The sequence below is a fragment of the Pholcus phalangioides genome, unplaced genomic scaffold (assembly GCF_987345545.1).
Source record: "Pholcus phalangioides strain wild (caught in Gottingen) unplaced genomic scaffold, Ppha-v1.0 ptg000014l_1, whole genome shotgun sequence".
Lineage (NCBI taxonomy): Eukaryota > Metazoa > Arthropoda > Arachnida > Araneae > Pholcidae > Pholcus > Pholcus phalangioides.
The window spans coordinates 5,172,650-5,244,738 of record NW_028301607.1 but is presented as its reverse complement, the minus strand read 5'-3'; the positions used below and the strand labels follow the sequence as shown (position 1 = coordinate 5,244,738).

General features: G+C 38.1%; 2 protein-coding genes across 2 annotated transcripts; both read right to left on the bottom strand.

Annotated features, from left to right (window-relative positions):
- Positions 1-42,161: 42,161 nt before the first annotated feature.
- LOC149078021 (heat shock protein 70 B2-like) lies at positions 42,162-44,531 on the bottom strand. The gene has a single exon (XM_089241579.1). The coding sequence runs from the start codon at positions 44,341-44,343 to the stop codon at positions 42,418-42,420; it is 1,926 nt and encodes a 641-aa protein (XP_089097705.1). The 5' UTR covers positions 44,344-44,531; the 3' UTR covers positions 42,162-42,417.
- Positions 44,532-54,106: 9,575 nt separating this feature from the next.
- LOC149078020 (heat shock protein 70 B2-like) lies at positions 54,107-56,477 on the bottom strand. Its single transcript, XM_089241578.1, has one exon. The coding sequence runs from the start codon at positions 56,264-56,266 to the stop codon at positions 54,347-54,349; it is 1,920 nt and encodes a 639-aa protein (XP_089097704.1). The 5' UTR covers positions 56,267-56,477; the 3' UTR covers positions 54,107-54,346.
- Between the last annotated feature and the right edge of the window lie 15,612 nt (positions 56,478-72,089).

The window sequence follows — 72,089 nt, the reverse complement described above, 5'->3', positions numbered from 1 at the left end:
CTCTCCTTCATTAAGGAATCACCGTATTCTCTTCTCCATAATGGAATCACCGTTTTTTCGTCTCTATCATGGAATTACCGTTCTTTCTTTCTTATTATGGAATCACCGTTTTCTCTTCTCCATTATGGAATCACCGTTATCTCTTCTACATTATGGAATTACCGTTTTTCCTTACTTATTATGGAATCACCGTTTTCTCTTCTCCATCATGGAATTACCGTTCTTCCTTCCTTATTATGGAATCACCGTTTTCTATTATCCATTATGGAATCACCATTTTCTCTTCTGCATTATGGAATCACCGTTTTCTCTTCTCCATCATGGAATCACTGTTTTCTCTCCTGCATTATGGAATCACCGTTTTCTCTTCTCCATCATGGAATCACTGTTTTCTCTCCTGCATTATGGAATCACCGTTTTCTCTTCTCCATCATGGAATTACCGTTCTTCCTTCCTTATTATGGAATCACCGTTTTCTCTTCTTCATTATGGAATCACCGTTTTCTCTTTTCCATTATGGAATCACCGTTATCTCTTCTCCATTATGAAATCACTGTTGTCTCTTCTGCATTACGGAATCACCGTTTGCTCTTCTCCATTATGGAATCACCGTTTTCTCTTCTTCATTATGGAATCACATTTTTCTCTCCTGCATTATGGAATCACCGTATTCTCTTCCTCGTTATGGAATCAACGTTTTCTCTTCTCCAATATAGAATCACCGTTCTCTCTTCTCCATTATGGAATCACCGTTTTGTCTTATCCATTATGGAATCACCGTTTTGTCTTATCCATTATGGAATCACCATTTTCTCATCTGCATTATGGAATCACCGTTCTCTCTTCTCCATTATGGAATCACCATTTTCTATTATCTATTATGGAATCACCATTTTCTTTTCTGCATTATGGAATCACCATTTTCTCTTTTGCGTTATGGAATTACCGTTTTCTCTTCTCCATTATAGAATCACTGTTTTCTCTCCTGCATTATGGAATCACCGTTTTCTCTTCTCCATCATGGAATTACCGTTCTTCCTTCCTTATTATGGAATTACCGTTTTCTCTTATCCATTATGGAATCACCATTTTCTATTATCTATTATGGAATCACCATTTTCTTTTCTGCATTATGGAATCACCATTTTCTCTTTTGCGTTATGGAATTACCGTTTTCTCTTCTCCATTATAGAATCACTGTTTTCTCTCCTGCATTATGGAATCACCGTTTTCTCTTCTCCATCATGGAATTACCGTTCTTCCTTCCTTATTATGGAATTACCGTTTTCTCTTATCCATTATGGAATCACCATTTTCTCTTCTGCATTATCGAATCACCGTTTTCTCTTCTCCATTATGGAATCAATGTTTTCTCTCCGGCATTATGGAATCACCGTTTTCTCTTCTCCATCATGGAATAACCGTTTTTCCTTCTTTATTATGGAATCACTGTTTTCTCTTCTCCATCATGGAATTACCGTTCTTTCTTCCTTATTATGGAATCACCGTTTTCTCTTCTTCATTATGGAATCACCGTTTTCTCTTTTCCATTATGGAATCACCGTTATCTCTTCTTCATTATGGAATCACTGTTGTCTCTTCTGCATTATGGAATCACCGTTTGCTCTTCTCCATTATGGAATCACCGTTTTGTCTTCTCTTCTCCATTATGGAACTACCGTTTGCTCTTCTCCATTAAGGAATCACCGTTTTCTATTATCCATTATGAAATCACATTTTTCTCTCCTGCATTAAGGAATCACCGTATTCTCTTCTCCATAATGGAATCACCGTTTTTTCCTCTCTATCATGGGATTACCGTTCTTTCTTCCTTATTATGGAATCACCGTTTTCTCTTCTCCATTATGGAATCACCGTTATCTCTTCTCCATTATCGAATAACGGTTGTCTCTCCTGCATTATGGAATCACCGTTTGCTCTTCTCCATTATGGAATCACACATATCTCTCCTTTATTATTGAATCGCGGTTTTCTTTCCTCTATTATGGAATATGCGTTTTCTCTTCTCCATTATGAAATCATCGTTTTCTCTTCCTCGTTATGGAATCACCGTTTTCTCTTCTGCATTATGGAATTACCGTTTTCTCTTCTACATTATGGAATCACTGTTTTCTCTCCTGCATTATGGAATCACCGTTTCTCTTCTCCATCATGGAATTACCGTTTTTCCTTACTTATTAGGGAATCACCGTTTTTTCTCCTCCATCATGGAATTACCGGTTTTCCTTACTTATTATGGAATCACCGTTTTCTCTTCTCCATCATGGAATTACCGTTTTTCCTCACTTATTATGGAATCACCGTTTTCTCTTCTCCATCATGGAATTACCGTTCTTCCTTCCTTATTATGGAATTACCGTTTTCTCTTATCCATTATGGAATCACCATTTTCTCTTCTGCATTATCGAATCACCGTTTTCTCTTCTCCATTATGGAATCAATGTTTTCTCTCCGGCATTATGGAATCACCGTTTTCTCTTCTCCATCATGGAATAACCGTTTTTCCTTCTTTATTATGGAATCACTGTTTTCTCTTCTCCATCATGGAATTACCGTTCTTTCTTCCTTATTATGGAATCACCGTTTTCTCTTCTTCATTATGGAATCACCGTTTTCTCTTTTCCATTATGGAATCACCGTTATCTCTTCTTCATTATGGAATCACTGTTGTCTCTTCTGCATTATGGAATCACCATTTGCTCTTCTCCATTATGGAATCACCGTTTTGTCTTCTCTTCTCCATTATGGAACTACCGTTTGCTCTTCTCCATTAAGGAATCACCGTTTTCTATTATCCATTATGAAATCACATTTTTTTCTCCTGCATTAAGGAATCACCGTATTCTCTTCTCCATAATGAAATCACCGTTTTTTCCTCTCTATCATGGAATTACCGTTCTTTCTCCCTTATTATGGAATCACCGTTTTCTCTTTTCCATTATGGAATCACCGTTATCTCTTCTTTATTATGGAATCACTGTTGTCTCTTCTGCATTATGGAATCACCGTTTTCTCTTCTCCATTATGGAACTACCGTTTGCTCTTCTCCATTATGGAATCACCGTTTTCTCTTCTTCATTATGGAACTACCGTTTGCTCTTCTCCATTATGGAATCACCGTATTCTATTATCCATTATGAAATCACCATTTTCTTTTCTGCATTATGGAATCACCGTTTTCTCTTCTCCATTATGGAATCACATTTTTCTCTCCTGCATTAAGGAATCACCGTATTCTCTTCTCCATAATGGAATCACCGTTTTTTCGTCTCTATCATGGAATTACCGTTCTTTCTTTCTTATTATGGAATCACCGTTATCTCTTCTCCATTATGGAATCACCGTTATCTCTTCTACATTATGGAATTACCGTTTTTCCTTACTTATTATGGAATCACCGTTTTCTCTTCTCCATCATGGAATTACCGTTCCTCCTTCCTTATTATGGAATCACCGTTTTCTATTATCCATTATGGAATCACCATTTTCTCTTCTGCATTATGGAATCACCGTTTTCTCTTCTCCATCATGGAATCACTGTTTTCTCTCCTGCATTATGGAATCACCGTTTTCTCTTCTCCATCATGGAATTACCGTTCTTCTTTCCTTATTATGGAATCACCGTTTTCTCTTCTTCATTATGGAATCACCGTTTTCTCTTTTCCATTATGGAATCACCGTTATCTCTTCTCCATTATGAAATCACTGTCGTCTCTTCTGCATTACGGAATCACCGTTTGCTCTTCTCCATTATGGAATCACCGTTTTCTCTTCTTTATTATGGAATCACATTTTTCTTTCCTGCATTATGGAATCACGGTATTCTCTTCTGCATAATGGCATCATCGTTTTCCATTCCTCGTTATGGAATCAACGTTTTCTCTTCTCCAATATATAATCACCGTTCTCTCTTCTCCATTATGGAATCACCGTTTTGTCTTATCCATTATGGAATCACCGTTTTGTCTTATCCATTATGGAATCACCATTTTCTCATCTGCATTATGGAATCACCGTTCCCTCTTCTCCATTATGGAATCACCATTTTCTATTATCTATTATGGAATCACCATTTTCTTTTCTGCATTATGGAATCACCATTTTCTCTTCTCCATTATAGAATCACTGTTTTCTCTCCTGCATTATGGAATCACCGTTTCTCTTCTCCATCATGGAATCACCGTTTTCTCTTCTCCATCATGGAATCACCGTTTTCTCTTCTCCATCATGGAATTACCGTTCTTCCTTCCTTATTATGGAATTACCGTTTTCTCTTATCCATTATCGAATCACCATTTTCTCTTCTGCATTATCGAATCACCGTTTTCTCTTCTCCATTATGGAATCAATGTTTTCTCTCCGGCATTATGGAATCACCGTTTTCTCTTCTCCATCATGGAATAACCGTTTTTTCTTCTTTATTATGGAATCACTGTTTTCTCTTTTCCATCATGGAATTACCGTTCTTTCTTCCTTATTATGGAATCACCGTTTTCTCTTCTTCATTATGGAATCACCGTTTTCTCTTTTCCATTATGGAATCACCGTTATCTCTTCTTCATTATGGAATCACTGTTGTCTCTTCTGCATTATGGAATCACCGTTTGCTCATCTCCATTATGGAATCACCGTTTTCTCTTCTCCATTATGGAACTACCGTTTGCTCTTCTCCATTAAGGAATCACCGTTTTCTATTATCCATTATGAAATCACATTTTTCTCTCCTGCATTAAGGAATCACCGTATTCTCTTCTCCATAATGGAATCACCGTTTTTTAATCTCTATCATGGAATTACCGTTCTTTCTTCCTTATTATGGAATCACCGTTTTCTCTTCTCCATTATGGAATCACCGTTATCTCTTCTCCATTATCGAATAACGGTTGTCTCTCCTGCATTATGGAATCACCGTTTGCTCTTCTCCATTATGGAATCACACATATCTCCCCTTTATTATTGAATCGCGGTTTTCTTTCCTCTATTATGGAATCACCGTTCTCTCTTCTCCATTATGGAATCACCGTTTTCTTTTATCCATTATGGAATCACCATTTTCTCTTCTCCATTATGGAATCACCGTTTTCTCTTCTGCATTATGGAATTACCGTTTTCTCTTCTCCATCATGGAATCACTGTTTTCTCTCCTGCATTATGGAATCACCGTTTTCTCTTCTCCATCATGGAATTACCGTTCTTCCTTCCTTATTATGGAATCACCGTTTTCTCTTCTTCACTATGGAATCACCGTTTTCTCTTTTCCATATTGGAATCACCGTTATCTCTTCTCCATTATGAAATCACTGTTGTCTCTTCTGCATTACGGAATCACCGTTTGTTCTTCTCCATTACGGAATCACATTTTTCTCTCCTGCATTATGGAATCACCGTATTCTCTTCTCCATCATGGAATAACCGTTTTTCCTTTTTTATTATGGAATCACTGTTTTCTCTTTTCCATTATGGAATCACCGTTATCTCTTCTTTATTATGGAATCACTGTTGTCTCTTCTGCATTATGGAATCGCCGTTTTCTCTTCTCCATTATGGAACTACCGTTTGCTCTTCTCCATTATGGAATCACCGTTTTCTCTTCTCCATTATGGAACTACCGTTTGCTCTTCTCCATTATGGAATCACCGTTTTCTATTATCCATTATGAAATCACCATTTTCTTTTCTGCATTATGGAATCACCGTTTTCTCTTCTCCATTATGGAATCACATTTTTTTCTCCTGCATTAAGGAATCACCGTATTCTCTTCTCCATAATGGAATCACCGTTTTTTCGTCTCTATCATGGAATTACCGTTCTTTCTTTCTTATTATGGAATCACCGTTTTCTCTTCTCCATTATGGAATCACCGTTATCTCTTCTACATTATGGAATTACAGTTTTTCCTTACTTATTATGGAATCACCGTTTTCTCTTCTCCATCATGGAATTACCGTTCTTCCTTCCTTATTATGGAATCACCGTTTTCTATTATCCATTATGGAATCACCATTTTCTCTTCTGCATTATGGAATCACCGTTTTCTCTTCTCCATCATGGAATCACTGTTTTCTCTCCTGCATTATGGAATCACCGTTTTCTCTTCTCCATCATGGAATTACCGTTCTTCTTTCCTTATTATGGAATCACCGTTTTCTCTTCTTCATTATGGAATCACCGTTTTCTCTTTTCCATTATGGAATCACCGTTATCTCTTCTCCATTATGAAATCACTGTTGTCTCTTCTGCATTACGGAATCACCGTTTGCTCTTCTCCATTATGGAATCACCGTTTTCTCTTCTTCATTATGGAATCACATTTTTCTCTCCTGCATTATGGAATCACCGTATTCTCTTCTGCATAATGGCATCATCGTTTTCTCTTCCTCGTTATGGAATCAACGTTTTCTCTTCTCCAATATATAATCACCGTTCTCTCTTCTCCATTATGGAATCACCGTACTCTCTTCTCCATTATGGAATCACCATTTTCTATTATCTATTACGGAATCTCCATTTTCTTTTCTGCATTATGGAATCACCATTTTCTCTTCTCCATTATAGAATCACTGTTTTCTCTCCTGCACTATGGAATCACCGTTTCTCTTCTCCATCATGGAATCACCGTTTTCTCTTCTCCATCATGGAATTACCGTTTTTCCTCACTTATTATGGAATCACCGTTTTCTCTTCTCCATCATGGAATTACCGTTCTTCCTTCCTTATTATGGAATTACCGTTTTCTCTTATCCATTATGGAATCACCATTTTCTCTTCTGCATTATCGAATCACCATTTTCTCTTCTGCATTATCGAATCACCGTTTTCTCTTCTCCATTATGGAATCAATGTTTTCTCTCCGGCATTATGGAATCACCGTTTTCTCTTCTCCATCATGGAATAACCGTTTTTCCTTCTTTATTATGGAATCACTGTTTTCTCTTTTCCATCATGGAATTACCGTTCTTTCTTCCTTATTATGGAATCACCGTTTTCTCTTCTTCATTATGGAATCACCGTTTTCTCTTTTCCATTATGGAATCACCGTTATCTCTTCTTCATTATGGAATCACTGTTGTCTCTTCTGCATTATGGAATCACCGTTTGCTCTTCTCCATTATGGAATCACCGTTTTCTCTTCTCCATTATGGAACTACCGTTTGCTCTTCTCCATTAAGGAATCACCGTTTTCTATTATCCATTATGAAATCACATTTTTCTCTCCTGCATTAAGGAATCACCGTATTCTCTTCTCAATAATGGAATCACCGTTTTTTCCTCTCTATCATGGAATTACCGTTCTTTCTTCCTTATTATGGAATCACCGTTTTCTCTTCTCCATTATGGAATCACCGTTATCTCTTCTCCATTATCGAATAACGGTTGTCTCTCCTGCATTATGGAATCACCGTTTGCTCTTCTCCATTATGGAATCACACATATCTCTCCTTTATTATTGAATCGCGGTTTTCTTTCCTCTATTATGGAATCACCGTTCTCTCTTCTCCATTATGGAATCACCGTTTTCTTTTATCCATTATGGAATCACCATTTTCTCTTCTCCATTATGGAATCACCGTTTTCTCTTCTGCATTATGGAATTACCGTTTTCTCTTCTACATTACGGAATCACTGTTTTCTCTCCTGCATTATGGAATCACCGTTTCTCTTCTCCATCATAGAATTACCGTTTTTCCTTACTTATTATGGAATCACCGTTTTCTCTTCTCCATCATGGAATTACCGGTTTTCCTTACTTATTATGGAATCACCGTTTTCTCTTCTCCATCATGGAATTACCGTTTTTCCTCACTTATTATGGAATCACACGTTTTCTCTTCTCCATCATGGAATTACCGTTCTTCCTTCCTTATTATGGAATCACCGTTTTCTCTTCTTCACTATGGAATCACCGTTTTCTCTTTTCCATATTGGAATCACCGTTATCTCTTCTCCATTATGAAATCACTGTTGTCTCTTCCGCATTACGGAATCACCGTTTGCTCTTCTCCATTATGGAATCACCGTTTTCTCTTCATCATTATGGAATCAACGTTTTCTCTTTTCCAATATAGAATCACCGTTCTCTCTTCTCCATTATGGAATCACCGTTTTCTATTATCCATTATGGAATCACCATTTTCTTTTCGGCATTATGGAATCACCGTTTTCTCTTCTCCATTACGGAATCACATTTTTCTCTCCTGCATTATATAATCACCGTTTTCTCTTCTCCATTATGGAATCACCGTTATCTCTTCTACATTATGGAATTACCGTTTTTCATTACTTATTATGGAATCACCGTTTTCTCTTCTCCATCATGGAATTACCATTCTTCCTTCCTTATTATGGAATCACCGTTTTCTATTATCCATTATGAAATCACCATTTTCTCTTCTGCATTATGTAATCACCGTTTTCTCTTCTCCATCATGGAATCACTGTTTTCTCTCCTGCATTATGGAATCACCGTTTTCTCTTCTCCATCATGGAATCACTGTTTTCTCTCCTGCATTATGGGATCACCGTTTTCTCTTCTCCATCATGGAATTACCGTTCTTCCTTCCTTATTATGGAATCACCGTTTTCTCTCTTTCATTATGGAATCACCGTTTTCTCTTCTCAATCATGGAATTACCGTTCTTCCTTCCTTATTATGGAATTACCGTTTTCTCTTATCAATTATGGAATCACCATTTTCTCTTCTGCATTATCGAATCACCGTTTTCTCTACTCCATTATGGAATCAATGTTTTCCCTCCGGCATTATGGAATCACCGTTTTCTGTTCTCCATCATGGAATTACCGTTTTTCCTTACTTATTATGGAATCACCGTTTTCTCTTCCTCGTTATGGAATCACCGTTCTCTCTTCTCCATTATGGAATCACCGTTTTCTTTTATCCATTATGGAATCACCATTTTCTCTTCTCCATTATGGAATCACCGTTTTCTCTTCTGCATTATGGAATTACCGTTTTCTCTTCTACATTATGGAATCACTGTTTTCTCTCCTGCATTATGGAATCACCGTTTTCTCTTCTCCATCATGGAATTACCGTTTTCCGTACTTATTATGGAATCACCGTTTTCTCTTCTCCATCATGGAATTACCGTTTTTCCTCACTTATTATGGAATCACCGTTTTCTCTTCTCCATCATGGAATTACCGTTCTTCATTCCTTATTATGGAATCACCGTTTTCTATTATCCATTATGGAATCACCATTTCCTCTTCTGCATTATGGAATCACCGTTATCTCTTCTCCATTATGAAATCACTGTTGTCTCTTCTGCATTACGGAATCACCGTTTGCTCTTTTCCATTACGGAATCACATTTTTCTCTCCTGCATTATGGACTCACCGTATTCTCTTCTCCATCATGGAATAACCGTTTTTCCTTTTTTATTATGGAATCACCGTTTTCTCTTCTCCATTATGGAACTACCGTTTGCTCTTCTCCATTATGGAATCACCGTTTTCTATTATCCATTAAGAAATCACCATTTTCTTTTCTGCATTATGGAATCACCGTTTTCTCTTCTCCATTATGGAATCACATTTTTCTCTCCTGCATGAAGGAATCACCGTATTCTCTTCTCCATAATGGAATCACCGTTTTTTCCTCTCTATCATGGAATTACCGTTCTTTCTTTCTTATTATGGAATCACCGTTTTCTCTTCTCCATTATGGAATCACCGTTATCTCTTCTACATTATGGAATTACCGTTTTTCATTACTTATTATGGAATCACCGTTTTCTCTTCTCCATCATGGAATTACCATTCTTCCTTCCTTATTATGGAATCACCGTTTTCTATTATCCATTATGGAATCACCATTTTCTCTTCTGCATTATGGAATCACCGTTTTCTCTTCTACATCATGGAATCACTGTTTTTTCTCCTGCATTATGAAATCACCGTTTTCTCTTCTCCATCATGGAATCACTGTTTTCTCTCCTGCATTATGGAATCACCGTTTTCTCTTCTCCATCATGGAATTACCGTTCTTCCTTCCTTATTATGGAATCACCGTTATCTCTCTTTCATTATGGAATCACCGTTTTCTCTTCTCCATCATGGAATTACCGTTCTTCCTTCCTTATTATGGAATTACCGTTTTCTCTTATCAATTATGGAATCACCATGTTCTCTTCTGCATTATCGAATCACCGTTTTCTCTACTCCATTATGGAATCAATGTTTTCCCTCCGGCATTATGGAATCACCGTTTTCTGTTCTCCATCATGGAATTACCGTTTTTCCTTACTTATTATGGAATCACCGTTTTCTCTTCCTCGTTATGGAATCACCGTTCTCTCTTCTCCATTATGGAATCACCGTTTTCTTTTATGCATTATGGAATCACCATTTTCTCTTCTCCATTATGGAATCACCGTTTTCTTTTATGCATTATGGAATCACCATTTTCTCTTCTCCATTATGGAATCACCGTTTCTCTTCTCCATCATGGAATTACCGTTTTTCCTTACTTATTATGGAATCACCGTTTTCTCTTCTCCATCATGGAATTACCGTTTTTCCTCACTTATTATGGAATCACCGTTTTCTCTTCTCCATCATGGAATTACCGTTCTTCCTTCCTTATTATGGAATCACCGTTTTCTATTATCCATTATGGAATCACCATTTTCTCTTCTGCATTATGGAATCACCGTTTTCTCTTCTCCATCATGGAATTACTGTTTTCTCTCCTGCATTATGGAGTCATCGTTTTCTCTTCTCCATCATGGAATTACCGTTCTTCCATCCTTATTATGGAATCACCGTTTTCTATTATCCATTATGGAATCACCATTTTCTCTTCTGCATTATGGAATCACCGTTATCTCTTCTCCATTATGAAATCACTGTTGTCTCTTCTGCATTACGGAATCACCGTTTGCTCTTTTCCATTACGGAATCACATTTTTCTCTCCTGCATTATGGAATCACCGTATTCTCTTCTCCATCATGGAATAACCGTTTTTCCTTTTTTATTATGGAATCACCGTTTTCTCTTCTCCATTATGGAACTACCGTTTGCTCTTCTCCATTATGGAATCACCGTTTTCTATTATCCATTATGAAACCACCATTTTCTTTTCTGCATTATGGAATCACCGTTTTCTCTTCTCCATTATGGAATCACATTTTTCTCTCCTGCATTAAGGAATCACCGTATTCTCTTCTCCATAATGGAATCACCGTTTTTTCGTCCCTATCATGGAATTACCGTTCTTTCTTTCTTATTATGGAATCACCGTTTTCTCTTCTCCATTATGGAATCACCGTTATCTCTTCTACATTATGGAATTACCGTTTTTCCTTACTTATTATGGAATCACCGTTTTCTCTTCTCCATCATGGAATTACCGTTCTTCCTTCCTTATTATGGAATCACCGTTTTCTATTATCCATTATGGAATCACCATTTTCTCTTCTGCATTATGGAATCACCGTTTTCTCTTCTCCATCATGGAATCACTGTTTTCTCTCCTGCATTATGGAATCACCGTTTTCTCTTCTCCATCATGGAATTACCGTTCTTCCTTCCTTATTATGGAATCACCGTTTTCTCTTCTTCATTATGGAATCACCGTTTTCTCTTTTCCATTATGGAATCACCGTTATCTCTTCTCCATTATGAAATCACTGTTGTCTCTTCTGCATTACGGAATCACCGTTTGCTCTTCTCCATTATGGAATCACCGTTTTCTCTTCTCCATCATGGAATTACCGTTTTTCCTCACTTATTATGGAATCACCGTTTTCTCTTCTCCATCATGGAATTACCGTTCTTCCTTCCTTATTATAGAATCACCGTTTTCTATTATCCATTATGGAATCACCATTTTCTCTTCTGCATTATGGAATCACCGTTATCTCTTCTCCATTATGAAATCACTGTTGTCTCTTCTGCATTACGGAATCACCGTTTGCTCTTTTCCATTACGGAATCACATTTTTCTCTCCTGCATTATGGACTCACCGTATTCTCTTCTCCATCATGGAATAACCGTTTTTCCTTTTTTATTATGGAATCACCGTTTTCTCTTCTCCATTATGGAACTACCGTTTGCTCTTCTCCATTATGGAATCACCGTTTTCTATTATCCATTAAGAAATCACCATTTTCTTTTCTGCATTATGGAATCACCGTTTTCTCTTCTCCATTATGGAATCACATTTTTCTCTCCTGCATGAAGGAATCACCGTATTCTCTTCTCCATAATGGAATCACCGTTTTTTCCTCTCTATCATGGAATTACCGTTCTTTCTTTCTTATTATGGAATCACCGTTTTCTCTTCTCCATTATGGAATCACCGTTATCTCTTCTACATTATGGAATTACCGTTTTTCATTACTTATTATGGAATCACCGTTTTCTCTTCTCCATCATGGAATTACCATTCTTCCTTCCTTATTATGGAATCACCGTTTTCTATTATCCATTATGGAATCACCATTTTCTCTTCTGCATTATGGAATCACCGTTTTCTCTTCTACATCATGGAATCACTGTTTTTTCTCCTGCATTATGAAATCACCGTTTTCTCTTCTCCATCATGGAATCACTGTTTTCTCTCCTGCATTATGGAATCACCGTTTTCTCTTCTCCATCATGGAATTACCGTTCTTCCTTCCTTATTATGGAATCACCGTTATCTCTCTTTCATTATGGAATCACCGTTTTCTCTTCTCCATCATGGAATTACCGTTCTTCCTTCCTTATTATGGAATTACCGTTTTCTCTTATCAATTATGGAATCACCATGTTCTCTTCTGCATTATCGAATCACCGTTTTCTCTACTCCATTATGGAATCAATGTTTTCCCTCCGGCATTATGGAATCACCGTTTTCTGTTCTCCATCATGGAATTACCGTTTTTCCTTACTTATTATGGAATCACCGTTTTCTCTTCCTCGTTATGGAATCACCGTTCTCTCTTCTCCATTATGGAATCACCGTTTTCTTTTATCCATTATGGAATCACCATTTTCTCTTCTCCATTATGGAATCACCGTTTCTCTTCTCCATCATGGAATTACCGTTTTTCCTTACTTATTATGGAATCACCGTTTTCTCTTCTCCATCATGGAATTACCGTTTTTCCTCACTTATTATGGAATCACCGTTTTCTCTTCTCCATCATGGAATTACCGTTCTTCCTTCCTTATTATGGAATCACCGTTTTCTATTATCCATTATGGAATCACCATTTTCTCTTCTGCATTATGGAATCACCGTTTTCTCTTCTCCATCATGGAATTACTGTTTTCTCTCCTGCATTATGGAGTCATCGTTTTCTCTTCTCCATCATGGAATTACCGTTCTTCCATCCTTATTATGGAATCACCGTTTTCTATTATCCATTATGGAATCACCATTTTCTCTTCTGCATTATGGAATCACCGTTATCTCTTCTCCATTATGAAATCACTGTTGTCTCTTCTGCATTACGGAATCACCGTTTGCTCTTTTCCATTACGGAATCACATTTTTCTCTCCTGCATTATGGAATCACCGTATTCTCTTCTCCATCATGGAATAACCGTTTTTCCTTTTTTATTATGGAATCACCGTTTTCTCTTCTCCATTATGGAACTACCGTTTGCTCTTCTCCATTATGGAATCACCGTTTTCTATTATCCATTATGAAACCACCATTTTCTTTTCTGCATTATTTAATCACCGTTTTCTCTTCTCCATTATGGAATCACATTTTTCTCTCCTGCATTAAGGAATCACCGTATTCTCTTCTCCATAATGGAATCACCGTTTTTTCGTCCCTATCATGGAATTACCGTTCTTTCTTTCTTATTATGGAATCACCGTTTTCTCTTCTCCATTATGGAATCTCCGTTATCTCTTCTACATTATGGAATTACCGTTTTTCCTTACTTATTATGGAATCACCGTTTTCTCTTCTCCATCATGGAATTACCGTTCTTCCTTCCTTATTATGGAATCACCGTTTTCTATTATCCATTATGGAATCACCATTTTCTCTTCTGCATTATGGAATCACCGTTTTCTCTTCTCCATCATGGAATCACTGTTTTCTCTCCTGCATTCTGGAATCACCGTTTTCTCTTCTCCATCATGGAATTACCGTTCTTCCTTCCTTATTATGGAATCACCGTTTTCTCTTCTTCATTATGGAATCACCGTTTTCTCTTTTCCATTATGGAATCACCGTTATCTCTTCTCCATTATGAAATCACTGTTGTCTCTTCTGCATTACGGAATCACCGTTTGCTCTTCTCCATTATGGAATCACCGTTTTCTCTTCTTCATTATGGAATCACATTTTTCTCTCCTGCATTATGGAATCACCGTATTCTCTTCTGCATAATGGCATAATCGTTTTCTCTTCCTCGTTATGGAATCAACGTTTTCTCTTCTCCAATATAGAATCACCGTTTTGTCTTATCCATTATGGAATCACCGTTTTGTCTTATCCATTATGGAATCAACATTTTCTCATCTGCATTATGGAATCACCGTTCTCTCTTCTCCATTATGGAATCACCATTTTCTTTTCTGCATTATGGAATCACCATTTTCTCTTTTGCGTTATGGAATTACCGTTTTCTCTTCTCCATCATGGAATCACCGTTTTCTCTTCTCCATCATGGAATTACCGCTTTTCCTTCCTTATTATGGAATTACCGTTTTCTCTTATCCATTATGGAATCACCATTTTCTCTTCTGCATTATCGAATCACCGTTTTCTCTTCTCCATTATGGAATCAATGTTTTCTCTCCGGCATTATGGAATCACCGTTTTCTCTTCTCCATCATGGAATAACCGTTTTTCCTTCTTTATTATGGAATCACTGTTTTCTCTTTTCCATCATGGAATTACCGTTCTTTCTTCCTAATTATGGAATCACCGTTTTCTCTTCTTCATTATGGAATCACCGTTTTCTCTTTTCCATCATGGAATCACCGTTATCTCTTCTTCATTATGGAATCACTGTTGTCTCTTCTGCATTATGGAATCACCGTTTGCTCTTCTCCATTGTGGAATCACCGTTTTCTCTTCTCCATTATGGAACTACCGTTTGCTCTTCTCCATTAAGGAATCACCGTTTTCTATTATCCATTATGAAATCACATTTTTCTCTCCTGCATTAAGGAATCACCGTATTCTCTTCTCCATAATGGAATCACCGTTTTTTCCTCTCTATCATGGAATTACCGTTCTTTCTTCCTTATTATGGAATCACCGTTTTCTCTTCTCCATTATGGAATCACCGTTATCTCTTCTCCATTATCGAATAACGGTTGTCTCTCCTGCATTATGGAATCACCGTTTGCTCTTCTCCATTATGGAATCACACATATCTCTCCTTTATTATTGAATCGCGGTTTTCTTTCCTCTATTATGGAATATGCGTTTTCTCTTCTCCATTATGAAATCATCGTTTTCTGTTCCTCGTTATGGAATCACCGTTCTCTCTTCTCAATTATGGAATCACCGTTTTCTTTTATCCATTATGGAATCACCATTTTCTCTTCTCCATTATGGAATCACCGTTTTCTCTTCTGCATTATGGAATTACCGTTTTCTCTTCTACATTATGGAATCACTGTTTTCTCTCCTGCCTTATGGAATCACCGTTTCTCTTCTCCATCATGGAATTACCGTTTTTCCTTACTTATTATGGAATCACCGTTTTCTCTTCTCCATCATGGAATTACCGGTTTTCTCATCTGCATTATGGAATTACCGTTTTCTCTTCTACATTATGGAATCACTGTTTTCTCTCCTGCATTATGGAATCACCGTTTCTCTTCTCCATCATGGAATTACCGTTTTTCCTTACTTATTATGGAATCTCCGTTTTCTTTTATCCATTATGGAATCACCATTTTCTCTTCTCCATTATGGAATCACCGTTCTCTCTTCTCCATTATGGAATCACCATTTTCTTTTCTGCATTATGGAATCACCATTTTCTCTTTTGCGTTATGGAATTACCGTTTTCTCTTCTCCATTATAGAATCACTGTTTTCTCTCCTGCATTATGGAATCAACGTTTTCTCTTCTCCTATATAGAATCACCGTTCTCTCTTCTCCATTATGGAATCACCGTTTTGTCTTATCCATTATGGAATCACCGTTTTGTCTTATCCATTATGGAATCACCATTTTCTCATCTGCATTATGGAATCACCGTTCTCTCTTCTCCATTATGGAATCACCATTTTCTTTTCTGCATTATGGAATCACCATTTTCTCTTTTGCGTTATGGAATTACCGTTTTCTCTTCTCCATTATAGAATCACTGTTTTCTCTCCTGCATTATGGAATCACCGTTTCTCTTCTCCATCATGGAATCACCGTTTTCTCTTCTCCATCATGGAATTACCGCTTTTCCTTCCTTATTATGGAATTACCGTTTTCTCTTATCCATTATGGAATCACCATTTTCTCTTCTGCATTATCGAATCACCGTTTTCTCTTCTCCATTATGGAATCACCGTTTTCTCTTCTCAATCATGGAATAACCGTTTTTCCTTCTTTATTATGGAATCACTGTTTTCTCTTTTCCATCATGGAATTACCGTTCTTTCTTCCTTATTATGGAATCACCGTTTTCTCTTCTTCATTATGGAATCACCGTTTTCTCTTTTCCATTATGGAATCACCGTTATCTCTTCTTCATTATGGAATCACTGTTGTCTCTTCTGCATTATGGAATCACCGTTTGCTCTTCTCCATTATGGAATCACCGTTTTCTCTTCTCCATTATGGAACTACCGTTTGCTCTTCTCCATTAAGGAATCACCGTTTTCTATTATCCATTATGAAATCACATTTTTCTCTCCTGCATTATGGAATCACCGTATTCTCTTCTCCATAATGGAATCACCGTTTTTTCCTCTCTATCATGGAATTACCGTTCTTTCTTCCTTATTATGGAATCACCGTTTTCTCTTCTCCATTATGGAATCACCGTTATCTCTTCTCCATTATAGAATAACGGTTATCTCTCCTGCATTATGGAATCACCGTTTGCTCTTCTCCATTATGGAATCACACATATCTCTCCTTTATTATTGAATCGCGGTTTTCTTTCCTCTATTATGGAATATGCGTTTTCTCTTCTCCATTATGAAATCATCGTTTTCTCTTCCTCGTTTTGGAATCACCGTTCTCTCTTCTCCATTATGGAATCACCGTTTTCTTTCATCCATTATGGAATCACCATTTTCTCTTCTCCATTATGGAATCACCGTTTTCTCTTCTGCATTATGGAATTACCGTTTTCTCTTCTACATTATGGAATCACTGTTTTCTCTCCTGCATTATGGAATCACCGTTTCTCTTCTCCATCATGGAATTACCGTTTTTCCTTACTTATTATGGAATCACCGTTTTCCCTTCTCCATCATGGAATTACCGGTTTTCCTTACTTATTATGGAATCACCGTTTTCTCTTCTCCATCATGGAATTACCTTTTTTCCTCACTTATTATGGAATCACCGTTTTCTCTTCTCCATCATGGAATTACCGTTCTTCCTTCCTTATTATGGAATTACCGTTCTTCCTTCCTTATTATTGAATCACCGTTTTCTATTATCCATTATGGAATCACCATTTTCTCTTCTGCATTATGGAATCACCATTTTCTCTTCTGCATTATGGAATCACCGTTCTCTCTTCTCCATTATGGAATCACCGTTTTCTATTATCCATTATGGAATCACCATTTTCTTTTCGGCATTATGGAATCACCGTTTTCTCTTCTCCATTACGGAATCACATTTTTCTCTCCTGCATTATGGAATCACCGTATTCTCTTCTCCATCATGGAATAACCGTTTTTCCTTTTTTATTATGGAATCACCGTTTTCTCTTTTCCATTATGGAATCACCGTTATCTCTTCTTTATTATGGAATCACTGTTGTCTCTTCTGCATTATGGAATCACCGTTTTCTCTTCTCCATTATGGAACTACCGTTTGCTCTTCTCCATTATGGAATCACCGTTTTCTCTTCTCCATTATGGAACTACCGTTTGCTCTTCTCCATTATGGAATCACCGTTTTCTATTATCCATTATGAAATCACCATTTTCTTTTCTGCATTATGGAATCACCGTTTTCTCTTCTCCATTATGGAATCACATTTTTCTCTCCTGCATTAAGGAATCACCGTATTCTCTACTCCATAATGGAATCACCGTTTTTTCCTCTGTATCGTGGAATTACCGTTCTTTCTTTCTTATTATGGAATCACCGTTTTCTCTTCTCCATTATGGAATCACCGTTATCTCTTCTACATTATGGAAATACCGTTTTTCCTTACTTATTATGGAATCACCGTTTTCTCTTCTCCATCATGGAATTACCGTTCTTCCTTCCTTATTATGGAATCACCGTTTTCTATTATCCATTATGGAATCACTGTTTTCTCTTCTCCATCATGGAATCACTGTTTTCTCTCCTGCATTATGGAATCACCGTTTTCACTTCTCCATCATGGAATCACTGTTTTCTCTCCTGCATTATGGAATCACCGTTTTCTCTTCTCCATCATGGAATTACCGTTCTTCCTTCCTTATTATGGAATCACCGTTTTCTCTTCTTCATTATGGAATCACCGTTTTCTCTTCTCCATCATGGAATTACCGTTCTTCCTTCCTTATTATGGAATTACCGTTTTCTCTTATCCATTATGGAATCACTGTTTTCTCTCCTGCATTATGGAATCACCGTTTTCACTTCTCCATCATGGAATCACTGTTTTCTCTCCTGCATTATGGAATCACCGTTTTCTCTTCTCCATCATGGAATTACCGTTCTTCCTTCCTTATTATGGAATCACCGTTTTCTCTTCTTCATTATGGAATCACCGTTTTCTCTTCTCCATCATGGAATTACCGTTCTTCCTTCCTTATTATGGAATTACCGTTTTCTCTTATCCATTATGGAATCACCATTTTCTCTTCTGCATTATCGAATCACCGTTTTCTCTTCTCCATTATGGTATCAATGTTTTCCCTCCGGCATTATGGAATCACCGTTTTCTGTTCTCGATCATGGAATAACCGTTTTTCCTTCTCCATTACGAAATCATCGTTTTCTCTTCCTCGTTATGGAATCACCGTTCTCTCTTCTCCAATATGAAATCACCGTTTTCTTTTATCCATTATGGAATCACCATTTTCTCTTCTCCATTATGGAATCACCGTTTTCTCTTCTGCATTATGGAATTACCGTTTTCTCTTTCACATTATGGAATCACTGTTTTCTCTCCTGCATTATGGAATCACCGTTTCTCTTCTCCATCATGGAATTACCGTTTTTCCTTACTTATTATGGAATCACCGTTTTCACTTCTCCATCATGGAATTACCGTTTATCCTTACTTATTATGGAATCACCGTTTTCTCTTCTCCATCATGGAATTACCGTTCTTCCTTCCTTATTGTGGAATCACCGTTTTCTATTATCCATTATGGAATCACCATTTTCTCTTCTGCATTATGGAATCACCGTTTTCTCTTCTCCATCATGGAATCACTGTTTTCTCTCCTGCATTATGGAATCGCCGTTTTCTCTTCTCCATCATGGAATCACTGTTTTCTCTCCTGCATTATGGAATCACCGTTTTCTCTTCTCCATCATGGAATTACCGTTCTTCCTTCCTTATTATGGAATCACCGTTATCTCTTCTTCATTACGGAATCACCGTTATCTCTTCTCCATTATGGAATCACTGTTGTCTCTTCTGCATTACGGAATCACCGTTTGCTCTTCTCCATTATGGAATCTCCGTTTTCTCTTCTCCATTATGGAACTACCGTTTGCCCTTCTCCATTATGGAATCACCGTTTTCTCTTCTCCATTATGGAACTACCGTTTTCTCTTCTTCATTATGGAATCAACGTTTCCTCTTCTTCATTATGGAATCACCGTTTTCTCTTTTCCATTATGGAATCACCGTTATCTCTTCTTCATTATGGAATCACTGTTGTCTCTTCTGCATTATGGAATCACCGTTTGCTCTTCTCCATTATGGAATCACCGTTTTCTCTTCTCCATTATGGAACTACCGTTTGCTCTTCTCCATTAAGGAATCACCGTTTTCTATTATCCATTATGAAATCACATTTTTCTCTCCTGCATTATGGAATCACCGTATTCTCTTCTCCATAATGGAATCACCGTTTTTTCCTCTCTATCATGGAATTACCGTTCTTTCTTCCTTATTATGGAATCACCGTTTTCTCTTCTCCATTATGGAATCACCGTTATCTCTTCTCCATTATAGAATAACGGTTATCTCTCCTGCATTATGGAATCACCGTTTGCTCTTCTCCATTATGGAATCACACATATCTCTCCTTTATTATTGAATCGCGGTTTTCTTTCCTCTATTATGGAATATGCGTTTTCTCTTCTCCATTATGAAATCATCGTTTTCTCTTCCTCGTTTTGGAATCACCGTTCTCTCTTCTCCATTATGGAATCACCGTTTTCTTTCATCCATTATGGAATCACCATTTTCTCTTCTCCATTATGGAATCACCGTTTTCTCTTCTGCATTATGGAATTACCGTTTTCTCTTCTACATTATGGAATCACTGTTTTCTCTCCTGCATTATGGAATCACCGTTTCTCTTCTCCATCATGGAATTACCGTTTTTCCTTACTTATTATGGAATCACCGTTTTCCCTTCTCCATCATGGAATTACCGGTTTTCCTTACTTATTATGGAATCACCGTTTTCTCTTCTCCATCATGGAATTACCTTTTTTCCTCACTTATTATGGAATCACCGTTTTCTCTTCTCCATCATGGAATTACCGTTCTTCCTTCCTTATTATGGAATTACCGTTCTTCCTTCCTTATTATTGAATCACCGTTTTCTATTATCCATTATGGAATCACCATTTTCTCTTCTGCATTATGGAATCACCATTTTCTCTTCTCCATTATGGAATCACCGTTTTCTATTATCCATTATGGAATCACCATTTTCTTTTCGGCATTATAGAATCACCGTTTTCTCTTCTCCATTACGGAATCACATTTCTCTCTCCTGCATTATGGAATCACCGTATTCTCTTCTCCATCATGGAATAACCGTTTTTCCTTTTTTATTATGGAATCACCGTTTTCTCTTTTCCATTATGGAATCACCGTTATCTCTTCTTTATTATGGAATCACTGTTGTCTCTTCTGCATTATGGAATCACCGTTTTCTCTTCTCCATTATGGAACTACCGTTTGCTCTTCTCCATTATGGAATCACCGTTTTCTCTTCTCCATTATGGAACTACCGTTTGCTCTTCTCCATTATGGAATCACCGTTTTCTATTATCCATTATGAAATCACCATTTTCTTTTCTGCATTATGGAATCACCGTTTTCTCTTCTCCATTATGGAATCACATTTTTCTCTCCTGCATTAAGGAATCACCGTATTCTCTTCTCCATAATGGAATCACCGTTTTTTCCTCTCTATCGTGGAATTACCGTTCTTTCTTTCTTATTATGGAATCACCGTTTTCTCTTCTCCATTATGGAATCACCGTTATCTCTTCTACATTATGGAAATACCGTTTTTCCTTACTTATTATGGAATCACCGTTTTCTCTTCTCCATCATGGAATTACCGTTCTTCCTTCCTTATTATGGAATCACCGTTTTCTATTATCCATTATGGAATCACCATTTTCTCTTCTGCATTATGGAATCACCGTTTTCTCTTCTCCATCATGGAATCACTGTTTTCTCTCCTGCATTATGGAATCACCGTTTTCACTTCTCCATCATGGAATCACTGTTTTCTCTCCTGCATTATGGAATCACCGTTTTCTCTTCTCCATCATGGAATTACCGTTCTTCCTTCCTTATTATGGAATCACCGTTTTCTCTTCTTCATTATGGAATCACCGTTTTCTCTTCTCCATCATGGAATTACCGTTCTTCCTTCCTTATTATGGAATTACCGTTTTCTCTTATCCATTATGGAATCACCATTTTCTCTTCTGCATTATCGAATCACCGTTTTCTCTTCTCCATTATGGTATCAATGTTTTCCCTCCGGCATTATGGAATCACCGTTTTCTGTTCTCGATCATGGAATAACCATTTTTCCTTCTCCATTACGAAATCATCGTTTTCTCTTCCTCGTTATGGAATCACCGTTCTCTCTTCTCCAATATGAAATCACCGTTTTCTTTTATCCATTATGGAATCACCATTTTCTCTTCTCCATTATGGAATCACCGTTTTCTCTTCTGCATTATGGAATTACCGTTTTCTCTTCCACATTATGGAATCACTGTTTTCTCTCCTGCATTATGGAATCACCGTTTCTCTTCTCCATCATGGAATTACCGTTTTTCCTTACTTATTATGGAATCACCGTTTTCACTTCTCCATCATGGAATTACCGTTTATCCTTACTTATTATGGAATCACCGTTTTCTCTTCTCCATCATGGAATTACCGTTCTTCCTTCCTTATTGTGGAATCACCGTTTTCTATTATCCATTATGGAATCACCATTTTCTCTTCTGCATTATGGAATCACCGTTTTCTCTTCTCCATCATGGAATCACTGTTTTCTCTCCTGCATTATGGAATCGCCGTTTTCTCTTCTCCATCATGGAATCACTGTTTTCTCTCCTGCATTATGGAATCACCGTTTTCTCTTCTCCATCATGGAATTACCGTTCTTCCTTCCTTATTATGGAATCACCGTTATCTCTTCTTCATTACGGAATCACCGTTATCTCTTCTCCATTATGGAATCACTGTTGTCTCTTCTGCATTACGGAATCACCGTTTGCTCTTCTCCATTATGGAATCTCCGTTTTCTCTTCTCCATTATGGAACTACCGTTTGCCCTTCTCCATTATGGAATCACCGTTTTCTCTTCTCCATTATGGAACTACCGTTTTCTCTTCTTCATTATGGAATCAACGTTTCCTCTTCTTCATTATGGAATCAACGTTTTCTCTTCTCCAATATAGAATCACCGTTCTCTCTTCTCCATTATGAAATCACCGTTTTCTATTATCCATTATGGAATCACAATTTTCTTTTCTGCATTATGGAATCACCGTTTTTTCTTCTCCATTATGGAATCACATTTTTCTCTCCTGCATTATGGAATCACCGTATTCTCTTCTCCATAATGGAATCATCGTTTTCTCTTCCTCGTTATGGAATCAACGTTTTCTCTTATCCATTATAGAATCACCATTTTCTCTTCTGCATTATCGAATCACCGTTTACTCTTCTCCATCATGGAATTACTGTTCTTCCTTCCTTATTATGGAATCACCGTTATCTCTTCTCCATTATGGAATCACTGTTGTCGCTTCTGCATTATGGAATCACCGTTTGCTCTTCTCCATTATGGAATCACCGTTTTCTCTTCTCCATTATGGACCTACCGTTTGCTCTTCTCCATTATGGAATCACCGTTTTCTCTTCTCCATTATGGAACTACCGTTTTGTCTTCTCCATCATGGAATCACCGTTTTCTTTTCTGCATTATGGAATCACCGTTTTCTCTTCTCCATTATGGAATCACTGTTTTCTCTCCTGCATTATGGAATCACCGTTATCTCTTTTCCATTACGGAATCACCGTTATCTCTTCTCCATTATGGAATCAATGTTGTCTCTCCTGCATTATGGAATCACCGTTTGCTCTTCTCCATTATGGAATCTCCGTTTTCTCTTCTCCATTATGGAACTACCGTTTGCTCTTCTCCATTATGGAATCACCGTTTTCTTTTGTCTATTATGGAACTACCGTTTTCTCTTCTCCATTATGGAATCACCGTTTTCTCTTCTTCATTATGGAATCACCGTTCTCTCTTCTCCATTATGGAATCACCGTTTTCTATTATCCATTATGGAATCAGCATTTCCTTTTCTGCATTAGGGAATCACCGTTTTCTCTTCTCCATAATGGAATCACCGTTTTTTCCTCTCTATCGTGGAATTACCGTTCTTTCTTTCTTATTATGGAATCACCGTTTTCTCTTCTCCATTATGGAATCACCGTTATCTCTTCTACATTATGGAAATACCGTTTTTCCTTACTTATTATGGAATCACCGTTTTCTCTTCTCCATCATGGAATTACCGTTCTTCCTTCCTTATTATGGAATCACCGTTTTCTATTATCCATTATGGAATCACCATTTTCTCTTCTGCATTATGGAATCACCGTTTTCTCTTCTCCATCATGGAATCACTGTTTTCTCTCCTGCATTATGGAATCACCGTTTTCACTTCTCCATCATGGAATCACTGTTTTCTCTCCTGCATTATGGAATCACCGTTTTCTCTTCTCCATCATGGAATTACCGTTCTTCCTTCCTTATTATGGAATCACCGTTTTCTCTTCTTCATTATGGAATCACCGTTTTCTCTTCTCCATCATGGAATTACCGTTCTTCCTTCCTTATTATGGAATTACCGTTTTCTCTTATCCATTATGGAATCACCATTTTCTCTTCTGCATTATCGAATCACCGTTTTCTCTTCTCCATTATGGTATCAATGTTTTCCCTCCGGCATTATGGAATCACCGTTTTCTGTTCTCGATCATGGAATAACCGTTTTTCCTTCTCCATTACGAAATCATCGTTTTCTCTTCCTCGTTATGGAATCACCGTTCTCTCTTCTCCAATATGAAATCACCGTTTTCTTTTATCCATTATGGAATCACCATTTTCTCTTCTCCATTATGGAATCACCGTTTTCTCTTCTGCATTATGGAATTACCGTTTTCTCTTCCACATTATGGAATCACTGTTTTCTCTCCTGCATTATGGAATCACCGTTTCTCTTCTCCATCATGGAATTACCGTTTTTCCTTACTTATTATGGAATCACCGTTTTCACTTCTCCATCATGGAATTACCGTTTATCCTTACTTATTATGGAATCACCGTTTTCTCTTCTCCATCATGGAATTACCGTTCTTCCTTCCTTATTGTGGAATCACCGTTTTCTATTATCCATTATGGAATCACCATTTTCTCTTCTGCATTATGGAATCACCGTTTTCTCTTCTCCATCATGGAATCACTGTTTTCTCTCCTGCATTATGGAATCGCCGTTTTCTCTTCTCCATCATGGAATCACTGTTTTCTCTCCTGCATTATGGAATCACCGTTTTCTCTTCTCCATCATGGAATTACCGTTCTTCCTTCCTTATTATGGAATCACCGTTATCTCTTCTTCATTACGGAATCACCGTTATCTCTTCTCCATTATGGAATCACTGTTGTCTCTTCTGCATTACGGAATCACCGTTTGCTCTTCTCCATTATGGAATCTCCGTTTTCTCTTCTCCATTATGGAACTACCGTTTGCCCTTCTCCATTATGGAATCACCGTTTTCTCTTCTCCATTATGGAACTACCGTTTTCTCTTCTTCATTATGGAATCAACGTTTCCTCTTCTTCATTATGGAATCAACGTTTTCTCTTCTCCAATATAGAATCACCGTTCTCTCTTCTCCATTATGAAATCACCGTTTTCTATTATCCATTATGGAATCACAATTTTCTTTTCTGCATTATGGAATCACCGTTTTTTCTTCTCCATTATGGAATCACATTTTTCTCTCCTGCATTATGGAATCACCGTATTCTCTTCTCCATAATGGAATCATCGTTTTCTCTTCCTCGTTATGGAATCAACGTTTTCTCTTATCCATTATAGAATCACCATTTTCTCTTCTGCATTATCGAATCACCGTTTACTCTTCTCCATCATGGAATTACTGTTCTTCCTTCCTTATTATGGAATCACCGTTATCTCTTCTCCATTATGGAATCACTGTTGTCGCTTCTGCATTATGGAATCACCGTTTGCTCTTCTCCATTATGGAATCACCGTTTGCTCTTCTCCATTATGGAATCACCGTTTTCTCTTCTCCATTATGGACCTACCGTTTGCTCTTCTCCATTATGGAATCACCGTTTTCTCTTCTCCATTATGGAACTACCGTTTTGTCTTCTCCATCATGGAATCACCGTTTTCTTTTCTGCATTATGGAATCACCGTTTTCTCTTTTCCATTACGGAATCACCGTTATCTCTTCTCCATTATGGAATCAATGTTGTCTCTCCTGCATTATGGAATCACCGTTTGCTCTTCTCCATTATGGAATCTCCGTTTTCTCTTCTCCATTATGGAACTACCGTTTGCTCTTCTCCATTATGGAATCACCGTTTTCTTTTGTCTATTATGGAACTACCGTTTTCTCTTCTCCATTATGGAATCACCGTTTTCTCTTCTTCATTATGGAATCACCGTTCTCTCTTCTCCATTATGGAATCACCGTTTTCTATTATCCATTATGGAATCAGCATTTCCTTTTCTGCATTAGGGAATCACCGTTTTCTCTTCTCCATTATGGTATCACACTTATCTCTCCTTTATGATGGAATCACCATTTTTTCTTCTTCATTATGGAATCAACGTTTTCTTTTCCCTATTATGGAATTACCGTTTTCTCTTCTTCATTATGGAATTACCGTTATCTCTTCTCCATTATGGAATCACTGTTGTCTCTCCTGCATTATGAAATCACCGTTTGCTCTTCTCCATTATGGAATCACCGTTTTCTCTTCTCTATTACTGAACTACCGTTTTCCCTTCTCCATTATGTAATCACCGTTTTCTCTTCTCCATTATGGAATCACACATATCTCTCGTTTATTATTGAATCGCGGTTTTCTCTCCTCTATTATGAAATAACCGTTTTCTCTTCTCCATTATGGAATCACCGTTTTTTCTTCTTCATTATGGAATCAACGTTTTCTCTTCTCCAATATACAATCAACGTTTTCTCTTCTCCAATATACAATCACCGTTCTCTCTTCGCCATTATGGAATCACCGTTTTTTCTTATCCATTGCGGAATCACTGTTTTCTCTTCTTCATTATGGGATCACCGTTTCCTCTTCTCCATTATTGAATTGCCCTTTTCTCTTCTCCATTTTGGAATAACCCTTTTCTCTTCTTCATCATGGAGTCAACGTTTTCTCTCCTGCATTATCAAATGACCGTTTTCTCTTCTGCATTATGGAATCACCGGTTCCCTTCTGTATTGTGGAATCACCGTTTTCTCCATTATGGAATCACACTTATCTCTTCTCTGTTATGGAATCACCGTTTTCTCTTCCCCATTATGGAATTACCGTTTCCCCTTCTCCATTATGGAATCACACTTATCTCTCCTTCAATATGGAATCACCGTTTTTCTCTTCTCCATCATGGAATCACATTTATCTCTCCTTGATTATGGAATCGTTGTTTTCTCTTCTGCATAATGGAATCACCGATTCAAATTTTCCATTATGGAATCACTGTTTTCTCTTTTCCATATTGGAATTACCGTTTCCTCTTCTCCATAATGCAATCATCGTTTTCTCTTCTCTATTATTGAATCACACTTGTCTCTTCTTCAATACGGAATCATCGTATTTCCTTGTGTATTATGGAATCACCGTTTTCTCTTCTCCATTACGGAATCACCGTTTTCTCTTCTCCATTACGGAATTGCCGTTTTCTTTTCTCCATTTTAGAATCACCGTTTTCTCTTCTCCATTATGGAATCACCGTTTTTTCATCTCCATGATGGAATCACCATTTTCTATTCTGCATTATGAAATCACCGTTTTCTCTTTTCCATTATATAATCACACATATCTCTCCTTTATTATTGAATCGCGGTATTCTCTTCTCTATTATGGAATAACCGTTTTCTCTTCTCCAGTATGGAATCTCCGATTTCTCTTCTCCATTATGGAATTACCGTTTTCTCTTCTCCATTACGGAATCACCCTTTCCTCTTCTCCATTATGCAATCACCGTCCTCTCTCCTGCATTATGGAATCACCGTTTTCTCTTCTGCATTATGGAATCACTGTTTTCGTTCCTCCATTATGGAATCACACTTATCTCTCCTTCATTATGGAATTTTTCTTTTCTCTTCTGTATTATGGAATCTACCTTTCCGCTTTTGCATTATGGAATCTTATTTATCTCTCCTTTATTATGTAATCACTGTTTTCTCTTCTCCATAATGGAATTACCGTTTTCCCTTATCCATTATGAATCACCGTTTTATCTTCTCCATCATGGGATCACCGTTTTCCCTTCTCCATTATGGAATCACCGTTTTCCCATCTCCATTTTGGTAGCACGCTTTTCTCTTCTTGATTATCGAGTCACCGTTTTCTCTCCTGCATTATAAAATCACAGTTTTCTCTTCTGCATTATGGAATCACTGTTTTCTCTTCTACATTATGGATTCACCGTTTCTTCTTCTCCATTATGGAATCACACTTATCTCTCCTTCAATATGGAATAACCGTTTTCTCTTCTCCAGTATGGAATCTCCGATTTCTCTCCTCCATTATGGAATTACCGTTTTCTCTTCTCCATTACGGAATCACCCTTTCCTCTTCTCCATTATGCAATCACCGTCCTCTCCCCTGCATTATGGAATCACCGTTTTCTCTTCTGCATTATGGAATCACTATTTTCGTTCCTCCATTATGGAATCACACTTATCTCTCCTTCATTATGGAATTGTTCTTTTCTCTTCTGTATTATGGAATCTTTCTTTTCGCTTTTGCATTATGGAATCTTATTTATCTCTCCTTTATTATGGAATCACCGTTTTCTCATCTGCATTATGGAATCACTGTTTTCGTTCCTCCATTATGGAATCACACTTATCTCTCCTTCATTATGGAATTGTTCTTTTCTCTTCTGTATTATGGAATCTTCCTTTCCGTTTTTGCATTATTGAATCTTATTTATCTCTCCTTTATTATGTAATCACTGTTTTCTCTTCTCCATAATGGAATCACAGTTTTCTCTTCTCCATATTGGAATTACCGTTTTCCCTTATCCATTATGAATCACCGTTTTCTCTTCTCCATCATGGGATCACCGTTTTCCCTTCTCCATTATGGAATCACCGTTTTCCCATCTCCATTTGGGAAGCACCCTTTTCTCTTCTTGATTATCGAGTCACCGTTTTCTCTCCTGCATTATAAAATCACAGTTTTCTCTTCTGCATTATGGAATCACCGTTTTCTCCTCTGTATTGTCGAATCACCGTTTTCTCTTCTACATTATGGATTCACCGTTTCTTCTTCTCCATTATGGAATCACCGTTTTCTCTTCTACATTATGGATTCACCGTTTCTTCTTCTCCATTATGGAATCACACTTATCTCTCCTTCAATATGGAATAACCGTTTTCTCTTCTCCATTACGGAATCACCCTTTCCTCTTCTCCATTATGCAATCACCGTCCTCTCCCCTGCATTATGGAATCACCGTTTTCTCTTCTGCATTATGGAATCACTGTTTTCGTTCCTCCATTATGGAATCACACTTATCTCTCCTTCATTATGGAATTGTTCTTTTCTCTTCTGTATTATGGAATCTTTCTTTTCGCTTTTGCATTATGGAATCTTATTTATCTCTCCTGTATTATGGAATCACTGTTTTCTCTTCTCCATAATGGAATCACAGTTTTCTCTTCTCCATATTGGAATTACCGTTTTCCCTTATCCATTATGAATCACCGTTTTCTCTTCTCCATCATGGGATCACCGTTTTCCCTTCTCCATTATGGAATCACCGTTTTCCCATCTCCATTTTGGAAGCACCCTTTTCTCTTCTTGATTATCGAGTCACCGTTTCTTCTTCTCCATTATGGAATCACCGTTTTCTCTTCTACATTATGGATTCACCGTTTCTTCTTCTCCATTATGGAATCACACTTATCTCTCCTTCAATATGGAATAACCGTTTTCTCTTCTCCATTACGGAATCACCCTTTCCTCTTCTCCATTATGCAATCACCGTCCTCTCCCCTGCATTATGGAATCACCGTTTTCTCTTCTGCATTATGGAATCACTGTTTTCGTTCCTCCATTACGGAATCACCCTTTCCTCTTCTCCATTATGCAATCACCGTCCTCTCCCCTGCATTATGGAATCACCGTTTTCTCTTCTGCATTATGGAATCACTGTTTTCGTTCCTCCATTATGGAATCACACTTATCTCTTCTTCATTATGGAATTGTTCTTTTCTCTTCTGTATTATGGAATCTTTCTTTTCGCTTTTGCATTATGGAATCTTATTTATCTCTCCTGTATTATGGAATCACTGTTTTCTCTTCTCCATAATGGAATCACAGTTTTCTCTTCTCCATATTGGAATTACCGTTTTCCCTTATCCATTATGAATCACCGTTTTCTCTTCTCCATTATGGGATCACCTTTTTCCCTTCTCCATTATGGAATCACCGTTTTCCCATCTCCATTTTGGAAGCACCCTTTTCTCTTCTTGATTATCGAGTCACCGTTTTCTCTCCTGCATTATAAAATCACAGTTTTCTCTTCTGCATTATGGAATCACCGTTTTCTCTTCTGTATTGTGGAATCTCCGTTTTCTCTTCTACATTATGGATTCACCGTTTCTTCTTCTCCATTATGGAATCAAACTTATCTCTCCTTCAATATGGAATCACCGTTTTCTCTTCTCCATTATGGAATAATACTTATCTCTCCTTTTTTTTTTTGGTTTACGAATCGGTGTTTTATCGTCTGCATTATGGAATCGTTGTTTTCTCTTCTGCATTATGGAATCACGGTTTCTCTTCTCAATTATCTAATCTCCGTTTTCTCTTTTACATCATGGAATCACCATTTTCTCTTCTGCATTATGGAATCACCGTTTTCTCTTCTATACTATGGAATCAATGTTTTCTGTTCTCCAATATGGAATCACTGTTTTCTCTTCTTCATTATGGAATCACTGTTTTCTCCTCTTCATTAAGGAATCTCCGTTTTCTAATCCTCATTATGGAATCGCGGTTTTCTCTTCTCCTTTATGGAATCACCGTTTTCTCCCCTTCATATTGGAATCGCTGTTTTCTCTTATCAGTTATGGAATCACCGTTTTCTGTTCTCCTTTTCTGTGTTCATTTTTTATTTGACATCAGTAATTTTGTCTTTTGTTTCTTTATATTTTTTTGTTAATTTTGTAAATATTTTATTTATCCCTTAATAACAATGTAATTTTTTTAATCGTCGGTACTGGCATTTTTGTCTAGATGGTATATATGTTTCTTTCTCATAATTCAGTTTTTTTCTGTATATATAAAAGTAATAAATTTAATTTCATTTGAAATAGAATATGTTAAAATTAGTAAAAGATAGTAAATTGTGTGAATGAGAGAAAACAGCTGAGAATTCGTTCATTTCGAGAAATTGAATATGTCGGAATTAAAGATTGGAAACCAAAAACCGATTTTTGAAAGCATCCACTGTGAGAACTTTTATGAAAGAAACAATGGATTCACACTGAATAGTTAGGGAGGAATAATATGTTCAGTTGGTCATTCTAAGCGTGTCCTTTGAAAGTAATAAGTGTCACTCACGTAGGTCACGTTCTAAGTCACGGTATAACATGCGATTATTTCTTTCTTTATGATTTCAATCTTTTACTAACAGTAAAAAAGGACTTTCATTTTGAAGTCTTGCTGGCTAAAAATTCCTTGTGGATTTTTTTTTTTTTTTTGAATCATGAGTTTTAACATTTTTTATCATTTATATAATTTTTAACATTTTTATCATTTTTATGAGTTTTAACATTTTTTCATGTTATTTATCCCTTTTTTTTATAAAAGTATTATTATTTTATTGAATACACACATGCTTCTGAGAAAATTGGTGCGAGAAAGAATAAAAGTTAAAATGTCGTGTCCACTCTTTAGTTGACACCCATTATATCGGATATCGTAGTTTACTTTTAGCCTTTTCTTATTCTCATCACTATTCGAAAAAACATGATTCTCGTGGTAACAATGTCTGCTAAGGAACATAAAATTCATGAAAAAAACTCGAATAAACACACAGATATAATATTTTATAGTACGTAAGCCGAAGTAGCCTCCCGGATTGATAAACATTAGAAATATTTTCAGCAGAAATGCAAGAAACATTGATATTTCATAAAACGGCAGGAAATGAATATTTTCTTAAGTTATGAAAATTTTATTCATTGAGACATGTCAGAGACACGGTTTTCACACCCAATTCAACGTAAATACAGTTTAACACTAGAAAGACCACTTCGATTTTTCATAACGAAGCATATTAATTGCTGAAATCCCGCTAGCATTTGTCACTTCCAGTGGAGATCGTGATAAGTACAGAGTTATGCAAGACGTGCCAAAGGATAGCGCTGTGACGGCCCAGAGAAAATGTTTTAGCCGTGAAGAGACCGGGAAAGCCTTGATCGGGATCATCGTTGTGTCCGTGATTATCACTTTATCTAGCCTTGCATTGAATGTGTACGACGACCCCCAGCTTCAAATTTAGAGGAAACTGTTCTCGTTCCCAACCTCTTGGTGATAGTGTTTTTTTCACGAAATGTAATACAATTTATGACATTCGTGTTTTTGTCAATAACACACCGACGATAAAAGGAATTAATTTAAATTCCAGACAAATGTATAAACTTATCGAGCATGCGATCGATATCTTGATATGAATAAATATTTGAACTGAATAAACTTGTAGTCTGTCTCATTTTTTGAACTACGCGTGAAATTTATTCACATGACATTTTAATTAAAAAATATATATATTATTTAAGAAATATAAAATCTTCAAATGACAAAATAAACAATTTTAAGTAAATAAAAATCGAATGATTACATATATAATACAAATAAAATAACAAAGATAATGAAAAAACGATATATAGATGAATAGTAACGATAAAAACATAAAGAAAATAAAATGTTGACACAAAGATAAAAATCAAATAGATAAACGATGAAACATTAAAAAATAAAATTTTGAATGATTGAAAAATAAACGAAATGAAAATAATATGATGACACTAAGATAATAAAAATCAAATAGATAAAATAAAGAAAAATTAAAATTTTTGAATAAAAGTTTGAATAATTAATAAAAGTAAAATATAGAATAAGTTGGAAAGACTTGAATTTAAAAAAAATAATATCAATGGAAATAAAGTGAACTAAAACAAGTGAAATAAATAATTTTTAAGTGTTTGAAGTGAATAAAAAATAAAATTGTTAAAATAAAAGCATGAATAAAGTGTTATAATGAAAAACTAAAAGTAGGTTTAAATTTAAAAAATAATATCAATGAAAATAACAAAGATAGTGAAAAAACGATATAGATGAAATAATAACGATAAATAATAAAGAAATGAAAATAAAATGTCCACACAAAGATAATAAAATCAAATAGATAAAATAGAAAAAATTAAATTTTCGAATATAAGTTTGAATAATTAAATAGAGAATAAGTTGGATAAAGTAAAATAAAGTGAAATAAATAAATTTTTAAGTATTTGAAGTGAATAAAAATAAAATTAAAAGTGATAAAATAAAATAAAACCCATGAATAAAGTGACATAATGAAAAACTAAAAATAGGTTTAAATTTAAAAAATAATATCAATGAAAATAAAATGTTCACACAAAGATAATAAAATCAAATAGATAATATAATAACGATGAAACATTAAAAAATAAAATTTTGAATGATTTTTCTCGGTTATCGCTGGGGCCCCCAGATATCTCAAGTAGAGGTGCTTCCAAAAATAGGATCCTCATAGACAATGTCAGACAGGATTAAGCGTGTTCATCTTTCAACGGATTAAAGCACTCACGGAAAGACGGATGACGCAGCGGTAACAAATAACAGGTTTATTGCAACAATTAAACACAATGTCGTTAGAAGTTAAGATATGCTACACAGCACCAAGAGCTGTGAGCAGACAGAATATAAATTTACATTTTTGAGAATTAACGGTTACAACCAGCGAGTGAACGGAGTAAAGCAGCGACGACCTAACATAGCTCAGTCCTTTTACACACAGCACACATCTCCGAGAATATGCAAATGACAATCCATGCAACAACCGTGGATCGGTTGTGACGAAGGTTGGCAGCGACTCCTTGTACGTCACTACAAGCAGAACATCCCCGAAGCGATGACGTTGGCCAGCAATGACAGAATTAGCGTACCGCCACAGATTAAAAATAAACGAAATGAAAAAGATAATAAAATAAAGAAAATATTAAAATTTTGAATAAAAGTTTAAATAATTAAAATATAGAATAAGTTGGATAAAATAAAATAAAGTGAAATAAATAAATTTTTAAGTGTTTGAAGGGAATAAAAAATAAAATAAAAGCCATGAATAAAGTGACATAATGAAAAACTAAAATAGAAATAAAATAATAATGTGCGGGAAGACACAATATCTTTCTTATTTATGTGGTATAAGATGATGTCTAAAGAATAAGCTTTTTAAGGGTGTAGTTACGAATCTCGTTTCGTTATGGAAGGAAATATAGAAATGTTGACAATGAAAACTTGTGTGTGTTTTTTGTGCATATTTTTGGTATCTAATCTCTTAAAGATCCAAAGACGATGGGTAAAAATAATAACGCTTGGAAAGTGAGCGTGTTTTTTTGTATCATGTTTGATTAATTTGGATATTTTTTTTCTCGAAGAAGCATAATTTGAACACTAGTGGTTAATTAGCATCATCATCAACCACAAACGAACTATATCTTTTCAAACTTGAGGATTGAAAACAGCTAGAGAAAAATCTTGGTTAGTTTAGTGCCAAAATTGACATTTTCGCCGTAATTTGGCGACTTAATTTTTTCTCTTTTAAATTCATTTCTAATACAACTTCATGTCCAAAGAGAAAATCGAGACGACATTTGATAAAATTTTTTATATAACGACTTAGTGAATAATTTTCACGGGAGTTAAATATCGGTAGAGCTGCCATCTAGTATCGTCATCAACGTGGGTCACGTGATCGACCATCTTGAGAAAATTTTTAGAAATTTATTTAAAAAAAGGTTTGTGGAAAATTAGTAAAAATTTTAATAAAAATAATAATAAAGCAACAAAAAACAAATGAGATTCATCAAGTACCCACAGAAAATTTACCCATGGGGGGTCCCCAGATTCAATTCGCTGAATTATAGTGCGGCCCCACACTGGATATATCTTGGGCTACCGATGTGTTGCAAATTTAACAATGTTAAACAACAAAAATCAATGAGATACATCCAGGGGCACCGAATTAGAACCTGTAAACATTTCCATGGAGCCCTGACCTGGAAGCTTGTCGGACACCCCCCTGTGAGGGGGCCACGGAAATTTTTCATTTTTTATCAATTTTACAACGAATAAAATTCAGGGCCCCACATCCAGTAGCGGGGACACAATACGCAGATTTTTAGTGAGGCCCCAGACTGGCTTTATCTCGGGCTTCCGCTGTTGCAAATTCTACAACAGAAAAGAATGAGATTCATCCAGGGCCCCAAAATGAAACCTGTAAACATGGGGCCCCCGACTTGGAAGCTTGTCGGTCATCCTCCGGTGCGAGTGCCTTGAAAAATTTTCATTTGTATTCGTTTCACCAACGAATAAAACCCAGGGCCCCCAACCAATTACCCGGGACACCAATTCGCATACTTTTAGTGGGACCCCAGACTGGCTTTATCTCGGGCTTCCGCTGTTGCAAATTCTACAACAGAAAAGAATGAGATTCATCCAGGGACCCCAAAATGAAACCTGTAAACATGGGGCCCCCGACTTGAAAGCTAGTCGGTCATCCCCCGGTGCGAGTGCCATGAAAAATTTTCACTTGTATTCGTTTCACCAACGAATAAAATCCAGGCCCACCCATGCAACTACCCGTGACCGAATTCACAAATTTTATGGGGCCCCAAGACTGGTTATGTCTTTTGCTTCCGCTATCGCGAATTTTTCAACGTTAAAGCAGCAAGAAAACAATGAGATCCATCAAGGGCTCCTGGAAATGAAAACTTTTAACTTATACGTGCAATCCCCCCCCCCCCGGGTACCCCGACCCAGTGTGTTGGGAGCACTGCTGTTGTTTGTATATTATACATATACATGCATACCTCTCGGCTCTCGGCATGACCCCCCCCCCCACAAGGGCAGGGCTGACAGGGGCCACAACGATTCTTATCACTTTTTGATTTTTCACACTATAAATTAACCACAGAGGGGCCCTCTGGAAAGCTGATTTGGGGGCTCGCCATCTAAATTGCAGGCTAAGGGCTCTGCTGTAGGATGTAGGAGTCTCTCGGTACATGCACATAACATGGTCCCGATATGTGCCACAGTTAAATGAAAATTCGACCCAAAATCGTGACCGACTTCCGTAACACAAAAACGTCACCCATTTCCGTAACATAAAATCGTCACTCATTTCGGTTGCTTAGAAACAGGCCCTTTTCAAGTTTGTGATTGTACATCATAAAGTAGATATACCATTTTTAGTGTATTTCTAAAGCCAGGGGTGGGGTTCTCCCCCCCCCCCGCTCCTAAATGACGGGCCTGACTTACAAACTGTTCGAGTTACGAATATAAATCTTGAAGGGGAAATCCCCCCCCCCCTTCGGGCTGTGCCCGAAGTGGGGGGGGGGGGATGTTGAAAGAGGTGGCATACGTTAAAACGGCACTGCCTACGGTTCGCACCAGGCGTCCTCCTTTTTCAGTTTTGAATCTAGTAACCCTATCTGAAGAGACCACATAATCCCTTAGAGGAGAAATATATTTATATTTCTTATATTTCTTCTCGATGCATAATCCGCATTTTCACTAATTTGTTCGATTCGAAGAAATAATTATTTTTTATACATAAAAAAAAATCGATTATTGCTAATGTGCGAATTTTGTTACCGAAATTTTCGTCTCATTTTAAAATTTTGTGCTAAAAAATAACAAAGAACTTTCTCTCCCTCTTTTTTCCCATCATCGTATGAGTTGCCTTAAATTTCAACATTAGATGGCAGCATCAACAGTATATAAATACTAAGATACTATATAAATCAAGCCTCAGAATCTCTGTCGTCTACTTCTCTCCAGGTTCCTTGTTTTGGACGTCTCCTTATGTCCCGAAAAAATTACTGAACTGGCAGTACGAACTTCCAGTTCTGTTTGTGAGCTTAGCTTGTAGGGAACCGACTTCTTGTCTGTCGTCTGCTCATTAAGAGGTTTTTTTGTTTTGGACGTCTCCTTATGCTCAAATAAAATAACCGAACTTACACTTTGAATTTCCAGTTCAGTTTATGAGTTTTGCTTATAAGGAGGAATAAAGAATATAGTTTCTTTACTTTAAACTTCATCGTCACCAAATGAGTCATTTTTAAATTTGAAACTAGATGGCAGCACATAACTATAAAGTGGAGTGTGGAAAAATTTACTTTTTACAATCTTATTAAGACGGCTTGATACGGATCAAGTTCTTATTATAGTGGTTATATATATATATATATAGATCTTAGGGGCAGTTCAAGTATTACGTAAGCAAATTTTTTGCCATTTTTTTACCCCCCCCCCCCCCGTCAGCAAAATTTCATCAGCTCTGCCCCTCTAAATGTGCCCCTCAAATCCTAACGCATATTCGTGGGATCAGAGACGTAAACGGGGGGGAGGGGGGACCCTCTTCCCCGACGATTAGCAATTTGTTTTTTTAATGCAAAAAAATATTTCCTTAATTGAAATGTCGGAAGAGAAAATACCTTTATATGTTGTTATAATCAATTTTTGTTAATTTCAATATTATTTAAGGCTATGAAACTCAAAATTTATCTTTTAATAAATTCATTGCGACCCACCCTCTAAGCCATATAATTCATAAATCGCATAAAGGCCCTTGGCCCGTAGACCAAATATGGCCCCGGGGGGTTATCTGATGCGGCCTGTCCACCTCAAATCTAATTTTGTGTAAAAAATGAACTAAGCGGCACATCTACAGATCGCTTAAGTGTTCCGTGGTACAATTCCAGAACATTTAAGCGGTCCGTGGCACATTTTCAGATCACTTGAATGACCCCGGACACAGTTCCAGAACACTTAAGCGATCCGTCACTCATTTAGAGATCCCTTGATTGACATGTGACGTAATTTTAGAGCACTTAAGTGGCTCCCCAGTGCGGTTTTACATCACTCAAGTCACCCGCGTCACATTCTCAGATTATTTAAGTGATCCGCGGCACATAATTACGGATCACTTGAGTGATGCGTGCACAGTTCCAGAGCACTTAAGCGGCTCGGACGCATTTCCAGATCAATTGGATCCGCGAAACATTTAGAGATCACTAAAGTGGCTCTGTAAGAAAAACCTTTCGATAGTTTGTGGGCTTTTGAAGTAGCTTTCGCACCTATTCATAAGTGCCCTACCGAGCCACTTTGGTGATATCTAAATTTTTCGCGGATCCAAGTGATCTGGAAATGCGTCCGGGCCGCTTAAGTGATCTGGAACTGCGCCAGTGATCCATAATAATATGCCGCGGATCACTTAAATAATCTGAGAATGTGCCGCTGGTAACATGAGTGATGTAGAACCTCACTGGGAGCCACTTAAGTGCTCTAAAAACACGTCACAAGTCACTCAAGGGATGTCTAAATGTGTCACGGATCGCTTAAGTGTTCTGGAACTGTGTCCCGGGTCATTTAAGTGATCTGAAAATGTGCCACGGGCAGCTTAAATGTTCTGGAATTGTAACAAATGACACTTAACCGATCTGTAAATGTGTCGCTTAGTTCATTTTTACAAAATTAGGTTTGAGGAGGGCAGGCTGCATCAGATAACCCCCAGGGCCATATTTGGTTTGCGGGACAAGAGCCTTTATGCGATTTATTATTGTATGGCTTAGAGGGTGGATCACAATGAATTTATTAAAGATAAATTTTGCGTTCACCTAGCCTTCAAATAACATTGAAATTAACAGAAATTGATTATAATAACATCAGATCACTTAAATGACCCGAGGCACAGTTCCAGAACACTTAAACGATCCGTGACACATTTAGCACGTAAGTGTTCTGGAACTGCGTCCCGGGTCATTTAAGTGATCTGAAAATGTGCCACGGGCCGCTTGAATGTTATGGAATTGTACCACGGGACAATTAAAAAATCTGTAAGTGTGCCGATCCCTTGAGTGACATGTGACGTAGTTTTAGAGCACTTAAGTGGCCCCCAGTGCGGTTCTACATCATTCATGTTACCCGCGGCACATTCTCGGATCGTAATTATCCTGTTGTGGCCTTTGTATTTGTAATTATTATTATCACTTTAGTAATGTGGAACTGCACCGCAGATTACTTAAGTTCTCAGGAACTATGCTGCTCATTACTAATGTGATGTGTAAATGTGTCGAGGTCACAATGATCTGGGAATAAGCCACGTGCCAGTCAAGTGAGGTGGAATTGCACAGTTGGTCACTTAAGTGATCTGTTTACGTGTGCCGCTTAGTTATTTCACAAAATTAGGTTTGGGAAAGCTTGCCACATCAGCCCGTGGGCCATGGGTTGAGCAATGTATTAGAGCCTGTAGAAGCACGTGAGTGAATAAAACAGTGTAAATCATTCACATGCTTAAAGAGTGACTTTAGAGACACACGTGTACTTGCAGGATTGGGGGGGGGGGTGAAGGTGAGCCAAGCGGGTTATAGCACAGGGAGGCGAATTCGAGGAAAGAGTTGTAAAGAAAATTAGATTAGAATTTGAAAAGGACGGCAAAACCGTAAACACGCCTCTCTATGCAGGGAAAAGAACTCCAACCACATAGGCGGTGACACACTTGAAAGTCTAGGGGAGGGGGCACAGTCATTGTTGCTGGGGGAGGGGCACGATGATGATTGCAAATCATATATACACATATACATTAGATCAGTCGACTACACCTTTGACGCTGAGGAGGAAATGCCCCTCCATGCCCCCCAAGTATTACGTCAACATTGGGGGGGGGGGGGTCGGATTCGCTGACTTTTGATGACAAGGGGGGAGGGGGGGTTCGAAGGTTGGTTACATCATCAACCACTCCTTTTTGAAGATATGAAATATTCTAAGCTGCTGACGGGGGGAGGGGGTCAATGTTTTGCTGACTTTTGCTGACAAGGGGGGGGGGAGGAGGGGGTCAAAAATGGCTGAAAATCTTCTTACGTAAAACTTGAATGTCCCCTTATGATCCCTCCCACCAATAAATGTGCTTTTGTCTGAATTTGTCGCCTATGTAGTAGGAACTGTGCTGCCATCTATCGAAATTAATACCTATTCTCAAATTATCAGATGAAATTTGACATTTTAATTTTTTTAGGTTTGGCAGTTGAAAATTTCGAATGAATATGCAGCATTTTATTACTAAATACTGGAGTGTTTTTCATGGCCACAGATCTTCATAAATCTTAAAAGCATTTGACTATAATAAAATTCCATTCTTTTATAAAAATGTTTGTTGTAACTTCTTAATTATCTTAATTTTTCCCCGTTATTGTGATCTTTAGGAGCGCACGGGGCCAAGCGATTTACCTGAGGCCTTACCTGGGCCTCAGGTAAAAAATTTTCAAAAATTTCAACCGTTTCTCATTTCTGTGGAGCCCCCTCTTCCCTTGAGGTGCCCGGGTGGGACCCATGCGTTAAGACGGCACTGGGAGCGCATAGTACATTTGTACTTTGGACGTGACGTTGGACTGGACTTTCGTTTGATCATTTCTGTCGCACCACGGTCATTTTCTGCACACGAGGGCTAATTAGACCGGGACCTACAATTTATCGCCGATTCCGAACGGCAGGCTTGTTTTTTTTTTTTATACTCATCGAGAGGTTGGTGCGCTAACCTCTCGATGGGGGACTCCCTGCGGTAGCAATTTTTTGCTGCGGTCAAGTCGCCGTTTTTTGTTGTACCCCTGTGTCAGGAAAGTTTTCTGACAAAGACGAACCGGGTATCGAACTCGCGACACCTCAAAACATCCTTTGGTACTTTAGGCGAGCATCTTATCGACCGGGCTACCGCGCCCCTCTTTCGTTTGCACAAACACACACTCATGCTTTACATATACATGTACCCGTACGTATTACACATACCTTATCGTAGCTAGAAATTTCGTTCGGGAGGAGGGGGGGGGGGCAAAGTGATGGAGCAATAGATTTCACGATCATTCTCCCTTTTTTCGGTCATTTCTCACATTTCGGGGGTACCCCCCCCCCCCACCTCCTCGCTACAGCCTTGTATGTACCAACTGTTCTTCACAACGCCTCAGAAAGGCTCTTTGTAAGTAGTCAGACAGCCTCATTCGGCTGGGAACGACGAAATAAATTAAATTCGGTTCTGTTATTAAACAACATGTTGACGACAAAATGTCACTCTTACTTCTCGGTACGTGTAGTACCGGATTATAACTGCACATTAATTTTTCCCGACTATTAGGGGACCCCAATTATACGCAAATGCATCTGTGAATATGTATTTGCATATTTTGGCCCTTTTTGTCATAAAATCAAAATATTTTCAGATTAAGAGCATATATTTGAAGGTTAATTCAAGCTCAATCAGTTTTATGTGTGATTTTTTCAAATAAATATTGCTCATAAAATTTTCATAACATCGGGATTTTTGCCGGAGATGGGATTTAGTATGAATTAAGAGAGAGAGAGAGAGAGATGTTTGTTTCCAAATATCAATCGTTTCTTAGGAACTCTAGTTCTATAATATGCCAAAAGTCGTCATTTTTTGTTTAGAAATAATGTCGAAATTCTTTTGTTACTGGTATTTCAGTGCTGAGCAACTATTACAACAGATTAAAAATGCCCAAATAAAAAATGCGTAGAAGTTATTTGCGCATGCACTATATGCTAGTGAGGATATTTTCTTGTAAATGGATGTACACTAAGAGATAGAAAATATGTACTAAAAACATATCTGCTTTTTTTGTATGGTTAAAATTTTTTTGAACCATCTTAGGCCCATGTTTCGTGCAGGATTTATGTTTGTTGGGTTTTTTATGCATATTTTGGCATTTTGAAGTGGATTAATAATCCAAGCTCTAGCTATTTTTGATTTTCCTTATGACATGATATAGAGTTTCGTCGCTATCAAAAGAAATTTAGAGAGTAATTGCACATTTATTTATGAAAACTGGATGTCATTTGGCATTTATCAAAATTCTTCAAAATTTGCAAACATTTGATAATTGGAAAAAAAATATTACTGGGACAACTGTCACTGAATAAATATATTCCACATTTAATGAATTGAAAACATGAATTAAATAATTTACAACCAACGCTATAGTAAACATATAAGCGCAGTACATACCAAAATATTAGCTGTTACACGATGATAATGAGCCAGGAACTGCAGGGAAGCATTTCGTATTGCCCATATATACATTTCGTTCATGTTGATACACTCACACACAGATATCTATCACAGTCACATGAGTCACGTTTCACCAGTTCACAATCATTTATTTCACTTAGTCCACTTCTTCAACTGTAGGTCCGCCACTAGCACCGGCAAAGCCTGCGTTGCCAGTGGAAGCATTAGCACCACCTCCAGCAGCCTGATGGATCTTCATCATGTAGGGTGAGAGCTCGGACTGCACTTCCTTCATCTTGTGTTCGATCTCGTCTTTTTCGGCCAACGTGTTGTTGTCCATCCACGTTATGGCAGAGTCGCAGCATTCTTTGACCTTCGCTTTATCCGAAGCGGACAGGCGGTCTTCGGGAGCGGATTCTGCGGCCTGCTTGACGGAATAGATGTAGCTCTCCAGGGAATTCCTGGATGCTATCTTCTCTCTTTGCTGTTGGTCCTCCTTCTCGTATTCTTTGGCTTCGGACAACATGCGTTCGATCTCTTCCTTGGATAGACGTCCCTTGTCGTTGGTGATTCGGATGCTCTGGGATTTGCCCGTTCCCTTTTCCGTGGCGGAAACCTGAAGGATGCCGTTGGCGTCCAGATCGAATGTGACCTCGATCTGGGGGACACCCCTCGGAGCCGGTGGGATACCAGACAGCTGGAACCTGCCCAGGAGATGGTTGTCTTTGGTCATTGCTCTTTCGCCTTCGTACACCTGGATGTCGACACCCGGCTGGTTGTCGGAATAGGTCGTGAATATCTGCGACGTCTTGCATGGGATCCTGGAATTTCTCTCGATGATCTTAGTCATGACGCCACCGGCAGTTTCTATGCCCAGAGACAGGGGTGCCACGTCGACGAGCAAAACGTCCTTTATGTTGTCGCTGGTATCACCAGTCAAAACGGCGGCCTGGACTGCGGCACCGTATGCTACGGCCTCGTCCGGATTAATGGACATGCACAGTTCTTTCCCGTTGAAAAAGTCCTTCAACAGCTTCTGTATCTTCGGGATCCTCGTAGATCCTCCAACAAGTACCACGTCGTGAATGCTGCTCTTATCCATCTTGGCATCTTTCAGGGCTTTCTCCACTGGTTCAAGGGTACATCTGAATAAGTCCATGCACAGTTCTTCGAATCTTGCCCTGGTGATCTTGGAATAGAAGTCGATTCCTTCGAATAGAGCGTCTATTTCGATGCTCGCTTCGGTGCTGCTTGAGAGCGTTCTCTTGGCCCTCTCGCATGCAGTGCGCAGTCTTCGCAGGGCCCTGGGATTGTGTCGCAGGTCTTTCTTGTGTTTCCTCTTGAATTCTTCGATGAAGTGATTCACCATTCTGTTGTCAAAGTCCTCGCCCCCTAGATGGGTGTCACCAGATGTGGCCCTGACCTCAAACAAAGAACCCTCGTCTATAGTTAGGATAGAAACGTCGAACGTGCCACCGCCGAGGTCAAAGATCAAGACGTTCTTCTCACCTTTTAGGTTCTTGTCAAGTCCGTAAGCGAGGGCCGCAGCCGTGGGTTCGTTGATGATCCTCAACACATTCAGTCCAGCTATTCTTCCGGCATCTTTCGTGGCCTGCCTCTGAGAGTCATTGAAATAAGCCGGAACCGTGACGACAGCATCGGTCACTTTCTGGCCGAGGTACATCTCGGCGGTCTCTTTCATCTTGGTCAACACCATGGCACTGATCTCCTCGGGATTGAAGAGCTTTCTCTCACCCTTGTAGTCGACGGTTATCTTGGGTTTGCCGCTCTCGCTGACCACCTTGAACGGCCAGTGTTTGATATCGGCCTGGATCTTGGGATCGTCGAATTTCCTCCCGATGAGCCGCTTCGCATCGAAGACTGTATTCTCAGGATTGAGGGCAACTTGAGCTTTTGCCGCATCGCCGATGAGCCTCTCGGTGTCGGTAAAGGCGACGTAACTCGGAGTCGTCCTGTTGCCCTGGTCATTGGCTATGATCTCGACGTGTCCGTGCTGGAAGACTCCGACGCAGGAATACGTCGTCCCGAGGTCGATGCCGATCGCCGGTGATTTCGGAGCCATGTCGATATTCAAAGTCCTTATTGAATGAGCGCAAAACTCGAATACTTCAAATACGGAATATAAATTCAAACAACTGTGTCACAAAGTCCAAAATATTCAGGAATTAGTATTGAATACACGGCAGTTAATGCTAGACAGTCAATAGCAAACAACTGATTCGAGAGCGAGATTCAAATGATACCGACATCTGCTCCCGTCGTGTATTTAAAGCCATAGAGAAAAATCGAGAAAGTTCTGGTTTCTCTTCCTTACGTCATCATCAGGGTTGCTGCAAGAGCAGGAAATGACCTTGGCGACGAAAACTGAAGCCAATCTCCTTGTTTTCAGCGCCAAAGCCGGAGAAAGAAATTGCCCCACGAGACTTCTATTCAATGCATGTGCTGCTCTGCAATGATCTACTATTTCATGATTTGAATAAAAATCCATAACCTAAAATTCAATAAAATTATATTATCTTTTAAATATTTTATTCTAGAGATTTTAGCGAAAAAATTTAATAAATGGAACTTGAAATTGGATTTTGAAATAAATGGGACTTCTTTATCGTTTGTTCTAATCGGGGCTCAGGGCCCCCACACAAAACAGGGCGCCAAAAAAACATAATTCAAGACTTAAATTCTGGGAAATTTTTCTTTTTTTTTCTCAAATTATTTCTTCTACTAAATATTAAATTTTACTATACATTAAATCGTTTTTTCATTAATTCTGAATTAGCATTTATTCTCAAATCATTTCTTTCACCGATTCTGAATTTTTACTTATTTCGGATTCTGATTCCGAATGGAAAATTCAGAAATTGTAGTTTCATTGATTCTGATTTCCCATTAATTGTGAAATTATTAGTTATTTCTTCCATTGATTGCTCAATTAATTATTCCAAGATTATATCCTTCATTGATTCCAAAATTGTTCCTTTCATTAATTATTAAATTTTTTTCTCTCACTAATTCTGTATTTTCTTTGAGTCTTTGAAAATTATTACCTTCATTCATTATTGAATTTCATTTACTCTGAAATCTTTTGTTTCACTGGTCCTGATTTTGGATTAATTTTGAAATTATTTCTTTCATCGATTGAGAAATTATTTCTTTTCTTTAATTTAGAAACTATCGTTCATTTGACTTTCCTTTAATTCCGAAATTATTTCTTTCAATGATTTAGATATTTCATGACTCAGATTTCTTTTCATTAATAGTGAAATTATATCTTTCATTTACTGGTTTTCCATTAATTCTGAAATTACTTCTTCCATTTCTCAAATTATTTCTTTCATTGAATCTGAAAATATTTTTTCATTGATTCTGAAAATATTTTTTTCATTAATAAAATAGTTCTTTCATTGATTCTGAAAATATTTCTTTCATTGATTGTGGAAATTATTTTTTTTCATTGATTCTGAAAATATTTCTTTCATTGATTGTGGAAATTATTTTTTTTCATTGATTCTGAAAATATTTCTTTCATTGAATCTGAAAATATTTCTTTCATTGAATCTGAAAATATTTCTTTCATTGAATCTGAAAATATTTCTTTCATTGAATCTGAAAATATTTCTTTCATTGATTCTGAAAATATTTCTTTTACCAGTTCATAACTCTCGTTATTACTTCTAGAATTTCCATTGATTCTGGAATTTATTTGGTTCTGGGATAATTTCTTCCATCGATTAAAAACTACAAAAAATTCAACTGAAAACAAAGAAAATGTATGAGTAAATTTCCTTCCATTTGAATTTAATTTTCTTTTCAATTTCGTAACGCTAAATTTCTTTGTAAAATTTTCTTTAAACCCATTGGACACCGGCCCACAAGGTGAGGCCATTATTAATCTTATTATAAAAAGCCATCATAATGAATATAAAAAAAAATTTCATTAAAAATCTCAAATATTCGTCTATGAACACCTAAATTGATTAATCAATTAATTCAAATTTGAAACCTTATTTCAGAGATATTCAATCTTTTTCAGATATTGCGGGCCAAATTAAAACTTTTCATGAACCCCGCGGGCCACCAACTCATGACGGAAAAATTCCCTGATATTAAACCCGTCTCCCCAAATCATTTACATTAGTATGTATTAGTCTTAATGTATCAGTCTTAACAATTTTGATATTACTATCAATAATCTGAAATTGTTTCTTCGGTATTTCTGCGATTATTTCTTTCTGTAGTTTTCTGCAGTTATTTCTTCCAGTAGTTCTGTAACTAGCTTTTAATTGATTATAGATTTTTCATCAATTATGGAATTATTTTTTTAAATAATTCTAAAATTTCTGTAATTATGGTATTTTTTAAGCATTTCTGTAAATTTTGTAATTTTATACACCTTTTGGATGCTGGATTTTCCCTCTCGAAATATATGAAATCAGTCTCACACAAAAAGTGTTTCGGCTCTGGGCCCCCCCCCCCCCAAATTCGTTACGACGGACGGCCCTTTTAATATACCAAATGTACAGCATTGCTATTGAACCTAGAAAGTATATACTTAATTTTTTTTTTTTTGTAATTTAATTATTGTTCTATTTCAAATAGCTATTTTCTCAACATTTTCGGACGGCTTTGACATAAATCTCCAAGAGCTATATTTGGCCCGTGGGCCATGGGTTGAAGACCCCTACCAATTCAATGATATTGGACTACCTTATTTCAATGATAGTTTCAAAATAATTTCGTCAGATTTTCGAATATTCAATCGGAAAAAAAAACATCGAATGTTCTAGTTCGAAAATCCTATTGTAGCAAAGTGTCGCGTTTATACTTAATTTCCGCGCTAAAAACGTCGCTGTTAGATATTTTCTGGTAACCCAAACTCCCCGTCTGTGTTTCTAGCGCTTGTGACGTCACATATTTGACGTCACGAGTCACGTCACGCGATGCCAGAGGATTCTGGAATGATCTCGAAAACTCTCTTCTCTTCTCACAGAAACACAATTTTTCTTTTCCATTGTTATATAGTGTTGTTTGTGATTCTCTCGCTCGCTCTCTTCCTCCTACTAACACACATTTTCCTTTCGAAACCACCTTAATTCAAGCTCTTAAAAACAAATTTATTAATTTCATTTTTCATGTCTGTTTCATTATTATTTCGTACATTATTTTTCGTTCATTACCTTTTTTTTTTAACATGGTATAAAAGACTTGAAAAACTATGCTCTGATAGAAATGTCATTAAAAATATTGTTTAACTGTTAATTTATTTCAATTTCGCATTCCACATATTGTTGATTGTATTTGCCAGGAGCTCTTAACATTCGGTCGGGTTCAGATGCGACCCAAAATCAACACCACGATCAACTTTGCGACCCGTTGGACTATTTTTAATTTAAAGAAATATTTGTTATAAATATTTTTCAGATCAACAAAATGTTTGGTTTTTTCGAAATTACTGGAACCATTCAATAGCATCTTAAAAGGTGGTCCGACGGCCCCCCCCCCCCAACTAATGAAAGTTTTCACTAATTCCTTAAATTATTCAATTCATTAGGGGCCCGTTCAAGTATTACGTAAGCTAATTTTTAGCCATTTTTGACCCCCTCCCCCCTTGTCAGCAAAATTTCGTCATCAGCTCTGCCCCTGTGAATCCTAACTCACATTTTCATAAAGGGTGGTTGATGACGTAAGCATGATCAAAACCCCCTCCCCCCCCCCCGTCATCAAAAGTCAGCAAATCGGAAACCCCCCTCCCCATCGATGATGACGTAATACTTGAACGGCCCCTTATCAGGTGATAACTAATTATTTAGAATCACTTCGACTAATTCTTTTTCATTAATTTTCGAATGGTTTTTCATTTATTTTGGAGTTCATTTACTAGAAAATTATTTTTCATCAATATAGGAATCCGTTCCCGTTATGGAAATGTTTTTCACTAATTCTAGAATTATGTTCTTTCATTAATTTCAAATTCTCATAATCTCCGGATTTTCATTAATATTTGTTTAATGTATTCATATTTTCATCCAGATACTTTTTAGCATCTCTCGCTGTGCATTCTATAATAATTAAGGGCTAGGATACGTATGACCTAAAAACCGACAGAATATGCTCCATAGAAAATGCATTTATGCCCTAAAAAAACTAGAGAAATATGCCGTAGAAACCTAAAAATATTCTCCTATAACTAGGCTAACCATATTTCCTCGAGAAAAACACTGGAAATCACAGAAAATCGCCAATCATTGTCAAAAATAATTAAGAAGGCACACAAATAAAATTGCCAATAGTTGCTAGTCGCATCTTGAAATGGGGAATCATTACTAAAAACGATGTCAATGATATAAAGTAAAATTTACAATTATTGCTATAATCGCCAATTGCGGAAAATGAAGCTAGGGAAGAGAGAGTTTGGAGAAAAAAATCTTCATTATTATGCGAAAATATACAAAATAATGCTCCAAAGCATGAAAATATGCCTTAAATTCTGATCACATAAAATGCCCTAAAATTGCTGAAAATCATGAAAAATACTCTATTTCGTAAAAAATAGCGAAATGTGCAAAATGAATAAGAAATCCTAGCCTTTGTAATGATATTATGCCTTTTCGGATGTCAACTTCTCTCTAAAAATACAATTTAGAGGGGCCCCCAAAATCTGTCTGGGGTCCCAACAGACCAGTCACGACCCAGGCTCTGTCCCTCCAGGGATATAAGCCTTTTACCCTTGCGGATCAAAGTCACTAGCCGTGTGTCTGGGGTCCCGTCACAGGCCGTCAAAATCACTAAGACACCGCTGAAATCAGTGAAGCAACAAATTAAGTTATAACCGGATTGTCTGTGGATTCGCGTGCCCTATCTCAGGAGCCCCAGCGACCCAAGTTTGGGTCACGACCCATAGGGTAAGAACCCCTATCATATGCTATGGTTTATGACAACATAATTTTTTTACGCATCTGTGATGCTTATTTTTTGCAAATTTTTAAACATCAAGGAAAAAATATACATATTATTTACACTTTGTGCTCATGATAAAATACAGGGTGTCCCATAATTTCGTAAGTACAGTGCTGCCCCGCATTAGCCGGCATGCCACCAAAACTCGAAGGAAACCAATATTTCGAATGTTGGTGTCTGGCCCGTTACCGGCGTGCCGGGAAAAACCAGGTTTCGTAAAAATCCCAGTATGTATATTCAGCCAATTCAATGGATTTCATAGTAAAGTTATTTAAGAATTTTTCAGTAGTTGTGATTTGAAAAATGCGATACTCCTGCTGGCATGCTATTTTACTTGACCGCACACCAACTCCGGTCATATATCGCCACACAGCAATTTCCAACCAGAGGAGTTGGGTGGGAAATGAAGGCTCTCCATCCATCGATGGTCGCCCCAGGGTCGGTAGGTACTCCCTGGCATGCTGGTCACCCTCGATGTTTCACTGGCATGTCGGCTAATTAGCGGGGAGGAGAATACGGTAGTTAAAAAATTCATGAAAATTGAAGAAATCGGTATATTTGAATGCGGTTTGAGAAAAAATTATTCTCACGAAGGACCAAATTCTTTTGGAACAAAAAATTATTTCACATTTCTGTCGGTAGAGAGCGCTGCAGAAAAGAAAATCGCTGGTGATATGTAAATCACAGTCTTATGAAGTGCAGGGTGTACGATTAAAAAATAGCTTATTTCTAGATGCTCCCGTTGCTGGCGCTTACATAAGGTTTTCATGTGATATAGAAACATTGATTAACATGGATAGAGCACTATTAGTGAAGGTTTTTTTTTTTTTACCTCCGCCACGAATCACCGCCTGAAGCTTTGCGAACGTTTCAGACACAGAAGAGGTTGAAGAAAGGTCAAGATCCAACCACTCTTGGTGGAGTTGCATGCACCATTCTCTATCGACAAAAATTTGAACTAATTTTTTTCCGTACCAAAAGGGGCCATTCAAGTATTACGTCAGCAAATTTTTAGTCATTTTTGACACCCCCCCCACACCATTGTCAGCAAAGGTCAGTAAAACACTGACCTCCCACGCTTGTCAGCAACTTAGAATATTTCATATCTTCAAAAAAAGGTGGTTGATAACGTAAGCAACCTTCACACCCCCCCCCCGTCACCAAAAGCCATCAAATCAGAACACCCCCCCCCCCATGATGACTTAATACTTGAATGATCCCAAAGTGGCACAACTTCCGTGAGAATAACTTTTTCGCAAACCACATTCAAATACGTATACCGATTCCTCTACAATATTTATGAATTTTTAAACTATTCACGAATTTATGGGTGAGCATGACATCAGTTTAATTGATTCAATAAAAGGTAAACTATTCATTTTTTAAAATTTGCGTATTCGTAATCTGTATTTATATCCATTCGTAAATCTGTGCTCAGATGGCAAAATGTTATGTGCGAGTCACTTTTCCCAAAAAAATTGAGTTGCTCCCATTCCGGGGTCTCGTTCATTAATGGCAAAAATTTCATCTTTCTCTTTCAGTTTATGAGGAAACAACGGACGCAAATTATAATCAGCCAAAAAGCCACAGAATCGCGTATTGGCAAAATATTATTTGCAAATTCTCGCCATCGTGAAATTTTAAAAAAGCGACTTATAACATTTCTCGCCGCCTGAGCACAGAAATAATTGATATTTGCAATATAGAATACTATTTGTTATTTTTCTCGTTTTTAAAAAGTTGAATTTCAAATTTAATTTCAGATGAGACTGATTCAATTCTTTTGTCTAATTGTTTGAGTTTCACAATTGTCTTCATTTTGAATTGATTTGTATTCGATTGCATCGGTGCCATGTTATTTTATCATGCGCGCAAGTGGTTGACAGTACATTTGTTCCTCTAAATATTTGAAAAATTGCAAAAAAAATTAAGTATCGGAGAACGCGTTTTCATAGCATAGCAAGTACAATCAAAAATATGTGTACTAAATTTGAGATAAATCCATGTCTAAATAATATTTTTGATTATTATAATACATTTCTACTAGGGCGTAAGTTTTAACATTTTGACCATTCCTGTGTGAGACCCCCCCCCCTAACGCATGGGCCACACACGGGCACAATCCCGGGTCCTCAAGTGATGAGGGAGGGTCTTATATGAAAATTAGAGTAGAAGCGTGTAAAGTATTAGACTAGCATTTTTTGAGCCAGGTAGAGAGCCTCAGAAAAATTACTTCATCCGGGGGACCCTTGATGTTCTTTAAACGGCCAAGCCCGTAACTAGGCTGGAGCAACCGGAGCACTGCCCCAGGAGCCTTGAACCGAATTAGGGGGGCCACAAAAAATTTTCACTTATTTTGCACAATAACTCTTTCGGGGGGCTCCAAGAAAATGTTTGTTCCCAGGGCCTCGAGAATGCAAGCTATGGTCCCGAAGACGGCCCTGATGAGCTGATGAGACTCCCCCCCCCCCTCAAAAAAGCACTTTTCAAATTTCACACTTTTTTTTTTTAATTAAGAAAAAAAAGAACGCATTAAATTTTCAAATAGAGGCGTAACACAGGAAGAGTGGGTGTTTTCCCAGAGCTTTTTCTGCCACCCGGTCCGCCATTTTGCCTGTTGTTGCCTTTGTATTTGTATTTAGATTTGCACTGGAATTGTAGAAATTGCTTCACTTAAAATAATAATAAATTTTATAATTTCCTTGGGGGGTCATCGCCGCATGCATAGATAACTAGACAACCCACCCACCACTGCCCTTTTCAACATACGCTGCCGGACTAATCCTGGAAGGACCTTCTCAAGAGCATCGTGGCAAATGATCTTCAGTTACCCCCCATCTGACTGCAACTGCCCAAAACCTGACACTTTACATATTTGCCATCGAAACAATGTGAATTTTTTTTGTTCTTGAGCAATTCCACCAACTACACTGCCTAAACAGAGGTTAACATAAATAGCGGCTGTTCAAATTTTTGGAGGGTTGGGGGCCACTCTACCGAGATTTGAAGATGTGTTGCGAACCACTTAATTAAGTGATCTGGATCAGCACCGCAGGAAGTTAGTCAAGTGATCTTGAAATGTGCCGCTTAGTTTATCTTAACGACATAGGCGAAGAGATAGACTTGGAAGTCTGGGGGGGGGGGGACGGTCATTATTGCTGGGGGGGGGGGCAAGATGATGATGTCAATTCGTATATACGTATATACATTAGATCAGCTGACTCCACCTTTGACGCTGGGGGGGGGGGGGCAATGCCCCCAACGCCCCCCCCCCCCCTCCGTATCTCCACCCATGCTTAACGATATGTTTGAGGTTGCAAGCCACATCAAATGACTTCGGTGGCCACATTTGACTCGCGTGCCCTGGGTTTAGCATGTATGACGTAAATGAAAAATAGTTATGATGATCAGGGCCGTCGTAATAGCATCATGGGGTTCCCAGAAGTATAATGTTCCTGCGGGACCCTACTTATTACCTGCAAATATATGCCTACCTATTTACGCACTTTCGGAAAAAATATCATAGTGATAAATCTCATAATCACTACCACGCATTCCAACATATACTAGTTCGATAGAGGTTCAGCAGAGAAATATGGACGAGGTGCATGTGTGGTTTAGTAGTAGCACGTTTGTGAGCACGAAAAACGCTGGGATAATTTCAAGACAGGCGGGATGACATTAGGATAGGGATCTTTCAGACATTGCGGGCCAAATTAAAACTCCCCATGAAGCCCGCGGGCCACCAGGTCATATACTTGCCCGTTATTGAGCATGGTTCCCCAGATTATTGAACACTTCTAAATGCCATCGAAAAGGGGTACGTCTGGTAACTAACTCGTCTGAATTTGGCAGCAATAATGCAGTGCATTTTGTGCTGCCATCTATTGGAATTTATTTAAAATACTCAAATTATTAAAATGAATCAAGTTTTTCATTTTTTCAGAGTTTCCAGTTGGAAATTTAGGATGAATATAGCATTTAATTACTACTAAATAACAGAAGTTTTTTTTTTCTAATGTTTACCAAGATTTTCATACATTGGGGAAAAGTATTTAAATATGATAAAAAAACTTCACACCTACTGAAAATTGTTCCTCTCACTTCCCAGTACAAACAGTGTACTGAACATTAACATTAATCTTTCATGACTATTAGTAGAGCCCGGATTATATGCAAATGCATGTGTGCAAATTTTTTACTTTTTTTATTTTTTTTGCATAAAATCAAATAATTTTCAGAATAAGAGCATATTTTGTGAAGGTATAATATTATAATTTTTTAAATAAATAATATTCATATTTTCATAACTTCGGTTTCCTTTTTGTGGACGTGGGATTTGGTGCGAATTCTGTTTGTTTTCATTCTCCCCCCCCCCCCCTCCAATATCAACCGTTTTATTGAAACTCTATATATATTCATAGACACACATCGAAAGTCTTCACTTTTTGTTTACAGAGAATTACCAAATTGTTTTTTTACTGGTATTTCGTTAACGGTCAGTTATTACAAACTAGAAATTAAAAATTTCTAATTAAAAATGTACTTATTTGCACATGCAGTGTATCTGTGGGATATATATATATATTGTAAATAAAATATGCACAAAGAAATAGAAAATATGCATTAAAAGGTTAAATTTTTTTGCGATATTTTAGTGAATATTTTGGCATTTTTAAGTAAATATCATCGGAATTCTAGCTATTCGCAATATTTTCCTTATGACATGATACTGGGTTTCGTCACTTCCAAAATAGGTTTAGAGTGAAATCGCATATTTAATTATTAGAGTTGAATGCCATTTATCAAAATTTGCAATATTTGATCATTTTAAAAAAAAGCCATTACTTGGAAAAAAAACCCACACTGAATAAAAACATTCTACATTTAATGAATTGAAAATATGAATTAAGTAATTTACAATTAACACTGTCGAAAACGTTTATGCACATTACATACCAACATATCAGCTGTTAGACGATGGCAATGAACCAGGAACTGCAAGGAATGCATTTGGTTATGTCCATACATATACACTTTGTTCAAAATGATACACTCACACACACAAATATCTATCACAGTCATGAGTCACAAGTCCACTATCATTGCACTCAGTCTACTTCTTCCACAGTAGGTCCGGCATTGGCAAAGCCTGCGTTGCCAGTGGAAGCATTAGCACCACCTCCAGCAGCCTGATGGATCTTCATCATGTAGGGCGAGAGTTCGGACTGGACTTCCTTCATCTTGTGTTCGATCTCGTCTTTCTCGGCCAACGTGTTGTTGTCCATCCACGTTATGGCCGAGTCGCAACATTCTTTGACTTTGGCCTTGTCCGAAGCGGACAGGCGGTCTTCGGGAGCGGATTCTGCGGCCTGCTTGACGGAATAGATGTAGCTTTCCATGGAATTCCTGGATGCTATCTTCTCTCGCTGCTGTTGGTCCTCCTTCTCGTATTCTTTGGCTTCGGACAACATGCGTTCGATCTCTTCCTTGGATAGACGTCCCTTGTCGTTGGTGATTCGGATGCTCTGCGACTTGCCCGTTCCCTTTTCCATGGCGGAAACTTGAAGGATGCCGTTGGCGTCCAGATCGAATGTCACCTCGATCTGGGGGACACCCCTCGGAGCCGGTGGGATACCAGACAGCTGGAACCTGCCCAGGAGATGGTTGTCTTTGGTCATTGCTCTTTCGCCTTCGTACACCTGGATGTCGACACCCGGCTGGTTGTCGGAATAGGTCGTGAATATTTGCGACGTCTTGCATGGGATCCTAGAATTTCTCTCGATGATCTTAGTCATGACGCCACCGGCAGTTTCTATGCCCAGAGACAGGGGTGCCACGTCGACTAGCAAAACGTCCTTTATATTGTCGCTAGTATCACCAGTCAAAACGGCGGCCTGGACTGCGGCACCGTATGCCACGGCCTCGTCTGGATTGATGGACATGCACAGTTCTTTGCCGTTGAAAAAGTCCTTCAGCAGCTTCTGTATCTTCGGGATCCTCGTAGATCCGCCAACAAGTACCACGTCGTGAATGCTGCTCTTATCCATCTTGGCATCTTTCAAGGCTTTCTCCACTGGTTCGAGGGTACATCTGAATAGGTCCATGCACAGTTCTTCGAATCTTGCCCTGGTGATCTTGGAGTAGAAGTCGATTCCTTCGAATAGAGCGTCTATTTCGATGCTCGCTTCGGTGCTGCTCGAGAGAGTTCTCTTGGCCCTCTCGCATGCAGTGCGCAGTCTTCGCAGGGCCCTGGGATTGTGTCGCAGGTCTTTCTTGTGTTTCCTCTTGAATTCCTCGATGAAGTGATTGACCATCCTGTTGTCAAAGTCCTCGCCCCCTAGATGGGTGTCACCAGATGTGGCCCTGACCTCAAACAAAGAACCCTCGTCTATAGTTAGGATAGAAACGTCGAACGTGCCACCGCCGAGGTCAAAGATCAAGACGTTCTTCTCACCTTTCAGGTTTTTGTCAAGTCCGTAAGCGAGGGCAGCAGCCGTGGGTTCGTTGATGATCCTCAACACATTCAGTCCAGCTATTCTTCCGGCATCTTTCGTGGCCTGCCTCTGAGAGTCATTGAAATAAGCCGGAACCGTGACGACAGCATCGGTCACTTTCTGGCCGAAGTACATCTCGGCGGTCTCTTTCATCTTGATCAACACCATGGCGCTGATCTCCTCGGGATTGAAGAGCTTTCTCTCACCCTTGTAGTCGACGGTTATCTTGAGTTTGCCGCTCTCGCTGACCACCTTGAATGGCCAGTGTTTGATATCGGCCTGGATCTTGGGATCGTCGAATTTCCTCCCGATGAGCCGCTTCGCATCGAAGACCGTATTCTCGGGATTGAGGGCAACTTGAGCTTTTGCCGCATCGCCGATGAGCCTCTCGGTGTCGGTGAAGGCGACGTAACTCGGAGTCGTCCTGTTGCCTTGGTCATTGGCTATGATCTCGACGTGTCCGTGCTGGAAGACTCCGACGCAGGAATACGTCGTCCCGAGGTCGATGCCGATCGCCGGTGATTTCGGAGCCATGTCGAATCGATATTCAAAGTCCTTATCGACTGAATGAGCACAAAATCCTGTTATTATTTTGAACACGAAATGTGAATTCAAACAGCTTTCACAATCTCCAAAACGTTCACCAATTACGATAGAATATAAGCGTAAACGCGCAGTCAATGCTAGACAGTCAATAGCAAACAACTGATTCGAGAGCGAGACTCGATTGATGTCCAACAGCTGCTCCAGCCGTGCATTTAAAGACACAGAGAAAAATCGAGAAGGTTCTGGTTTCTCTCCCCCTACGTCACCATCAGGGTTGCCGCAAGAGCAGGAAATGACCTTGGCGATTGAAACCGATGCCAATATTGCTGTTTTTAGTGACAAGGCCGGAAAAAGAAATTGTCGGTGAGAGGCTTTGATTTCAATGTATATGCTGTGCAATGATCTACTATTTCATGATTTGAGTACAAAATTCATATAACAACATGAATCTTTTTAATATTTTACTCAAAAATTTTTGGCGAAAAAATTTCATTTATGGATCTTGAAATTGGATTTTGAAATAAATGGGATTTCTATCGTAAGTTTGTTTTAATCGGAGCTCAGGGCCCCCCCCCCCCCACACAAAACAGGGCGCCAAAAAAACATAATTCAAGACTTTCATAAATTCTGGGAAATTTTTCTTTTTTTCCTCAAATTATTTTTTCTACTAAATATTAAATTTTACTATACATTAAATTGTTTTTTCATTAATTCTGAATTAGCATTTATTCTCAAATCATTTCTTTCACCGATCCTAATTTTTTACTTATTTTGGATTCTGTAGTTTCATCGATTCTGATTTCCCATTAATTGTGAAATTATTAATTATTTCTTCCAATTGATTGATTAATTGTTATTTCTTTCAGTGATTCTGGATTTTTTTCCTCTCATTTCTATCTCATTTCCCTTTAATTCTGAAATTATTTTTTTCAGTGATTCAGATGCAGTTATTTCATGATTCGGATTTCTTTTCATTGATAGTGAAATTATTTCTTTCATTTATCTGATTTTCCATTAATTCTGAAATTATTTCTTTTATTTTGTGAAATTATTTCTTTTATTTTCTGAAATTATTTCTTTTATTTTCTGAAATTATTTCTTTTATTTTCTGAAATTATTTCTTTTATTTTCTGAAATTATTTCTTTTATTTTCTGAAATTATTTCTCCCATTCATTCTGAAATTTACTTCAGTTCTGAAAATATTTCTTTCATTGGCTCTGAAATTATTTATTCTATCAGTTCAAAATTTTCGTTAATTCTAGAGTTTTCATTATAATTGCGGAATAATTTCTTCGATGAATTTCGAATTTTCGATGATTCTAGAATAATGGCATTCGTACATTACAGAAGTTCCATTAATTCTTGAATTTTCATTAAATCCAGAATTTTCATCCATTCTGTAGTATTTTATTTCGTTTTTCAATTCCCTATTTTTACTAATTCTGGAATTTCTTTGGTTCCGAGATAATTTCTTCCATCGATTAAAAACTTCAAAAAATTCAACTGTAAACAAAGGCAATATATGAGTAAATTTTGAAAGTAAATTGAATCCAATTTTCTTTTCAATTTCGTAACACTTAATTTCTCTGTAAATTTTTTTTTTAACCCATTACACACCGACCCACAAGGGTCTCTCCCAGCGAAGGTGAGATCTTTATTAATGTTAGCTATAACAAGCCATTATAACGAATATAAAAAGAAGTTTCATTAAAAATCTCAAAATATTCGTCTATGAACACTTAAATTAGTTAATCAATTCAAATTACAAACCCTATTTCAGGGGTCTTCCCAACCTTTTAGTCATTGCGGGCCACATTAAAACTTTCCGTGAATCCCGCGGGCTACCAATTCATACCGTGGTATTCCCCGTTATTAAACGTTGTGCGTGTTCAGGATGGCTCATTTTCAAGTGCTACTGATAATGCTTCGGAAAGACAAGAAAAAAGTGAAAGGTTTACAAGCAAAATTGGATATATTGACTATGCTTGGCGAAAGTAAGTCAATTGCTGCTGCTGTGGCCCGCCATTACGGAATCTACGGTGAGATACATCAAGAAAAAGGAATCTGAAATTCGTTCACTCGCGGCTGTAGCTGTACCTGAGGCAGCAAAAGCTTTGCATCGTCTACGGGATCCACGTGTTTCTCGGACAGAAAATGCTGTTTTTTGTGAGTGCAAGACTGCTACAAAAAAAGGTATTCCAATTGATTGTAATATTATAACGGAAAATGCGATAACACATTTTACGCTTCTATAAAGGAAGGGCTGGTGTGAAACGTCTATTTCATCAGAATTTTATGCAAGTAAAGGTTGGTTTCATAGGTTTAAGGAACGATTCGGATTACGTAATGTAAAAATTGTGGCGAACAAGCCTCTGCCGACCAGGAGGCAGCTAGAAAATTTCCAAAGACTTTGCAGAAAATTATTGAAGAGAAGGGTTACGCACCTCAGCAGGTGTTTAACGTTGACGAAACTGCACTATTTTGAAAGAAAATGCCGCAAGAACATTTATCAATCAAGAAAAAAAGCGAGCGCCTGGTTTTAAGATAGACTTACTATGACTTCAAGTTAGACAAGGATGTCAAAGCTCGAAGTATTTTGGATGAACAATAAAAGGGCTTGGACTATGAAAGCACTTTTCCTGGATTGGTTTAAACGGTGTTTCGTGCCGGAAGTCAGGAGGTACCTTGAGAGTGAAGACATGTCATTCAAAGTTCTTTTGATACTGGATAATGCTCCTGTACAACAGGATGTCAATGTGTTCAGAGCTGATGGTGTGGAAGTCTTTTATATGCCTCCTAATCGATATCTATCATTCAGCCCCTTGATCAGGGGGTAAAGCGAACATTCAAGGCTCACTATACACGCCACTCAATGCAGATGATTTTGCACGCAATAGAAGATGCCAATGCATAAAAATGTCTTGAAGGTATGGAAGAATTAAACTATCACTAATGCCATTACTGTCATAACTAGAGCCGTGGCAGCTCTTAAGTAGAAGACAAGTTCACCGATGCCTTTACGGTACGTCCTTCACATGCAAAAAATTAGTAGAGGATGCCTTGTCAACATGTTCCGACATTCTTGATATGAAGAAGAAGAAACATCAAACAAAATCGCAATGTCCTTTCAGAAAGCAACAACCGCTGCACCCTCTTTTACATTCCCCTTCTACCTCTGCGTCACCCTGCTCTTCTCATGATGTTCAATAAACGAGATAAACAAAAAACCCCCATGGTTTCGGTTATTCGCGGATTTCCGTATTCGCGGTCACCCCAGGAACGTAACCCCCGCGAATACGGGGGGGGGGGGGCGACTGTACTTTGAAATTATTTCTTTCACTGATTTTGATTCTTTTTTTTTATTATAATTATTTATTTTTTATTAATTCCAAAATTGGTCTCGATAATTCCTTTTTCATTAATTCCGAAATTTTCGATACATAATAATTCTGAAATTACATTTCATTCATTTAAATTTTCGTTAATTGTGAAATTACCTTTTCATTAATTATAAATTTTCATCAATTGTGAAATTACCTTTTCATTAATTATAAATTTTCATCAATTGTGAAATTACCTTTTCATTAACTATAAATTTTCATCAATTGTGAAATTACCTTTTCATTAACTATAAATTTTCATCAATTGTGAAATTATCTTTTCATTAATTATAAATTTTCATCAATTGTGAAATTATCTTTTCATTAATTATAAATTTTCATCAATTGCGAAATTACCTTTTCATTAATTATAAATTTTCATCAATTGTGAAATTACCTTTTCATTAACTATAAATTTTCATCAATTGTGAAATTACCTTTTCATTAACTATAAATTTTCATCAATTGTGAAATTATCTTTTCATTAATTATAAATTTTCATCAATTGTGAAATTATCTTTTCATTAATTATAAATTTTCATCAATTGCGAAATTACCTTTTCATTAATTATAAATTTTCATCAATTGTGAAATTACCTTTTCATTAATTATAAATTTTCATCAATTGTGAAATTACCTTTTCATTAATTATAAATTTTCATCAATTGTGAAATTATCTTTTCATTAATTATAAATTTTCATCAATTGTGAAATTATCTTTTCATTAATTATAAATTTTCATAATGCCCGAACCGGGATTCGGACCCATAGATTTCTCACCAATTATGGAATCATTGTTGTTGTTTTTTTTTAATTCTAAAATTTCTACAGTGTTTTTCCAGCACTTTTGTGAATTCAGTAATTATGTATAGCTTTTGGATGCCGAATTTTGTCTCTCGAAATACAGGTCTCAAAAAGTTGCTTCGGCTCCGGGCATGGCTCCCACATCCTGGAGTAGGGCCCCTAGGCTGGGATCTTTTGCGGGTCCCCCGACCAGACTTTCACAGGCCCCTTTATGATGGATTTATATCGTGAAAAAACCAAAAAATAACGAAAACCGTTCCGGGCCCCCAGGACTGGAGCCTTGCCAGCCCACCCATCGGGGGGGGGCCATAGCTCCGGATCCCCCCTCCAAATCGTTTACACGGCCCTTTCTATGTACCAAATGCCCATCGTTATCGAATCTGGAAAGTATCTTACACTTCTAAATACAGATATAAATGCCCAGCGCTCTTTTTTACATTTTTTTTTTCAATCTCTTTTCAATCTTAAATGGCTATTTTCTCTAAATAGTCGGCGGGCCACGGCCAAAAAAAGCTCCGAGGGCCAAATTTAGCCCCGGTTGAAGACCCCTGCCCTATTTCAATGGTAATTTAAAAATATTTTTTTCAGATTTCTGATTATTAAGTCAGAAAAAACATCAAATATCATTATTTAATTCTATTTCGGAAATCCTATCCTGGCAGCGTCGTTTCATTTAATTTCCAATCACGCCAAAAAAAAGTCGCTAATGAAGATTTTCTGGTAACCCAAACTCCCGTCTGTGTTTCCAACGCCCGTGACGTCACGTGCATCACGTCACGAGTGACGTCACGATGCCAGTTGATTCTAGAATGATCTCGAAAAATCTTCAAGGAAACGTATTCTTTCTCTCTTTTACTATCATTTTCTTTCCGAAACATTCTTAATTTAACTTCTCTAAAAACAAATGTTATTCCATTTTCTTTTCCCAAGTCTGTTCGAAAATGGATACAGTCAAACCTCGTTAGTGCGTCACCCGGTTAACACGTCACTCCGCTTACCGGGTCACTTCTTGGAAGTCCCAATTGTCCTCGGGCAGGAATTGGCACAGCTATGGCTTACTCCGTTTAACGAGTCACTCCGCTTACTAAGTCATATTTTTGCTCTCCCAAGAGTGAATCGTTAACGAGGTTTGACTGTGTTTACTTTTCGTTCGTTACCTGTTTTAATGGGGGTTTGATGCACGCAAATTTCCCAGAAAACATATTTTCGAATTTTTTTTTTTTTTCAAATTTTCAAATACTATGGAATTTTCTGCTTCTGATTGTGTTCAAGTTTCTGTTGTACCTGTGATAAAAATATTTTTTAAATATTTTAATGTAAACTGCTGGCAGGCGTTTTATACGGCAATGTTTCCCACTAAGATGCTCTTTTCTCGAAACTAAGTTTTTTTTGTTAGATAAGGAGTATTTTTTCGAACAAACGCTACACATTTGAATGCCTTGATAATTCCTTTTTCATTAATTCCGAAATTTTCGATATATAATAATTCTGAAATTACATTTCATTCATTTAAATTTTCATTAATTGTGAAATTATCTTTTCATTAATTTTCATCAATTGCGAAATTATCTTATACAAATACAACGCCACAACAGGCAAATTGCCCAACGAGGTGGCTGACTTAAGAACATCATGGATCCCCGAACCCTTTTTTACCCTACCTACTACTGCTACACCACACATGCACCTCGTCCACAACCCCCCGCGGAACCCCCAACTAATCGGTACATGCGGGAATGTGCGTGTACGTGTAGTGAAACCTGACGTGAAGTTTTTTTTGTTTCTCTGTAATGCTTGTTATGTGTAGTGCTGCCATCTGCCACCAGTTTTTCAAACTATGAGTGAAGTGAGATATAGATGGCTTTTTTTCTCAGCCAGAGATATCAAGGAAACAGTTATTTTCCGGATATTATGCTGAGGTGAGCTCGGAAAGAAAAGTCATCACGTCTCCGCCGGGACTCGAACCCAGGCCATTTTGCATACCGGGCAAGCATGCTACCATCTACACCACTGGAGACACATGAATCTGCCTTCCTAATTTCACGCACTGTGTCGTGAGGCGCTGCATAATATCCGGAAAATAACTGTTTCCTTGATATGAGTGAAGTGTTATGATTGAATGATTTTTCGTTGTAGGACTGTTGCTCTCTCTGGCGAGACTTTTTAACGGGGAGATCGGCTCGCATTTGCGCCTTGAAGTTGGGAACCACAGAAAACCAACTTCAGCCGACCACCACTGTGGAGTTCGAACCCGGATCCTCGCATCGCGAGTCCGTCGCTATAAAATGCCCTGAAAAAACAAAAAGTCTGCCGTAATAACCTAAAAATACTCTTTTATAAATAATCTGGCCATATTGCTTCGAGAAAAACGCGGGAAATCACAGGAAATTGCCAATCTATTTCCTTTGCCAAAAATAATGGCAAAGGCACATATAAATGAAATTGCCAATAGTTTCTAATTTCACCGAAAAACAGCCAATCATTGCCAAAAACGATGTCAGTGGTAAGTAAAATCGCCAATTATTGCTAAAATCGACAATTGCGGGAAATGAAGAGAGAACTCGGTGAAAAAAAGCAAAAAAAAAAAAACAATTTTCATTGTTATGCTGAAATATACAAAATAATGCTCCAAAACATGAAAATATACCTTAAATTCTGAATATCATAAAAAAAAAAAGCCCTAAAATCATTGAATTACCCTAAGTCACTGGAAACCATGAAAAAATGCCCTAAAATTACTGAAAATCATGAAAAAATGTTTGCGCAAAATGCATACAAAATATGCGGTCATAGAAATCCTAGCCCTTATAATGATCTTATACCCTTTCGGATGTCGACTTCTCCCTAAAAATACTTTCACCCACCCTATACTTGCATACACGTTCCTATTCATACACTCACATTCATCATTTTGCAATGTTTCCTTCTCTATTTTTGTATACTTAATGTAAAACCATTTCTATATTTGATTACAAAGTACGTTAAAATCATATCATAATCAGTATTAATAACAACCTGAGAATATGAATATCAAATAAACTATTTTGCCCTCTTAAAAAAAAACACTTGACGATAAATGGTGCACGCCCACTGCCCAGCGAGAAGATTGTGGGCGTGCCCTCAGGCACTTGAAGGTTGGGGGCCACAGATGTCCCGGTTTTCCGCTATTTTGCGCCCTGTCCCCCTAAAAAATTCTTTCGGGATGATTATATTGACTATACTGATTGGCACAGCAAGTTACTTACAGAAGTATATATGAATTCAGTTTTGAAGGAATTGTGGCCAGATTGCTTTGCGGGCAGAAATTTCGGGAACTTTGGCACTGGGATTACAGATGATACAGCAAAACCTCTTTTAACGGCCACCCCCCTTTGTCCCCTTTTACGGACGAATTTTTTTGTCCCGCCCCGTTGTCCTCAAAAGAGAGGTTTAAGTGTTTCAAAGAAACCAGACATGGCCCCGCTTTTGCTCCAATATGGGATATAAGCCCGTTGTCTCGTAAGGTTGGGATTGTCTCTTCTAGAGAAAAACGTTTTCAGCGCTAGTCTAATGACTTCAGTGCCCGAGTGGTATGGTGGTAAGATGCTCGTCTGCCATCGTGAAAGTTGTTGTCAGGGTCCCGGGTTCGAACCCAAGGGAGGTTTTGATAGGATATTTTCGCTAACGAACTCGAGCCGACCACCGATAGACAGCACCTTCACTTCCAACCCATCTCACTAATGGCAGTAAATTGCGATATGGCCAGAGTTGGTGTTTGGTGAAGTAGTCTAATGACTTCAATCGGTTATGCGCAAAGCACTGCTATCGAAGTTCACACTAAAATATTCGGAGTCCTTGGAATGAATTAATAAATTTTACATTGGTATCTATGGGGGGGGGGATACTATTTCTCTCTCTCCCGGTTTCTGAACAATTCGGTTTGCGAACGGACTTCCGGAACGAATTACCTGTAGTAAGTTCGCGCGCGTAAACCTAAGGTTAGCTGTTCGTAGAAGCATAGACGTTATAATATGAGACCAAGAGTGCTTAAGTCCCCTTCCCCCCCCCCACCTCCTAGTAATTTATTAGTATATAATGTAACGCATCTCACCCTTCATGACATACGCCCTTCAATCACGTATATTCGGGACGTCGTGGCTCCGATCCAGATGTTTTACTCATTTTTGAGCATCCGTGTAAAAGTAGTGTGATATTATTTTCGTAATGCATTGTTAGTCTGCAATTTTGCACTGTAATACCCACTAAATGAGGGCTTTAAAAATTTCCCGGTCTTGTCCTGGTAATTATTAATGTATGTCCCGGTTTCTAAGAACGGTTTCCGGGATTTGCCCCGATTTAGCAGGCACCTCATCTGGTCACCCTAGGTTGGGACTGTCGAGGCTGGAAACGGTTCCCTAGCCCCCCCCCCCCCCCAACAGTCCCCAACTTCCAAGAGGTTCTCTCCTAGTAACGAAATATGGAAGTTATCGAATTTTATTCAGAAACAAAGAAGAGAGGTATCTGAATTACGTGGTTGAACAGCAAAATGTCTAATTACAGTCGAATCCCGTTATAACGAACTTCAAGAGACCGGAGAAATAACTTCGCTACAACGAAATTTCGTTATAAAGTAATTCCAGGTTTTTGCATTGTGCCAGTGAAAACTTATGTGGGGGAATTAGAAAAGTGTTTGTTAAAACGAGATTTTCGCTATGACGTTATTCGTTAAAATGGGATTCGACTGTTTATAGAATTGTCTAATTGCCGTCAAGCGATAGCTATGACGTATTATTAATAACTGATGCATTTCCTGAGTCTTTTCCCATTGTATGATTCGTCCATATCATTCCAGCTGGAGATTGAAGTCAGACTCGACAGTTCGAATTCACGATTTTCGGCACATAATAATGATGAAAATACAAATAACGTATTATCGTAGCTTGAAAATACAAATACAAAAGCCACAACAGGCAAAATACCCAATGAGGTTACCCAAAAAAAAATGCCTGTGAAAATTATGTATGTCAAATGTTACTAAAATACCGCAACGCAAAACAAGTGCAATTATCACGAGAAAATAAATGCACACTAAAACAAAACCAATGAAACAAAATACACTGTCACGAAACTCTTGTATAAGTATGGGTAGCTTCTCTTCTCGATTCATCCCATTATAAGCCATACTTCTTGTTAGCATCCCTCTAGGGGCAAACATTGCGTTGGCAAACATCCCCTATGCTCGGGCAAATCAATTGCCCATGGGCATATTAGGAAAGTGGTTATATATGAGAATATCAGACCATCCCTAATTTACACTTAACTTTTGAACATTAACAATACATATGGGATATATTTATGTGCCGCCATCTATTGCACGTAATCGTGTTGTGGAGTCGTCAACAAACAGGAAACCTTTATGCAAGTTACCAAGTACATTTCAGCCGCATTTTATGCTATACATATTGTTTGATTATATTGTTGGCTATTTTCTTCGATTAAAAGTTATTAAGTAAATTTAGTAAAAGTAAATTTTTATATATTTTTAATGCATTTTTTAATGAGAACGAGCTTCAGCAAGGCTTAGAACTTTACTTCAGTGTTTATGTCTATGAGGGTTCAGCCCTCATAGTTTACAGAAGCACTTGATGTTACGGGATCATTAAAAGCGCCAAGTATTCTTATAATAGTGAGACATTCCAGTCAAAAAACTTCACTCAAGAACTAATTTAGTTATTAGTAATTATTTAGATCGACATAAGCGGTCATAAATGGCTGCACAAAGACATCCATGTGTCAGCTTTGGGGTGATTCAGGTCCGTGAACCTTAGAAGCTATATCCTCGACTAACATGGCACCATTGAGAATACGTACATCAGAATTGCCACACGACCTGAGAAAATATCTGGCCATATTTCGACTCGCGTAAAACATATTTTCTGAGGTTCAGAGATCACAACTTTGTGATCTACAGTATAAAGAAAGTGTGAATATGGAAAGATGGCCTTCGTTGACCTTCATGACGAAAAGTCAGGGTTCAGAGAGAAATGGGGGGGGGGCGGGGATATAGATAGAACTGCTGACAACACCGCGGACTGATGCAAAGCACCTTACTTCCGTTACCTCAAAAGAGGCAGAGTTGTGTCGGAAAAAGATTTGTAGCAGTGGCGCCCCGAGCTCGCAAGTATCGAATCACTCGCGTCCTTCTCTACCATAAAAACAGCCATCAACTCGATGCAACGTAAAAGCCATTTGACTGAAATGAATATCTGAACCCAATGACTATACGGAGAAAAATTGCACTTGTGCGCCCAGTGGCACATAAGGGCCGGGATCCGCAGCCTAGGATTTCAAAAGTGAGGGAAGAGACATCTGGGGCGAGTCAGAAGAAGAAGAAGCTGGCATGTTGAAGTGGGAGAGATTTGAGAATGGCTATACACAAATATATATACAAAATATGTATGTATATACAGCGCCTCCACTGTGACGGGAAACGAAGAAACAAAGCCTCCGTCCACATTGCTGGGCAGTTTTGTTTCCCCTTTGGGGCCATTCAAGTATTACATAAGTAGATTTTTAGCCATTTTTGAACCCCCCCCCCTCTTTTGGGATGGAGTTCAAAAGCCTCGTCACGTTTCGTTGAATGTCAGGAACATCGTCAGATCTCTGTCCTTTCAAAGCGAGTTTGATTCGTGGGGATAGGAAGAAGTCTGGAGGATTGAGATCTGGCGAGTATGGTGGATGTTCAGTTTGCACCACCCCCTTTTTTGCCAGGAACTGTTTGACGATATTGGCTGTGTGAGGGCGAGCATTGTCGTGAACAAGAAACCATGAACCTTGTTGTGCGTACTGAGGTCGTACCCTGCGTAGACGTTTCATGAAACGGGTCAAAATTTTCTCAATGTACCTTGCAGCATTCATCGTCGTTCCCTCAGGTAGAAATTCCTTGTGGATAATGCTTTGACTATCAAAAAAGGTGATTAACATCGTTTTGATGCATGATTTTTCTGCTCTGACCTTTTTCCGACTAGGTGATGCAGGAGAACGCCATTGCATGCTTTGCCGTTTCGTTTCAGGGTCGTACCCGAGACACCAGGACTCATCCTCAGTGATCTTTTGTTCGTTCATTTTCCTGTTCTCAGTTAAGAATCAACGCACTAAACAAGCACTTTGTAAAACAAGTCTTTCACGGAACACAAACGACGCTCAAGTGAACAACGGTGGCGGCAGATGGTCAACACCTGCCGCTACGCATGTGCAGCGTTTTGCTTCGCCAGTGTTGCCAGATCGGCCGTTCTGACTTCATTCACCGAACTTTATTGTCAGAGGTTGTATAATCAGTGCGATGTGAAACCCGGTATGTTCAATTCAACTATAAGGGAATTTCTTAAAAGTTATATGTGAGTATTGAATATTCATGTTATCGTGCTTTTTCGTATGTATTTCTATTGTTCCACTCGTTTTTGTAGTTCGTTGTATTTGTGTTTTTGTATTTTTCTTCTCTTGTCCATCTCTAATAGGGCAATCCTTGCCTGTTGAGACGTGAATAAATAAATAAATGCGACTGTCAGGGAACGCGACTGTCAGACGTGTCTTGAGAGATTGCACTGACTGCAATGTGCAGGCGTGGGTCAATGTGCAAGTGCCGGATAATGTAGGAAAACATTTCTGTCCCGTAAAAGGAGTAACGGTTTTTCGAACCTACACAATTAGTCACCACTCTCGACACTTTGACCTGGCACCGTGCCATGAAGAACAAAAGTCCTGGAATGTTGAGCGAGGTGTTGATGGTGCCCGACCGAAAAATTCCGTCAAATATCCAATATTCCGTCCAATTTTCACCGGAAAGTACTGTAACATCCGTCCTACAGTCCACACCTGTCACCCTCGTGTGACTTTCACTTGATTGGCCTATTCAAGAAGCATCTGAAAGGACACTGCGACGGATTAGTTTCTTGCACTCATTCCTGATTCGAGATATCAGTTGGCACCGTGTGTCAGGAGTGACATAGATATTTAATTATGGTACGGGTTCTTAAACTTTCGTGTTCCAAGTACACTTTGCGTCAAAAAAGAGGAAGGACAAGGATTCCCCATTTGCCAATAAGGTGAAGGGCACAGACCCCTGTTGCCAATGATACGAAGGCCACGGACCCTCTTTGCGAATATAATGAAAGCCAGGATCTCTTTTGCCAATAAGATGAAGGCCACGGACCCTCTTTGCTGATATGATGATAGCCAGGATCTTCTTTACCAGTGAGAGATGAAAAGAAATTCGACCGCTAAGAGGATCACAAGGGGGTTCAATGTGGGGAGGGGGGGGGGAGGGCGTCGTATCAATTTGGTCGGTATTTTTGTATTGTAATGTAGAGATTCATTGAGAAGGTATTTTCCAAAATGCAGCCCCCCGTTAGGGAGAGGGGTCCAAAGGTTATATGGAGCAATCATCACTGCGCCGAAATCGCTGAAGCCATAAATATGAAATTTAGTCAATATTGTAAAGTGTATTTTATAATGTAAACTAGCTGATACCCGGCGACGTTGCCCGCCCCGTAAAAAATGCATATACTTATATGTATAGCTCATTAATTATTTCTTAATCAGAAAAAATTCTGCATTAAGTAAGAAAAAATTACTTTCATTTTTAAATATTTTAATTAAAAACTTCAGACAATTGCTTGAGGATACACAATACTTTTGTTTGTCCATCTGGTGTGTAGATGTACAAACTTTTAGGATTACCAACACGCGAACAGGCGACGTGAAGCTGTCCGTGTGAAAAACAGGGCTCAAGTAGGTTGATACCTGCCACTGCTAACAACTGGCCTTACGCTTTGTTGATTGTCATGGTAAAAGCTAAACGAATCGGGAACTAATCGCTTGAAAGTGAATGGCATTTCTTCAGTGATAATTGGGGTATGTGGAATGAAGACGTCTTCTCCTCCAACACATCCAGTAAGAATCGTTGCTTCAATGATGTAATCGTTCAATTTCTTCACACGGAGTCTGTTGCCATTGCAGAGTTTCGGTGTCTCCAAATTTCTTAAAAGCATTATAGGTGCTCCGACTTTGAGGGTCAAGTTGTGTGGTTGCACACCCGGAATATCCAAAGAGCGGAATATCCACAGATAAAGCACCGTCTGCGCTGTGTCTGTGACAGTGTCAACCGATTTGTAAGATGTGGAGTCTCCCGGAATAATTTTTAGGATTTTTTCGTTGATCTTATTCACACTGTAATTTTTCGGTGCAAGAATCGCTCTCTCACAAAGCCACTCGTGGTTTCGGTGATTTTGTTCAATGTTTGGGAAGACTTTGTCTGCAAGTTCTTGAACTGAGTTTAAAAACTGGCAGAATCCATTTGGGAACATAATCAGTCCAGTGCGTGGGTCTACGGGAATTCTTCTATTGTCAAGTTTGATCAACTGATGTGAAAATGTGCTGAGTCATTTTGCAGTTGAACTCGCATGTTGGTGGATAATGATAACTTTTTAACTGCGTACCAGAGTGTTAACTTTGTGCCAGAGTTTTTTAAATTGAAACTATACCTATACGATGGGCGGTTGATGGGATAAAGCCAGCATTAGCACTTACAGGACACCCTGTATACAGGCAAGCAAAAATACCCGGCGCTCTTACCGGGTTTTCTTCAATTACTGGTAGGATTGGAAAAGTGACAAACCGTTATAAAGGAATTAAACTGTTATAATAACAGAATCAAAGGTGTGACAAACCATTGTAAAGGCATATATTCCCGTCTGAAACGCATTGTTGGGAACCACGGTAACCAAAGTAAACGTTCCGAAAGTAATTGTTGAGGCCCCAAAACCATTGTTGCCCGGCAGTTTTTCGCCCATTTCGGGCATTTGCCCAGCTCTGACGAACTTTTAAAGTAGCCTACGGTTCAATCCCGGACCTGTTTGGTATATATGCAAAATCTGGCGACGATCGGTTTAAAACTGTAGATTTGTATAAAGAGCATACATACATACATACTTTCACATTTATATATAAGACTAGCTGATACCCGGCGACGTTGCCCGCCCCGTAAAAAATGTATATATGTATAGCTTATTAATTATTTCTTAATCAAAAAAATTCTGCATCAAGTAAGAAAAAATTACTTTTATTTTCAAATATTATAATTAAATACTTCAGGCAATTCGCTTGTGGATACAAAATATCTTTGGTTTTTCCATCTGGTGTGTAGATGTACAAATTTTTGGGATTACCAACACGCGAACAGGCAACGAAAAGCTGTCCGTGAGAAATACAGGGCTCAAATAGGTTGATACCTGCCATTGCTAACGACTGGCCTCGCGCTTTGTTGATTGCCATAGCAAAAGCTAAACGAATCGGGAACTGTAATCGCTGGAAAGTGAATGGCATTTCTTCAGTGATAATTGGGATGCGTGGAATGAAGACGTCTTCTCCTTTGGCACATACAGTTAGAATCGTTGCTTCAAGGATGTAATTGTGCAATTTTTTCACGCAGACTCTGGTGCCATTGCAGAGTCTCGGTGTCTCCAAATTTCTTAGAAGCATTATAGGTACTTCGACTTTGAGGGTCAAGTTGTGAGGTGGCACACCCGGAATATCCAAAGAGTTCAGAAATTCTGCAAGATATAGAACTGTCTGCGCTGAGTCTGTGAAAGTGTCAACCGATTTGTAAGATGTGGAGTCTCCTGGAATAATTTTTAGAATTTTTTCGTTGATCTTGTTCACACTGTCATTTTCCGGTGCCAGAATTACTCTCTCACAGTCACTCATGGTTTTGGTGATTTTGTTGAATGTTTGGGAAGACTTTGTCTCCAAGTTCTTGAACTGAGTTTAAAAACTGGTAAAATCCATTTGGGAACGTAATCAGTCCTTCTTGGGTCTACGGGAATTCTTCCATTGCCAAGTTTGATCAACTGATGTGAAAATGATAGCAGTGCCGGGTCATTTTGCAGTTGAACTCGCATGTTGGTGGACAATGATAATTTTTTAGCTTCGTGCCAGAGTGTTGATGTCCTAACGAACTCGAGGCGACCACCGATAGACAGCACCTTCACTTCAAACCCATCTCACTAATGGCAGTAAATTGCAATGTAGCGATACGGCCAGAGTTGATGTTTGGTGAAGTAGAGTGCTGATGATTTGAGGCAAGCATTGAGTTCATCAGCTGGCGTTGAACATTTTTATTCCCTGTTTTATCGTCGTAGTTGTTGTTCACTGTTGTTAGTGACGTCATATGTCCAGCTTCTGCAGCGAATATTATTCAAACTCCTTTTAAGCACTTTTTAAATTGAAACTATACCTCAACGATGGGTGGTTGATGAGATAAAGGCCACATTAGCACTTACAGGACACCCTGTATACATGCAAGCAAAAATATCTGGCGCTTCCCGGGTTTTTTTTAATTACTGGGAGGATTGGAAAAGTGACAAACCATTATAAAGGAATAAACTGTTATGATGGCAGCGTTAAAGATTTGACAAACCATTGTAAAGACATATACACGTCTGAAACGCATTGTTGGGAACCACGGCAACCAAAGTAAACGTTCCGAAAGTGATTGTTGAGGCCCCCAAAACCATTGTTGCCCGGCAGTTTTTCGCCCATTTCGGGCATTTGCCCAGCCCTGACGAACTTTTAAAGTAGCCTACGGTTC

What these genes read in the sequence shown, in the direction of transcription:
- LOC149078021 (XM_089241579.1), bottom strand. Translation starts at nt 44,343, where the DNA reads ATGGCTCCGAAATCACCGGCGATCGGCATCGACCTCGGGACGACGTAT.
- LOC149078020 (XM_089241578.1), bottom strand. Translation starts at nt 56,266, where the DNA reads ATGGCTCCGAAATCACCGGCGATCGGCATCGACCTCGGGACGACGTAT.